The sequence below is a fragment of the Balaenoptera ricei genome, chromosome 1 (genome assembly GCF_028023285.1).
Source record: "Balaenoptera ricei isolate mBalRic1 chromosome 1, mBalRic1.hap2, whole genome shotgun sequence".
NCBI classification, from domain to species: domain Eukaryota; kingdom Metazoa; phylum Chordata; class Mammalia; order Artiodactyla; family Balaenopteridae; genus Balaenoptera; species Balaenoptera ricei.
Window position 1 is genome coordinate 17,549,848 of NC_082639.1, and position 60,948 is coordinate 17,610,795.

The following is a 60,948-nucleotide window of genomic DNA, read 5'->3' on the forward strand; positions in this document are numbered from 1 at the left end:
TGGGGCCAAGGCGGTGAGGGGAGGGGAGCCCAGGTGCAGTCCCCTCCCTCCCAATGCTGACATCATCTTTGGATGCTAGAAAGTAATTATTCCTCCCCCCTCCCCGGCCACGCACTAGTGTGAAAGAGGCCGTGAAGAGAAGGCTGTCTGTATGGCATCTAATGGGAACCTATGTGGGTGGCTTATTGTTATTAATACTAATGAGTCACTATTTACCACAATTTTATCATGTGCCAGACACAGTGACAAGTGCTTTCCATGCATGCTTTCAAGTCCTCACAGCAGCCTTATGAGAGTGTTACTATTACTACCCCATTTTTACCAGTAAGGAAACCAAGACTCTGGGAAATTATGTAACTTGCTCAGAGCTGGTGAGTGATGAACCAGGATTCAGACCAGGTCAACCTGGCTCCTTGGGGAGGAGCACTGGTGAGGTGTGCTGGAGGGAGTGGTTAAGGGTGTGGACCCTGTCCTAAGCTCAGGAATCACCCAGTCAGTCAGCAGATCACACCTAGGAAACCCTCCCAGGCTCACTGGACCAAGAGGATGAGTGATGGGGCAGAGCCGGGGTGGGGGAGGCCCACTGTTATGGATTTGTGTTTCGATGACTCTGAGAGATCATGCAAATATTTTTGTGCATGTGGTAGCATGTAACTGTGCAAAAGGGTATGTATGGCATTATCTCCAAGGGTATATACGACTGTTGGTGTAGGATTGTATGTGCATGTGTCTCTGCGAGTATGGCTCTGATGAGTAAGTATATGCCATGAAGGTAAAGGCGGCTGTGGTTAATGGATGTGTCTTTGTATGTAGAACCCAGCGACTAAAATACATAAAACACACAAATGTGTGTGATTGGTGTTGGTGTACTATTGTATATGCAGTTGTATGTGTGTGTGTGATATATATGCATTTCCATGACTGTGACATGAATCAGTGCATGACTGAGTATATGAGTGGTGTGTCACTATGTAGAGGGTAGTAGGAGCATGCGTGTGTGTGTGTGTGTGTGTGTGTGTGTGTGTGTATCTGTGTATGCAGGGATGCCAAGCTCAGATGGTCACCTCTGATTCCCTCCTTCCCCTAGTCTCTCCTCCAGTGACAGAACTGCATGTTTGTCAAGATGCTCAGAATAGGAATCACTCTACCTCAGCGTAAGGATCCTCACAGGAACAGCCTGGACATGGAATGTCCAATTTCAGATGCACCGCAGAGCCTCAGAATCCAATTTAACACATGCATTTGACTCCTCCTCTGAGATCCTCCCAGTATCACTCACAGGCCAGGCAGACACTCCTGGCACTATCCTCAAGAAAGGCCAAGTCTCAGAGGGATTATGTACCAGGCCCTTTATATATATCTCCATCCTTCTTCCCATCCTTTCACAGCTGGGGAAACTGAGGCTCAGACAAGTTAAGACTCTTGCCTCCAACTTCAGGTCCAAATTGCTTTCCCCCAACGTCCCCAATTTCTTAACTTATGCTCCATAATTTCTCCTAACTCTTGGCCTGCCTGAAACCAACACTTACTCAATCATTTATTCAACATTTATTCAGCACTTCCACCCTGTGACCAGATAACCTGGCCTGCCAGTCTTTAGCCAGTTGTCTGAGGACTGGAGCCATCACCTTCCCTGGACTGCACTGAGCCTCAAACCCAGCAGGACACTCTTGCAGCCGAACACTATGGAGCTGTCCTTGGTGCTGATTCTGCATCTGCAGGCGCCTGACTCCAGGGCCTGGGCTGGGGCCACCTCTGGACTTTGAGAGGAGCTGAGGCTGGATTATTGGAAGTACTGAGTCATAGTCAGGGGAAGTGATTTTCCTGCCGTGCTCCATGTTGGCTTGGCACGTCTAGAGCCTTGCCTCTCTTCTTGCCTAAATACTTCTTTTGGAGTTTCTCAGGCACTGGGTGAGGCTGATGCAGCGTAGGTCCTGGTTCAGTAATATTTGCTAGCCTGTGCTGAAGGAGGTAAACAGAACCTTGGGTGTGTCAAGGGGAGGGTACCATGCTGAAAGGGGGGTCTGGGAACCATGGCAGCAGGAGATTGTGTCAAGACCCTAGTAAGGACAGGGGAGCATCGCCTATCATTGTCTTCAGATCCTGGAGGGGCTGTCCTGGGAAAGGGATTTGGGGTATTTCCTCCCACAATCAGAAGCTTGAGGCTTCAGAAAGGCAGATTTCAACTCTACTTAAGAAACCCTTCTTACGGTCAGAGTGCCCCCATTGAAGGATAATTTTGCCTCAGGAAGAAATGAGCTTGCAGACAGTGAGAAAGACAAAACATCCCATTTTTCTAGGGTCCTCGTGAGAGCAGACCAGCCCTTAGGCACAATGGCTGCAATTTATTGAACACCTATTATGTGCCTGCCACGACCTATGGGCATGTATTCATTAGCCTCATGTTACAGAAGAGGAAACTGAGGCTCAGAGAGGGGAAGTGACTTGTTCAAGGTCACATGACTAGTAGGTAATTGAGCTGAAATCATGCCCACGTATGTGATTCCAAACTGTGCTATTAACCTCTGTGCTACAAAGTCTCCCTGAACCAATCCAGGAATTACTACCTTCTCCCCGACATCCCTCCACAGCCTTCTCTCAGCTCCCTCCCCACCTCCTCCTCATGGGTTAAGTTTTAAGGAAGAAATAAATTAAAAATGGATGAGACGCCCAACACAGGGTGTGGGGTCTGATCCGATTAACACTGATGTTTCTTTCATGAGGGATGGGACAGTGATTCTCACCTGCAGCCGCCCAGGGTGTCTGTAAGTCACCAAGGCCACCTGCCTCCCAGCTCTGCGGGTTCTCGGACTCGCCCTGCCCCACCATCTGCCACCCCTTCCCCTCCTCCCGTGCTCCCTGTGGTCCAGCCATGGCTCCCAGAAGCCCCACCAAGCTCTGGCTGCATCTCCAATCCTGCCTGGAGCAGCAGAATGAGCCCAGGCTTTGGATTAGACCAGAAGCTAGATCCTGACTCTGCCTCTTACTATGAGACTTTAGAGAAGCCACGTAAGTTTGGCTTTCTCTCCAGTAAAATGGGGAGGATGCCTGCCTCACAGACTCACTGTGAGGTGTGAGTTAACCTATCTAGAGCTTGGAACACAGTTTATCTTCTCTTAGTGAACACTCCATCGATGGCTGTTACTGCTACTACTGCTGCTGCTACTACTATCATTATATTGATGAATGGAAGCATTTCTTGTCCTGAGTGCTTGATGACCAAAAAGAGAAATGGATGAAAATCAGGGAAGTGGGACTTGAGGTTCCATTCATGGAGGAGCAGGGCACTCCTTAGGGAAGCCCCAAATTTCTCCCCACCAGCCATGTTTACAGAGCAGGGAACAAGCAACAGAGTCAGACTGACCAGGGCCCTGATTATTGGGAGTTTGCCCCACCTAACTTTGCAACCAACTGAGAGGCAGATGGGAGGCCCTCAGATGGAGCCCAAAAGCACCTTGATCACTGGAAAAGCTGATACTGGAGGAAGTGGCCTCTATCTGAGGGCTGGGAGGTTTCCTATGGCGACCCCAGGGGTTGACAGACACACTGCCCAGCCACAAGGACACTGGACCCAGCAGCAGCCTCAACTGCCAAGGAGCAGAACGCACGTGGGCTTCCTGTGGGCAGCCTGTCTCCCTCCACCTCAAGCTGAGTCCTTGGCCTGGGTGCTTCCCCTATCTGAGCCCCAGTTAGCTGCTCTGTTAAATGGGGTAACACCAGAACCTTCCACACAGAGCTATGGCCAGGGTTAGAGGGTATAAATGAGGCAGAGGGGCAGCGGACCAGAAGGCTCCCTCCAGGGCTTTAAAACGCCCCATGTCCCCAGGGCTAGGACCTTTCACTGGATCTGAGCCCCCTACAGACACCTGGGCCCAGGTGACACAGGGAGGGGTCCAGGCACTGTCCTCAGCCCCCAACCATGGAGCAGACCTCAGCGGTAGCTCCGAGCCTCCTGCCTTGCGTGACAGACGCTGCATGTGGCTGTGAGGAGGAGAAGGAGGGGAAGAGGTCAGGAAGCCTGGGGCCCAGGGGAGCACCCGGCACGCCAGTCTCCCTCACGCAAGGGCTTGACACGCGAGAGGAAGGCATCCACCAGGCCTCCTCCTCCCCTCCCCTCCCCCCAAGCACATCTAGGGAGGGTTAGCAACCCCAGCCTCTGCCCCAACTCCAGCCTCCACTCCCTGCGGCCCGTCAGTCCTTCTGTCCATCTGTCCTCTCAATGGGCAGACTGGCCACCTGCCTCTCCCTTGAACTGCTTCTTGGACTGTCACTGTGCCCGTCTGTCGGCCTGTGATTCTGTCAGTCTGCCTGTTGGTTGTCAGGCTTCTTGTAGGTCAGTCTGTCTATCCATTGGTCTTCCCCTGTGTTTTCCCACTAGGTCTATCTACCTGTCTTCCCAATGGTCAGACTGACCTCCCACGTCTCAGTCCACCTGTAGTCTGTCATCACAATCGTCTGTCAGTCTGTCTGTTCATTAACTCCCTTATCGGTCAGGCCGGCTGCCCATCTGTCTTTCAGTGTCTGTGTGCTTTCCTCTGTCTACCTGGGGGTCGATCAGTCCTGCCTTTCTATCTGTCTGCCCATCCTTCCACCTTGCTCTTCCCACTCCTCATTTTTCTCCATGTGTGGAGCTGGGTTCACTCATCACCAAAACCCACCCCTGTCTGCCACGGACCAGGGCTGGCTGCCCCCAGCGAAGCAGAGCAGACTGGCCAGCCCGCCCAGGAGCCCCTCCAGCCCTCCAGCCCTCCAGCTCCAGTTCCCCCCGCCCACCACCGCCTCCACTGCACAACCTCTCCCTTCTGTCGGCATCCACCCCCTCTCTCCAGCACTGGAGTGTTATAGAAAGACTTAGCAAAAGGTATTTAAGGGAGACTAGGTTCAAATTAATGGTGAAAATAAGGTTTTATGATTCCATTTCAGTTTTATTCCTCTACTGATTTTCTCTATTAGCACTGAGCATCAGTTGTGGATGGCTGTTCTCTGCAGTATTTATGGTAACGCAGGTTAATGTCTGAGTTGGAGGAGCTCAATTAGCAAATTCATGGACAAGGGGGTCTGCTCGCGCTTCTCTTGCGAAGCCCGACGATTCATTAGCCACAGGGAGACTCTGAGTTTCATGTCCGCATACAAAATGCAGGCCGCCGTTCTCCCACGCGTATGGTGTCTGACTCAGAGCCGGTGCTCAGAGAGCCTGTGGGTCTGTGTTTCCGGCACCGGTCATAGTGCTTTGCACAGAGCAGGACCTCAATATTTGTTTGACACTCTGCACAGGGAACATGGCAGGTGTCTCCAAACATTGAATAAATCAACTAATCACTTTGTCCCCAGTGCCAGGCACAGAGGCTAAAGAAATTGGCACACCCTTGATCTCCTGTACCTCACATGGGGTTGCCACGTGGTAAATGCTGGATGAGTGTTTGTTGGGTGACTGCTAACAAACGAATAAATGAATGAGTGAATATCACTGGTCTTCTCCAGCAACAGGGCTGCCTACATCCCCAGCCTCCCACCCTGAGGGGGACTAGAAGAAACGAGATCTCAAGGTCCTAGTCTGGAGGCTCTAGGGCCAGAGGAGACATACAGAGCCCCTGCCCCCACCTTAGGGCCAGACTTTAACAGGAGGGGCAGCCATTTCCAGGTCTGTAGCTTTGGGGTATGCTGGGCGGGGCATCCAGGTTGAGTAGAAGTGCGGCAGGCAGCACCAACCTGTCTTCTGCTAGTTTCTCAGCCCTCTTTTTCGGGGTAAGGAAGCTGATCAGGAAGAGGATTCTCCTAGTGCCTCACTGGAGACTCATCTCTTGGTGATGCAAAGCTGGGCAATTACTTCCGTTTTGCAAATGTGGAAACTGAAACCCAGAGAGGGGAGGCTCTTTGTCCAAAGTCACACAGCAAGTTGGTGGCTGAGCCAGGATTTGAACACAGGTCTTCTGTGTCCTTTCTTCTACTTCTTGCTGCTGCCCAGCCCCATCCTTTGTCCCCTCTGCACCACTCCCACTAGAATGTCAACTCCATGAGGTCAGGGACCTTTTCTATGTTCACTGATGTCTCCCCAGTACCTGGAACTGGGCTGGCAAACTATATTAAGTGCACAGTAAGGCCTTATTGAATAGTAAATGAATGAATGGCTGGATGAATCCCATGCCCAGCCGTGAGGGCAAGAGCTTGACAATATTCATAGCATCTTCCACCTATTCTGTTCCTAGTGCGTGTGCCGGGTGCTGGCACTAGAAGATTGTTGCAGTCTTCCCAACAGCCCTGTGGGGCGCGCATTAACCCTGTCCCCACTTTCAGTTGAAGAACCTGAGTTTAGAGACCTGCCCAAGGTCGCATAGCTAGTGAGTGGCTGAGTCAGGGTCAGGATTCCAACCCAGTTTATTCTGTCTCCCAGCCCTGAGCCCACACCCACTGGGCATCTGCCCTGTGCACCCCTTGCTTGAGGCTGAGCCCACCCAGCTGCCCACCCACCAGCTACATTTAAGTCCAGACCCCGGACTGACGGCCCCCCGGCCCCAGGCAACATTCAGGGCAACCTCCCAGGGGCTGGAGCCAGTGCTGTGACAGGGAGACCAAGAAAGTCTAGGTCCAGGGGGAGCAAGGCCGGGCCCCGGGCCACTACCTGCCCACTCTGCCTGCCGGAGGGGTCTCATCAGTGTCAGCAGAGACCTCTTAGCGAGATGAGGTTGACATTTCCTGCACAGCCTGCCGTGGGCTGCCTGTCTCTCCCAGGAAGGGGCTCTGGTGGGAGGGGTGTGGCGTGAAAGGCAGATGTGACAGCCAGGCCCTGGAGACTGGCCCCGGGTGCCCTCCTTTTCCAAGTGCTTGACGAAGAAACAGATGCAGCTCCAGCCCCAAGCTAAGGACTTGCAAGAGGAGCTGCCGGCGTTTAGGGAGGGCTCCTGTGTGCCAGGAACCACATCTTATCCTTTATTCTTACAGCTGTGCACAAAGGAGGCACACAGAATAGCCCCGTTTTACAGTTAGGGAAACTGAGTCTCGGAGACATGAAATTGATTGCCTAAGGTCACACAAGCGGAGCAGTGGATGCAGGGCCAAATTCTGTTCAACCCCAGAGTCCTCACCCTTAAACTCCCCTCTCAGGGCCCTCAGCTGAAAAAAAGGAAGTCACATAAACGTGGCCCCTGTTCTCTGGGAACTTCCTCCTACTATTTAATGAGGTAGGAGAAAAAGCCCCTGGCTGGGGAGCTAGAAGACGCAGATTCAATCCTGCTACTACAGATTCCCTCTCTGTGTGACCTTGGGCAAGTTACTTAACCCCTCTGATCCCCAGCTGTGACATCCTCAAAATGGAGATTTTTATGCACCCACGTCTGAGAGGGATCATCCTGCCTGTCTGATCCCTAAAATCCCCTCCACCCTCTCACTCTCTGATTTCTTGGGCTGAAGAAGACTTTCATATTGAGAAGGAGGAGGTGGCCTGTGGCAGTCAGTCTCGGAGAAAACAAACAGCACAGCCTGTAAGAAGACTCCCAAAATGTGGAGTGGGGCAGAATCGGTCCAACCCTCATCAGGGATCTGATGAGCAGAGAGCAGTGACTTGCCCAAGGTCCCACGGCACATGAGCACCCATGAAAGGATCCCCAGTCCAGCACCTTCCCCTGTGCAGCTGCCACAGCAGTTAAAATGTTCAAAGAAATTTAAAGCTTTACCTTTGGCCCTTTTTTTTTTTTTTTTTAAATCTTCATTCCTTTTTCTTTGAAGAGAACAGCACATTAGGGTTCTTGGAAACTTTTTTTTTTTTTTTTTTTTTGTCCTTTTAAACAAAAAATAAGCAAACTCAGTCTAGAAGACCCTGAGGACAGAAATGGCATCTCGGCTTCCTCTCGCTACCCCACTGGAGACCCAGTGGCTGTCTCCCCGAGTCCCTGGCGGCTGGCACCGTCATGGAAAGGCCCGCCGGAGTTGGGGGGGGATCTTGCTGGACCAGCTGCTGCATAAACAGCCAGCGACTTCAGACAGACTGGAAAATCAGGCATCACTTCAAAGGCTCAATGACAGTCGGCACCGGTGGTGGGAGCACGGAGGTGGCCTCCCCTGACGACCAGCCGTGAAGCGGAGGCTGGACTCACTGCTGTGCTCTCACCTAGAAACAGCCGACAGAAGGACGGGCACCACCTCGCCCCACCAGCGAGCAAGTTCTTACAATATTTGTCAAACCCTGAGCTCCAGGGAGGGTGGATGATCCTGCTAGAGGAAGGGGAAAGGGGTGGGAGCAGAACGGAGCACTGGCCCTGGGGTCCGGGCCTAACCCCTCCCAGAGCCAAGCATCATCTGCAGAGCTGGGGCCTCGAGCCGCTGGGGAAGGAGCAGGGGAGGGTGGCCGTGGGGCTGGGAGCCGGGCTGAGATGGAGGAAGAGGAAGGGCCCAGCTCCCTCACCCAGGCGCCTCGGGGTGCCGGGCAGTGTGCGGCCACCGCAAACCTCAGGCCACGCAGTTCCGTCCCCCTTTACAGAGGAGGGAGGGCTGGACTCACTGGCCGCAGAGAAGCAGCAGGAAGCCCCACTAGACAGGTTAGAGTGAAACAGAAGTAGTGGGGAGTGTGCATATGTGTGCATATGTGTGGGTGCACCCATATGTGTGTCCTCAGCACCACCTCTTTCACACTGACACCTGCTGGGTGTATTCCTGAGGGGCTCATCCCACCTCAGGCCCCCACTACCCTCTCACTTCTCTCTGTCCTCCCTCCCCCTCCTCCACATCTGCTGCTCAGAGAGACGTTGGAATGAGACAACACTGGTTCCAGACCCAGTTCAGCAACCCCAGGCTGTGTGACCTCAGACTAGGGGCCCCGCCTCTCTGAGCCTCAGCTTCCCTGTCTGTAAAATGAGACATATTGCTCTGCCTTCTTGGAGCGGTGGAGGTGTGTGAAGCACCAAGCTTGTGTCTGGTACACACAAGCCCCCAGTGTACACAGGTCCTTCCCCTCCAACCCCCATCCTCTTCTTCCCTCTCCTTAGCTCTTCCCAACCCCTCTCTGTGCCTCTGTTTCTCCGTCTGTAAAACAGGGTTAACGCTGCCTATCTCCAAGGCTGGTGGTGAAGATTAGGAAAGATATGTTTAAGCAGGGCCTGTGGTTCCATCAGTCTCTGGCCGTGTTCTCTTCATCCTGTCTCAATGCCTGGCACATAAATGTAAGTTGTTAGTAGTGAATGAGGGAGGGGCATTGGTCTCACGTGTTTAACAGTTTGCACTGATCTTAAGTGTACAGCAAAATGGCTTAGTACATAGGTATACACCCATGAAACCACCACCCAAATAAAACTGGAGACCATTCCCAGCAGCCCAGAATGTTCTCTCTTCCAGTCAGTACCTGCCCCCACCACCACCGGAGGTAACCAACCACTATTTAGGATACAGCCAAAGTTTTAACCTAGAAAAGCTGCGGGTTTAGACCGCAGGGAGGAGAATGGATTGGAGGACGAGGCAGGGGACCAGGGCACAGGTATCCGGGCAGAGATCTAGCGGTGATTGCATTTGGCGTGGGGTGCCAGGAAAATGCTGGCTGTCAGAGAAGGCCCTCGAGCCTGGGGTCTCAGGGGACCCCTTCTCCAGAAGCCTTGCTGCCCGAGGGAGAGGCAGGAAGTGTGCACGGTGTAGCTTGTGGTCACATGCATCTTGGGGCTCTGGGCTGGGCTGCGCCAACAGAGCCAGAAATGTGGGCAGCTGCCACCCCCGGGTCTCTGATGTGACAGAGATGGAGACACACACGTGCCCGACAATTAATTAATTGTGACTTTCACCATGCAGCGGCCGCTTCCTATTGATCTACGCCCGTCTGGAGTGAGAAAGACAATTAAGAGGGAGCGCAGCGGCGGCAGCTAATTACCCACAGAATGAAAACCGTGCCTTTCAATTTATTAAACTTTTATCACAAAACTAACCTGGCCACCCCCTCCTGCTGAGAAGCCAAGGTGGGGTGCTCTGGAGTGGCACCCCCAGTTAGCCCTTCACAGAGGCTGAAGGCCCTAGGAAGTCACGACACCTCATTGCCACAGAAGACCCTGCACACACCTGGGTTCTGGGAAACAGAGCTGGGAGGGGGGGCCAGAACCAGCCCCGGGGGCCTGAGGCCTGAGTTCTGAGTAAAATCAGGCAGCGGAGCAAATGAAATCAGGCAGAGGCCTTCCAGGAATCCAGAGGCTTAGCTGAAGGCAGGGAACATTCAAGCCAAGCTGCAAAGGCTCTTGGAAGTCACCCAGCCCCACCCCTCAGGTGACAGAGGCAGCCTGGCATGTGAGCAGGTCCAAGAGGTCACGCAGCCCTGGTTCAAACCTCAGCCAGGCCTCCTAGGACTTATACTGCCTGCCATTATTTAATGCCTGCACAGAAGAGACTGCCACTCCCATTTTACAGATGTGGAAACTGAGACTCAGAGAGGCAAAGGTGCTTGCTCAAGGCCACAGAGCTGTATATGGTAAAACCCAGTTTACACCTCTGCTTTCTTATTCTCTTAGTGCTTGGCCTGGGGCAAATGACATCACCTCTCAGAGCCCCCATTTTCTTATCTGTAAACTGGGAATGATATATCTCCCAGGCAGGGAAGTTGTGAACATTGAGATATTTTTTTTTTAAAAATCCCTGCCTGCCCTACAGTGTGGCTAACTGCCATCGCCTTTGGCAACAGGGAAGCTGAGGCCCCGAGATGGTGTCACGGACTCAAGGCCAGCACGCAGGCTGCAGAGGGAGCAGAGGCTACCCAGCCAGCCCTCTTTCTGTTCCATAAACGTCTCTAAGTTCAGACCCAGTTCGGCCTATTGTGGGATGTCTGTGGGGGACCCTGAGCAGGTCACCCGCGAGCAGAACTCTGATGCCCTTAGATCTGCCTGGCTTTGGGGATGTTCTTTCTTGAGTATCATCCCATGGAGTCTGCCCCCAGCCCCACGAGGCAGGCAGGATGGTGCTTGTTAGAGGTGAAGATACACCCCGAGAAAGAAGGGAGGGGCTGAGGTAGCATAGACAGAGCCTGGCCGAGCACCCAGTCTCCAGCCCCCAAGCCAGGGCCCCCTCTAGGTGCCTGGGCAGAACTAGTGCCCCAGCCTGGCTCTAACAGCAGCCTGGAACCCATACCCAGGCTGGCCCCAGAGGCCAACCCACGAGTTTTTGCTTCCTCTCTTCCCCGCCAGGTCAAGCCAGCCCCTGGAAAACCCCCCAGCAGCCTCGGTTCCTGTGGGAGATGGTGGGAACAAAGGGAAGGGTGCTGGTCCCACCAGCCCCCACCCCAGTGTGTGCCAACTCTCACCAGGGTCTCCCAGCAACTGTTGTCTGCTGGGAGCCAAGAGGCTGGAGAAATCGAGTGGGGCGGGGGGCGCCCAGAGTGGGCTGCTTTGAAGTCCATTTCCCAGGGGAGAAAATAGCTGAGCCAAGGCTGTTTGCACTGCTCTCCCTCCCAACCCCGTGCCTTCAACCCAAGCCCCCCACTAACACCCACAACAGCCTGGCAGTGTAGGCAGCAGGCACATTCTTTACTTCTTTACTTCGTGGAGACGAGGAGAAGCCAGAGGCTAAGCAGCTCTCCTTGCTTAAGTTGCCTTGAGGCAACCAGGCACCTGCTGACTTTGAACCCAAGTTCCTTCTTCATGCTCCTTCCCATTAACTTGGCCAAGTTTCCCTGAGCAAGCACTATGTATCTCTGGAATAAATAACATCTAGTATTTTGTAAGCACTTGCTATGTGCTTGGCACTATTCTGAAGACATTACTGTCTTGACCCCATTCAGCCTCAGCCCAGCCACATGAAGTGGCTTCTATTACTATCCCCATTTTACAGCTGGACACACTGAGGTGCAGAGAAGTGAGGAATAAAGTGACTTGCCTAATATCACACAGCCAGGGAGAGGCAGGCTCAGGATTTGAACCCAGCCTCTCTAGACTGCTTCTCTAGCAAGTGAGCGAGGGTTGGGGGTGAGGGGGGGTGGATGAGAGGGAGGAAATGGTGGGGGAGGTTCCGTTCATGGGCCAGGCACTGTGTCAAGCTAGGAACAGGTGACTCTCACCTGCCCCTGCCCCTGCCCCCCAGGACTCACACTCTGCTGGGGCTTCTATGTGGGTCAAACAATTCAAAGTCCATTGTGACCCTTCTTGACCCACCACAGGGTCCACACACAAGGACCCTCCACTCCAGGCATCTCAAAACGGACAAAAGCCCTCTTACCTGGAATTCAGTGCCTGCGCCAGGGAAAATGGGGGAGTCCATGGCCCTTGTCCCCCACCCCTGCTTTCCCCCATTTTCTCTCTTGGGTAGGACATGGTCCACAGTCTCTTGTGGGTGGAACTTGGTTGTGCCTGGGCTCCCATCTTCAATTTCGTGTTCTCATGGAGAAGCTTCTGCGCTGGGCCGGGTCTCAAATCCCCACCCAATAGAGCAAGAAGAGGCCACGGAGCTCAGCCCTCTTGCCATGATCCCTCCCCACCCACCTCCCTTCACTATAGCTTTCAAGCTGGGTCTGGTTCCCGGGAGGCCTCCTGTCTTTGCCCCCCGCCAGGGCTTGTTCGGTTCTAAGACCCACTCAGAAAAGGAGTATTGAGCTACTGACTCTGCTGCCTCTTCTAGCTTGAAAAGTCAGAGTGTGACAAGACTCAGGGAGTCACGTTACCTCTAATTCATCCCTCTAGTGCTTTAAACCAAAGAGTCTTTGGTCACCCAAGCTGGACACATTCTGGGGGGCAGGAGGAGGACTCTCATTTTTGCTTTTCTTCAAAGGGATATTATCTCAATATTCTGAAGGAAATTCCCTATTATGAAAGGGAGGGTGTCGGTGAGACCAGGCACAGATAATAGTAATCTAAGGTTTAAAGTAATCAGAGACTTAAGCAAGGGATAGATGGAGGGTTGGGCGCTATAGGGGCAGGAGAGAACACTGGAGGGTAGAGATGGCTTCCTGGAGTCGGGGTGCATTCAAGATGAGCCTTGGGGGACACGTGGATTTGGACTATGGAGATGGGGCAGCAGGGCGTGCCAGGTGTAGGGGAACTGTGTCGGCAAAGACATGGAGCTGAACAGGTAGCAGAATGGCCAGTGGGCCGTGAGCTGGGTGGGGGTCTGGTTCCTGGATCACTGAGAACTGGGGCTCCTGGCGAAGACCTTGGAGTGGCCCCCCAAGATGGTGGCAATAGTAGGGTCTCATGAAAGCAGGGACTCTAATAGATATCTGTACATCCATGTTCAAGGCAGCATTAATCACACTATAACCAGAGATGGAAGCAACCCAAGTTCCATCAATAGATGAATAGATATTAACAAATAAAATGTGGATGATACATACAATGAAATATTATTCAGCTTTAAAAAAGAAGGAAATTTTGGGCTTCCCTGGTGGCGCAGTGGTTGAGAATCTGCCTGCCAACGCAGGGAACACGGGTTCAAGCCCTGGTCTGGGAGGATCCCACATGCCACGGAGCAGCTGGGCCCGTGAGCCACAACTACTGAGCCGCGCGTCTGGAGCCTGTGCTCTGCAACAAGAGAGGCCGCGATAGTGGGAGGCCCGCGCACCGCGATGAAGAGGGGCCCCCGCTTGCCGCAACTAGAGAAAGCCCTCGCACAGAAACGAAGACCCAACACAGCCATAAAAAAATAAAATTAAATAAATAAATAAATAAATAAATTTAAAAAAAAAAAAGAAGGAAATTTTGACACATGCTACAACACAGAGGAACTTTGAGGACATTATGCTAAGTGAAATAAGCCAGTCGTGAAAGAATAAATACTGTCTGATGCCACTCATGTGAGGTACACAGAGCAGTCAGCTTCACAGAGACAGAAAAAAGAATATGATTGCCAAGGGCTGGAGGGAGGGGGAACGGAGAGTTGCTGTTTAATGTGTACAGAGTTTCAGTTTGGGAAGATGAAAAGAGTTCTGGAGATGGATGGTGGTGACGGCTGCACAACAATGTAAATGCATTTAATGCCACTGAACTGCACACTTTAAAATGGTTACAATGGTAAAAATTTTTGTTATGTATACTTTGCCCCAATTAAAAAAAAAAAGAGTGGAATCTCAAAGGTCAGGCATGGAAAGAGTGGGAGATGTGGTCAAGGCAGAGGAAGCAGTGAGGACACAAATCCTAACACCAAACAGGCTCTGGTGAAAGGCAGGCACAGCTTGCAGTCCACGCTCAGCCGCTTCTTAGCTGTGTGTTTTTAGGCAAGTCACTTGCCCTTTCTGAGCTTCCTTTTTCTCGTCTGCGAAACAGAGACAATACTAGCTATTTCTATTCTCTTGCAGGGTTGTTGCAAAGGTCAAATGTGGTCATAAAAACAGCTCTTCATTGAGCAATTACCACATGCCAGGCACTGAGTAAAGCGCTTTACACATATTAACTTGTTCAATTCTCAGAACAGGTCTATAAAGATGTATTTTTATAGTCCCCATTTTACAGATGAGACAACCAAGGCTTTAGGAGGGAAGATGCCTGCTCTGCATTACACAGTGGGAAGTAAAGGAACTGGGACTCAGACTTGAGTCATGATGAGAGCCTATGAGTACCCAGAGGGGAGTTGCTGTGGCCACCTTCTTCCTCCTCCTCCAAGAAGTCTCCCAAGATTCCCACACTGGGGTAACTCTTGTCTTACCCACTGGGAGCTCCCACCTCGGGTTTCTACACTGTCTGGCACCCGATAAGCCTTCCACTTTGGGAGTTATTTTTGTATCTGCCTCCCTGCCACAGAATTTAAGCTCTCCAGAGGTGAATCTGGGTATTTTTCATATTAGAATCCTGGGAGCCCAGCCTAGACAACACAGAACTGATGAAAGTCTGGGCAGTGCTGGAGAGCTCAGCCTGAGGACAGGACCCTGGAGCTCAATGGGGATCAGCTGGGGAGGGTGTAGCCTGAAGGGTTCTTTGAGGGTGTTGTCAATGACAACGACAGCCTGAAAATGAAGAGGAGGAGGAGGGTGGTTCAGACTATGAGGCCAGCAACAATATCAACGTCATTATCATTCTGTGTCAGGCCCATCCTATGTTGTATGGGTCAGGAGAAGGAAGTTATGCTGTAGAAACAACCCACACCTCAGTGGTTTGACACCATCAAGATTTACCCATCGCTCCTGCAAAGCCTGTTGTGGCCCAGATGACTCTGCAGGGCAGTGGTCCTCCATGCAGACACTCAGCGAGCCAGGCCACTTGGATTCTGTGGCTCTAACCATCGCAACATGAGGACTCCACAACCGCAGCAGCAGAACAAGAGCGTGTTAGAGGATTTGCACCAGCAATGTCACTTATGCTCACATGTCATTGCACAGAACTGGTCCCAGACCCTGCCTAACTGCTAGGATGAGGTGGGGAAGTGCAATTCCCCTGTGTCTCCAGATGTGCAGAAGCTCTTAATATCTCACAATATGTGACAAACATTTCACATATCACACCTCACTTAACCCCTCATGATGATTCCTGAGCACAGACAATCCTGGAACAGTCAGTAGAGTAGAGGCCAAGGCTTTGGACTCCGGAGTCAGGTCTGGCTTCAAATCCTAGTTCCACTGCCAAACAAGTGATGTCCTGGCTCCATTGGTAGTGAGCTCCCCGTCACAGGAGGTATACAAGCAGAGGCTGGATGACCACCTTGGTCATCATCATCATGGTACATTAATGTGTGATGTCTCCCAGAAGACACTTACATTTTATTTATTTTAAAATTATGTTTCATGGAAGTAAAATATATATACAGTGAAATACACATAAATGTACCATTTGGTAAGTTTTGACAAATGTGTACACCCGTGTACCTGATACCCCAGCGTAGATATAAAATATTTCCATCACCCAAAAAATTTCCTCGTGCCCCTCTCCCTGCTCCCCTCTCCCATCCCTGCACTTTAAAGGACAATGCTTAACTCTGAGAGATGATTTGACAGATGTGGGGTGTCAGCAGAGCCTGGACCAGCATGAGGTGAGCGAGGTGCCCAGGGCACACATTTTAAGGAGGGGTTCACTCTCGGAATCAGTTCGGCACTCACAGAGTCCTGAGCCATCGCCTCCTTACCCTAGTCCTGGCCCAGAATTTCAGGCCAGGCAGGAGAAATAACGTACCTGGGAATAGAAGGGCCATTCCTGAAGCCTTTCAAGTCACATGTCACAAGACTGACTGCAGCCCTGAAAGGCAGACTGGGAGAGGATGAGCCCCCCAAGGGGGCGGAGCCTTGACTCAGGAGTCTTTGGCCCACAGGGATGCTATGGGCATATTTTGATGCTTTCTGGTAAGAGTTCCCATTTACTGAACACTGAAATGCCAGGCCATGTTAGACACTTTGTGTGCTGTCCAACTCTCAGTACAAGCCTGAAAAGCGTGTCTTTGTATCCCCATCTTTCAATGAGAAAACTGAGGCTCAGGAAGGTGGGAGTGACTTGCCCAGGGTCACATAAGCAAGGACCAGTGGTGTGATTCAAAGCCAGTCCTCTCTGAGCCTTGAGCCTATTTCTCCCTCTGCCTTCCCGCAGAGCTCCAGACACAAGGACGGCAGGTGTGCTGGGGAGCCCCGAAGGTGAGCCCCCTACTCCTAGGCTGACCCCTCCAACCTCCCTAAACGTGACGGCCCAGGACCCCTGCAGCTGGGGTCACCGTTTCCCAGAGCCTCTCCCTTCTCAGCAGCCGGCGCCGCCAGCAGCTCTGACAGCCTTTCCTGCGAGCCCGAGAGGGTGGTTTGCATACTAGGGGTGTCATTTGCATATACTTAGGAAAAGCCTTCATTTTTCCCACCTGCAGCAAACTCCAGGCTGATTAGTTCTCCCCACGTTGGAGAGTTAATTACTCTCCCGTGTAGACTGGTGTTTATTTGTAATCAGCAGAGGGCTGGGAAGAGGGGGAGGAAACAGGCTGAAGCATCTGTCATTAGCCCAAATTCCGAAGCCGCCCCGTGGGTGGAAAAATGAGTAGGAGCTGATCACGGCAGACCTGCGCCCAAATCCCGGCTCTGCCCCTGGGCTTGCCCCCATTCAGGGAAAGGAGAAGGGAGATTGGACCTGAGGTAGCGAAGTGTAGGACAATTGCCCGCTGTGAGTGGCTGGCAGGACAGAGGCGGAGGCTCAGAACGTCACACTGAAGAAAGCAGCGCCTCGGGAGTAGGGCATTGTCTGTCCCAGACATCTTCCAGGACCGCCTTAGGGTGGGGCTGGTGGCGGAGTCCCGGCCCCAGAGACAGGAGACTGGACCAGCTCTGCTGTGTAACACGGGAAACTGATTGCCCTCTCTGAGCCTTAGTCTTCCCATCAGTTCACCGGGGCTGACAACAGTAGTCTCACCAGTCCCCTGGCGGGGAATCACGTGAGGCACGCAGGGGCTGTGGAAAACATAAATCTCTACTCAGATGTAAGAAATATTTCTGAATTCCCAGGATGGAAATGGTCTCAGCCCCAGGGAGATTTAGTGACCTTCCCTCCCTCCCACCCCCACCCAACCCAACAAACCTGGGCTTTCCCCTGCTTCTCCTACTTCATCAAGGCATTTCTAGACACTTCAGCACCTGCTCCCCCACTTGTCCGATGAAAAAGGCAGGCCCAGCCCACCTGTCAAGATTGGAGAGGCCCTCAGGTGCTGTCAGAGCTCCAGAAAGATGCTGGGCTGCCTGCCTCAGCTCACTCAGGGCACCTATGAAAACGGCAGAAGCCCCACCTCACAGATTCTAATGCAGTACACGTAAGGATGCAGCTCAGGCAATGGTATACTTAACCAGCTCCCCCAGGTGACTCTGACCCAGGGAACTACTGCTTTGGTTCAACTCCTCCCTCTTTTTTACAGATGGGGAGACTGAGGCCCGGAGGGGTGATCTGCCCATGGACACCCTGCAGAGCTGGGAGTGGAACCCAAGTCCCCTGCCTCCGCCCATAGTGGCCTCTCCTGATGAAAGTCTGGGGCAGGGAGAGAGTTGGCAATGATATGGGGAGGGGGGGTCACAGTGGGAGAACCTGGCTGGGGTTCTTGGCTCGCCCACAAGAGCAGTGATCTTGGCCCCCAGACGGAGATGAAGGCACCTATTCCCCTTTCCCCTGGGAGGCAGAGACAAGCATCCCCTTCAGCCCACATCTTCCTACCAAGATAGGCTTCCCAGTGAGCCAGGAAGAGTGGGGAGAATAGTCACCCACAGGCTGTGTGACCTCTGTAGGCTGCCAGATAAAATACAGGATGAATAATTTTTTTAGTATATCCTATGCATAGTGTTGTTTATCTAAAATTCAAATTGAACTGGGCATCCTGTATTTTTATTTGTTAAATCTGGCGGCTCTAGACCCATGAGCAAGTCACTTTACCTCTCTGAGCCTTAGTTTCTTCATCTTTAAAAATGAACCAAAATACTACCCTGTAAGGATACTGTGTAAATTAAGTGAGATGATATATGTAAAACGCTTGGCACAGGGGAGGTAAATTTGTGAAGCTGGCAAATCTTGCCTTCAGAGTCCCCATACCCAATACTTTTATCTCCTCCATTCCTCTCTCCCTTTCAGAGTTCCTATTTTAGACCCCCGATCTGCAGGATGCCAGTGAACATCTTCAGAAAGGTACCTGCTGTGGTGGAAATAACACTACCACTTACTGGCTGTGTGACCTGTGGGGATTGTTTACCCTCTCTGATCCTCATCTGTAAAAATGGCTTGTCATAGTACTACCTCCCTGGGGTTGTGATGATGAAATTTTTAGATAGTGTATTAAGCACTAGTACTAAGCCTAGCAGTAGGGCTCACTAAGTAGAGCCCATTAACGTCTTGCAAATGCACTAAGACACAACTTTAATTGTAAAACATCCCAGAGAAGGCAAAGTTTACCCCACGGAAAGAATGAGTAAAAGTGGAATTGCAGGCCAAGCGATGGGCAAATGAGGGAGGTCATTTCTGCGTGGCGAGTTGGGGGCGGTGGTGGAGGAGGATAGGGGGAAGAAGGGTGGCGGGGGATTTAAAGGTGGGGGTAGGGTGGGGCTTTCCCCTGGCTACTCCCCTTGCATCTATGTGAGCTCCTTTGAAGCTCGCATTATCCAGGCCTTCTGGGTGCCGCATTTCCTGGCTGTGGAGTCCAGGCAGCCCTCGGGACCCGGGGCCCATCCCCCACCAGGCAGAGGCCTGTCCTCCTTGCTGGCTCTCACAGCCTGCACTGTTTGTTTTCCAAACTCTCTCCTAATCCTCTTAATCTTTTTACATCTCATCTGCCTGCATGCCTGGTGGCTTCCATTAGCACCTTTCCAGCTCGACCTGCGATCTGTGATCTACTCGTGGAAATTTCTCCCAGAGCAGCTCCACCTGGCCCCTTGCAGTCTTGGCTGCTTCCTCCTGGGCAGCCAGGATGCTGGTCTCCAGCTGTGGCCAGCTGTTAGGGGAGCTTGTCTTCTTCGTATTTTTCTTACTCTCCCCGCAAAATCATTTGTGCTGTGTTTGGTCTTCTTTTTACATTTTTCCCCGCAAACTTCCCAACTGGTCTCCGTGCATGGCCCCCCGAGCAGCAGGTGGGAATTTTGCTAAGTGCCTCCTGCCACATGCCAGGTTCAAGCCACACTGATCAGAAACCTTGTCCCAGTCCGAGGGGTCACTGCCATTCCCCAGACACAGGAGTTCTCTCGTGCAAGAGCAAAAGGGAGGCAGATGCTGGATTTGAACCCACGCTGCCTCCGTCTCCACAATAAATCATTTCTTGTTCTACAATGCCCTCCGTTTTTCATAAAACAATCCCCCAAAGCTCTTTTATCTGCCGAGAGAGGCAAAGAATAAAGAACATGCACTGAAAACGTGTAGCAGTTTCTGACAGCTCCCTCCCCAATTCCCAAACATTCCCCCCCCCAAAAAAAACCCTGATCTTTTGGGTGGAGAGAAGGTGAATGGAAGTAGAGATTCAGAAGGCCCCAGAGGACGGGAAGGATTTCACAAGAAAGCCAAGATTAAGACAATCTCCATAATAAAGAGCCGGGAAAAGGAGAACAAGCGGATCGGGTAGAGGGTCCAGGAGGTTTGTGTTTTTGAGGGAGAGGGAGTGGAAGAGGGAGGTGGGGGGCAGTGGATAGGACAGGAAGGAATATCCACGTCAACTCCGTGTCCCCTTCTTGGTGTTCAAACAGTACAACAGGGATTTGAGCACATCCATTCACAGGGTGGCACAAGGAGGAGGGTTGTACGCGAATGTTCTCAGCAGCTCTCTTCATCATTACCGAAAATATCCACGAACAGGAGAAGGGCTACACGAAGTGCACTGCCTGCACGCGTTGGAGTACTACTCAGCAATAAAACCGAACCGACACGAGCAATAAGACAGCCGAATCTCACAAGCATGTGAAATGAAAGAAGCCAGACACAAAAGACACACACTGAACAATTCTATTTACGTGAAGTTCAAGAACAGGCAGAAATAACCCATGGTGAGAGAAGTCGAAACGCTGGTCACATTGCGGGGAGGGGGGAGTACAGTTGTCCCTCAGTATCTGCAGGAGATTGGTTCCAGGACACCCCTGTATCCCCTCGGAGACCCAAATCCAAGGATGTTCAAGTCCCTTCTATAAAATGGAGAAGTATTTGCATATAACCTACCCACATCCTCCCCTATACTATAAATCCTTTCTAGATTACTTATAATACCTAATACAATGTAAATGCTATGTAGATAGTTGTAAATACTATGTAAATAGTTGCCAGCGCAAGGCAAATTCAAGTTTTGCTTTTTGGGGACTCTGGAATTTTTTTCAAATATTTTTGATCTGCGGTTGGTGGAATCTGTGGATGCAGAACCCTCGGACGCTGAGGGCTGACTGTACTACAAGGGGCACGAGAAAACTTGCTGGGGTGATGGAAATGTTCTGTATTTTGATCTGGGTGGTGGTAAAGGATATCTTCATTTACATGAGAAGCCATTGAACAGGGCACTTAAGATTTGTGCATTTTACCGTATGTAAATTATACCTCAATGTTTTTTGATTAAAAGAAAGGAATACAAGAACTTCAGAGTTACATTATATGCACATTTGACTATCTGTATTTTGCCTAGTAAAATTCAGAGTGAGAAAGAGCTAATGATACCAATGAAAATAAGGTAAGGGACGCTGCCCATCACTCCAGACCCTCAAGGAGCCTATTCTGGAGCGTTTTCCTGCGGTCCCCACGTCTGCCTCAAATCCAGAGCCTCTCGTGGTCTAAATGCCTCACCACTGAGTACAACTCTAAACCTTAAATATTGAATTTCTTTCTTTCTTTTTTTTTTTTTTGAAATAGGAGGTATATATTAGCCAACTGATACGCAACTGAAGAACAAGAAATCTGTTCTGATGTCAAAGCTAAAAGTGACAGCATAGAAGTATCCCGAAATGGTAATACAGTCTCCAACATGGCGCTTTCCTAAGAATTTCTTCCAAGGGTAATACTGACCATTTACAATTATTGCCTTATAGGCTGATTTTGGACCCCAGCCCTTGAGTGAGATGTGACTCCACCATAAGGAATTTGAGTAATTTAGAAATTATTTTTCTGGTTATTCCTTAGACCCTTGGCTATACTGTGGGATGGGGCCCCTGGATCCTGACCTCACAAGCATGACAAGGGGTTTCCTCTCATCCCTATATCTCCTACCTCCCCTCCAAGAGCCTGAGCTCTGGAGAAAAGGAAGAGAAAGCCATCCCCTCTGATTGAAGGTGTCCCAGCTGTGACATTCACAGGGCTATTGCCAACCCATTACTTTTCACATTAATGATATGTTTATTACTATCGATGTCTTTTATTTCTTGGGAAGTGTTTATACTCTTGTAACAGCCTGATAAGTGAAATCATCCAACACTTGGAAATAAGGCAAATAGATAACTGGTGTCCTTTCAAAGTCAAATTCGAGTAGTGTCTAACAAGCCTTCCTAAGGATCATCTGACACTCCAGGGGAATGTCACTTTGCTTGACTTATTACTTACTATTGATTAGGGCCCAGGCTCTATAAAGATAGCTGTTAGCTGGTACAAAACTGATAAGTTGCCAATTATTTTTGTCTGGTAGAGATGCAAATGATTTCTTTCTAATACAGAAGATAGCCCCAACGTTAGGATTTTATTGCCCTATAGAACATTAACCAGTTTTGTATGTAACTTAGCAACCTTATGAATATTCCAGAATTCTTGGTTTTTCGGTTATTGTTGTTTTTGTTTTTACTGAATCTTTTTTACCATATATAGGTATATATAAATTTTTTTCTCATATCCTTCATTGCACTAGCTTTGTTCCTTCATTTATAAGCTACAAAGAAAATTCACATGAGCTCACTATGTATTTCTATATGAATTGTGTATTTAATATTTTGAAAACTACATTTTGAGAAGCCTTTCACAGTATTTGTTTTTCCCTCATGCCACCTCTGCCGTTCTCTGCTTCCCACCACTCTCTCATCTTGAGAAAGTGAGGCTCAGAGAGGTTAGGTAACTTGCCCAAGGTCACACAGATATTATTCATAATGATGACTTATTTTAATGTGGTGTTTGACAGTGTAAACTTCCTCATATATTCATATAATCCCTTGACAGCTCACCGAGGGGACTGTATCATCCCCATTTTACAGATAAAGAAACTGAGGTCTGGAAAAGTGATGTGGCTTGCCCAAGGTCATAGAGAAATTCTAGTTCCCCTAAGCCCCTGAATCCTGGGGAGCAGTAGAGGGTCTGGCAGGAGGAGCTCTGGGTCCCCACCCTTAAACCAGAGCATCCCCGTCTAGATTTGTTGTATATATATTGTATGTCACACAAGATTGCAAATGAAAAAGGAGTCCCAAAGGCTTGAAAACCCTGGCCCTAGACTGTCTTCACCTGCCCAGGTACAATAGCCCTCCCTCTTCCCCTCCTCCTCTTCCTCTCCTCCTCCCTCTGGAAAGCAAAACAAAACATCAACAACGACAAAAAACATGGTCATGGGAAGAAACAGAAAGACATGGTCAGCCCAGGCCTGAACACATTGGTCTCCAGTCTGGAGGAGACAGAATCACTCAATCTAAAGAAAAACATTCTCCGGGTCCAGGCTGTCAATGACAAAGTGAGCTGTGCTGACGGGTAGTGAGCACCCCGTCAGTGAGAGTGAGTAAGGCTAGATGATCCATCCAAATGTTAACAGCAATTCTCTAGATGGGCTTTTGTCGCTGATTTTTAAATGTTGATAAAAGCTAATTATTAAGTGGTCACCATGTGTCCACTGTTTTGTATATGTATTATGTCATTAAAACTTTATAATATTCGACAAGGTAGAATCTGTTGTTTCCAATTTACGAACAAACAAACTGAGACCCCAGGAGGTCAAGTATCTGTCCAAGGACATGCAGCTAGGAAGTGGCAGGTCTAGGAAGTTGATTACTGAGCTTCCCATTACTACTGCACTGTTCTTCTTTCTTCTGTATTTCTGTATTTCCAAGCTTTGGCAATGAATACATGCTGCTTTCATAATCATGAAAAAGTCTTACAAGTTACTGATTTTGTAAAGGTTCCTTCTGCCCTGATGTTCTAGGCCTCTATGGGTCTCACAGCCCTGCCCAGTATCCCCACCACGGCCCCCCCGGCAGACTCCCGGCTTGCTGTCCCTGTCCCCACACCATCTGTGGCTGGGGTAGGATGTCCCATGTCCCAGTCTTGCTGAGGTCTGCTCAAAATGTCCCTTGCAGGCCTGTGACCCTAGGGCAACACTGGGGGCAGTTCCAGGGAAGGAGAAAGGGAAGTGGGAAGGGATGTGAAAGTTGGCCACAGGCCAGCACCGCCCTGCTGGCTGTCCCACAGGGGTCCCTGGGTGAAGGGACGCGAGTATCCAGTGCGTTGACGACCAGACGCAGGTGAGGCCAGCGCTTGACAGGGAGGGAGCTGTAAAGTTCAGGGAACCAGGAGGGGTGGCCCAGGAGGCTGGACCGGGCAGGGAGGGAGGGAGAGCTCTGCTGGCTGGTTCTGTACCAGGACAGTGTTGCGGGGGTGGGGGGGTGGGGGGAAACGACCCTGATCTAGGACCCAGAATGAGTGAGTGGGGGGACCTTAACTCCAGGGGCTTGGGGGAGGGGGGAGGTAGTGACAGACCCATCAGCTGTAACCAAAGTTCCTGGGTCCTGCCCGCCCGCCCCCAAAACACAAGAAGCTGGGAAAAGGCTGTGGGTGTCACAGCCCAGCAGAGGGGTCCCACGAAGGGATAGTGGGTGGCAGTCAGCCCTCTGTCCTCCAGTGGGTGCTGAAAGGGGCCGAGTGTGTGGAGGAGGGAGCAGACGTGTGCGTCAGGTGTTTGTGAATTCAGGTATCTATGCGCAGCTCTGCCATCTGGGTGAGAGGGTGTAAATTAAACGGGGAGCAGGCACTCAATAAATATTTGTTCAGTCATCTGTAGGAGTGTATGACTGTGTGTGTCCAGGTGAGTGCGGGGGGGGGGGGGATGTCAGTTTGGGTGTCAGTTTGTGTGTCCAGGAGTGTGTGGTGGACTTTTGACTTTGCTTATTGTGTCGTGTAGGTGCGTGAGCAAAAAGCTGTGTTCGTGTGTCTGAGTGTGTAACTATATGGGTATGTTCAGTTGCATGTGTGTATCTGTGTGAGTTTGTGGTTCTGTGTGTGTGTTTGGGGTCCCTGGAGCTGGATGGAGGGTGGACATTGAAGGCCCTCGAGGAGGTGTGTGTGCAATGGTCGGGGAGATGATATATATAGATAGACAGAATTGGGCGGGGTTGGGGGGTTCAAGTGTGGGTGTTGGGTGTGCGTGAGTGTGTGATGTCCAGCCTGTCCAGGCCCTGCCCGTGTCTCCACAGTGACACCATGGAAGCCCCCTGGGGCTGGCTGGTGATCGGTGTGCTGGCCATATCCCTGGCCTCTTCGGTGACCCAGGACGTTTGCCGAGCACAGGATGGGAGGGACGGGGCCGCAGGAATACCCGGCCGACCCGGACGGCCAGGCCTCAAGGGGGAGCGAGGGGAGCAGGGTAAGCCCTCCCTCTGGACCCCAGCCCCTCATCCCTGGGCTTCGCCTGGCCACCAGGGTGGAGGCTTGGGACGGCACTGAGAAACAGGAGTCCACCTGGGCCCACACATGAAGCCTCTCCAGTCTGCACTTGGTCCCAGGGGCTGAGGGGGGCCTATCCTTCTTCCAAGGCCGTGTCCACAGGCCCCAGTGGCCTCTCTGTATCCCCTTTACTGCCCGGGTCCTCTTTCTTTGGCCTCACCTTCCTCCTCTGGACAGTGGGTCACTGCAAGCAATGAATATGAAAGGTCCCAAAGCTGTGTTCAGTCCTTGGCCTTTGTTCAGTTACCAGAAAGATTAATGCCCTTGGCTTTAGACTCAGGAGCCCTTGTCTTGCTGTGTGACCTTGAGCGACTTACTGATCTCTGAGACTCAGTTTCCTCATCTGTAAAATGGAGAAATAACCCCACCCAGCACATCGAGAGGGATCAATTCATGGCAACTATCTTTTTTGCTTCCAGCTTCCCCCTTCCCTGCCCCTTCAGGCTTCAGAAACTCTCATGTTCTAGAAAAAAAGGCTAAGGGTGAAGGGAAAGGGAGGAGGGCACGACCAGAGCAGGAAAGGAAAGTCTCATGTAATCGCCCTGAGCCTCCCAGTCCGTAGCAGACCAGAAAGATCTGCATAGGCATTTGCAAACCATCTGCACACAGGCGTCCTACATGTAGTCCCTGAACCTGAAGAAGTCAAGGTCAGTGCCCTGGGGGGAGTGTGGAGTGCAAGGCTGTGGGCAGGAGTACCGTGAAGCCAGTGGACTGCTTTTCCCAGAACCTGACACTCCCAAGTGCCTGCTCACATTTCTCTCCATTTTACAGATAAAGAAGCTGAGGCTCAGAGAGGTTGAGACACGTGCCCAAGGTCACCCACAGCCAGTCAGAATCAATGTCTTGAAGGCCCAGACACTCCCCCTATCCTCTATCCCACAGCCGTCCGGGGTCCCAGCCACCTCCCTGAGGTCTGGAGGACACTAGACCAATTGGGACTCTCACTCCCAATCTGGCCTTTCTCCCCACAGGGGCCCCTGGTATCCGGACAGGCGTCCGTGGCCTTAAAGGAGACCAGGGAGAGCCTGGGCCCCCTGGAAAACCTGGCAGAATGGGCTACCCAGGGCCCAGCGGCCCCCTGGGGCCCCCTGGCCTCCCAGGGTTGAAGGGCATCAAGGGCAACCCAGGAAACGTCCAGGACCAGCTGCAGCCGGCCTTCTCAGCCGTGAGACGGAACCCTCCGATGGGCGGCAACGTGGTCATCTTTGACACGGTCATCACCAACCAGGACAGCCCATACCAGAGCCACTCGGGCCGGTTCATCTGCACTGTGCCGGGTTACTACTACTTCACCTTCCAGGTGGTGTCCAAGTGGGACATCTGCCTGTCCATCGTGTCCTTTGGGAGGGGCCAAGTCCAGCATTCCTTGGGCTTCTGTGACACCAACAGCAAAGGAATCTTCCAGGTGGTGTCCGGTGGTACGGTGTTCCAGCTCCAGCAGGGAGACCAGGTCTGGATTGAAAAAGACCCCAATAAGGGCCGCATTTACCAGGGTTCAGAGGCCGACAGCATCTTTAGCGGCTTCCTCATCTTCCCATCCACCTGAGCCCCTCCCCACCATGGCCTCCGCTTCCTGCTGTGTGACCCTGGCCCACTCACTCCACCTTTCTGGTGTCTATGCACTACTCTGTAAAGTCGGGGTGCTGTTGCTTTAGCTGCCTGAAGGAAGATCATTTCTTGGAACTCTTCCTGGAATAAATACCTGAGTCCATGTCTGCTGACCTTGAAGTTCAGTTGCTACCCTGGTCATTGGGAGGGAGGCTTAAGAATGACTACAATTATTGAGTGCTTACAGGCCAGGCCTGCATTTAATATTTTACAATAAATATTTAGCAGGTCCTGGGAGCCTCATCGACCTGGGCTCAAATCCTGGGCCACCATTTACTTACTAGTTGTACAATTATGTGCATTTTATGTTACTTCAGTGAATCTCAGTTTCCTTATCTGTAAAGTGGGAATACTAATTGCACCTTCCTCAAAGGGTTGTTGGGAGGATTAAATGACTTAATATATGAAAATTACAGAGGAGTGCCTTGTGCATAGTAAGGGTTACATACGTTTTAGCCTTAATTATATTTTGTTTAATCTTTACAGTTGAGCTCTGAGGTGGGTATTATGACCCTATTTTACAGAAAATGAAACTGAGGCTAGGGGGCTGGGACAAACTTAAAGCCCAAGGTTAGTGTGTAAGGGGAGAAGCTGGGGTTTGACTCCAAGTCTTACTGACACCCAAGCCTGTGTGTCTACCTACTACCCTAGCCAGCCTCCACAGACACACGCCTGACAATTGACACGTGTCATTTCCAACGCTCAACCAGAAAGGCAGATCCAAGGGCATCCAGAAGTCTTCCTGAAGCCAGGTTTCCCGAGGCCAGCGCTGGACTTCTACCCCGGCAGGCACAGAGGCTGGGGCTGGGTATCCCACCTGGGCTGGGGACTGGGAGGGTCTGGAATGTTTGTGGTGCATTCCCAGGGTCCCACTTAGCCTGTCTGGGTGCTGCTCAGAAGCAAAAAGCCCCACTATGCCCTCCGTATGTGAGAAAAGTAAGGCGACCAGAAGTTCAGTCCTGAAAATGTCCAGCGTCCTGTGCTTTTTCCCAAAGAAAGCCGATTTTACCTTTGTGCTGCACACATTCACGTATGCACACACATGCACAAGAATACACATCACACTTGCACACACACCTCCTGAGATGCACGTGGACCCACATTCCTGGACCAAGACTCGTCTACTCCTCACCCACACACCCACTCCCTGAGACCCACCGGGTGCACCCCTGGATGCACTACTTACGCCTCCAGACCCACAGACGCACTCAAGGATACACATGCGTCATACCCGTGCACACCCACCTCGTACACCCATGTGCCCCCATCAACCATCAGTAGTGCTCTCACACACACGTGTTCCAGACACACCCCTGACACGAAGGTGCACACACCCTCCTCTCCCTCTGACATGCATGTGCCTTAGAAACGCCTGTGATCTCCAAGTCCTCACGTACCCACCACCTCCACGCCCGCCTTCCCCACACACTCAAGACCCACTTTGGGGGGAGGCCCAGGCCCATCAACAGCCTTCGGGGGTCAGGAAGAAGAGAGTAAAGCTCTGCAGCCCCAGAGCAGTTCTGGACTCCTCAGCCCCCTTTGGGCCTCCACTCCGCCCCGATTCTCCCCCTGCCCACCCAGAACACACACACCCACGGACTGGGAAGAGAAACAGATCTGTGAGCACCTACTGTGTGCTAGACATTTTATAACCATGGATGCATTTAATCCCAACAAAATCGATGAGGACCCTGAGGCTCACAGAAAGGAGACATCTACCCAAGGTCACACTGCCAGAAAGTGGCAGGGCCTGAATTTGAACCAGGTTTGCCTGACCCCAAAGTGAAGGGCTTCTTTCATTGCAACAGGGCTCAAAGACAATGTCAGGGGTAGGGGGCCCGTAAGAAGCTGGAGAGGCCAGGCTATAGAAGTGGCGGTGCAGGGAGTGCCCCGCTGCTTCTTACCCTAAATTCCACCCATACCCACCCCTCTTTGCAGAGGCAAATCACTTGCCCCTCTGGAAGGAGGGGACCCAGCCGCAACCCAGGCGGGCGGGGCAGGGGCGGGCTGAGCGCAGGCTGAGGCTGCCACCTGCTGGAGAAGCCAGACCCGGGCGCGAAGGAGGTGAGGACTGAAGATGGGAGAGAGGCCTGGGTGCCATCGGCCGGGTCCCCCGCCCCGCATAATGCTGTGTCCGTCATTTCTGCTCTCTCCAGCCTTCCACCCACCTGGGAATTCCAGGGCCAAGTACATTCACGTTCTTGCTCTTGTTGCACACTCTGCAGCCCTGTGCCAGAGGGTGGAGAGCCAGCTGGGGAGACTGAGGCCCTGAGGGTCACCCAGCAAAGCAGGGGCAGGGCTCGGAACTCTGCTCATGGCTGGCACAGGGCTAAGCACTGTGTATGCGTTAGCACTGCCCTGCATGGAAGCTACTGGAAACCCTCATTTACAGAGGAGAAATCAGTGATCGGGGAGGTCAAACCACTCACTCACATGGGTGGCAGGAGTGGAATCAGGGTTGGAACCCTCCACTGCCCATCACCTCCTTCCTCTCCGGAATCTCATGTGAGGAGAAGAAAGAGAGGAGGGGCCTCTCTCAGCTCTGCCAGCCTGGCCTCGACTGGCAACCCCTCACTAGCCATAATAGGCTCTGAGACGAGAGGCCAGGGATGGAGGTGAGGGAGGGGGTGCTGGCAGGGAAGGTGGGATCATCAGGGGCCCCAGCAAAGGAAGAGGCACCAATATGAAAAGCCTGGTCCTCCCCCACCACCCAGTATACAGATGGGATGACTGAGACCTAGGGGCCAGTGGTTTGCTGAAGGCCTCGGGGCCAGGGAGTGGCGGGGCTGGAAGGAGAACCCAAGGCCGCTGACTTTGTAGCCAGAGGAATCTGTCGGCCACAGCAGGCTGCCTGCTGTCAAAGTTTGCCCTGGATGTCCACCCCCAAGTAAGGCAAATGGGAGGGGACATATGGAAGTCTCTAGAATAAGACCTGTCACTTCACAAGTGCATATGAGGCTTGTTTCTGAGGGCAGCTAAGCAGAGGGGTCAGAACAAGGCTTTGGACCCAAGAAACCATTCACTAAGTGACTTTGGGCAAGGGTTTTCACTTTCCTCAGCCTCAGTTTCCTCATCTATACAGGGGGAATTATAACTTCCCCCTAGGGATCTTGTGAAACAACGGGGTCTCAGGCACAGTAAATGGCAACAAACAGGGATGGGCATTAGCTGGGCTGAACTTGACTCTAGGGGAAGTCTGCCCAGGCGGCTGATGTTTACACGCACACACACATATACGCACCCTTCAGCAGACCCGGGGCAGCGGACATTTCCTCATTTCAGACACTCATGACCTGGAGGTGGAAGGACACAGGGACATCACTGCGGTCAGCCTGGCTCAGCACCCAAGAGAAAGTATTGAGTCAGGAAAAATTATGGGAAAGGGGATGTGGTACTGGGGAGAGGAGGGGAGGGAACAGCGCAGTCTGCCCAGGCCCTTCTTGCTGTGTCCACGCTGACACAGTGTCCTCCTGCCTTGGAGAGGGGAAGCAGATCTGAGGACATCTCTGTGACCAGACCAGAAACCTCCCACCTGTCCAGGTGAGGGCAAATGGCAGCTTTTCCCCGCTGCCACTTCCTGAAACGTGGCCCCAGGGACAGCCTGATTTGTGAGAGGAAGGAGGGTCCCCATCTCCGCTAAGCCGGGGCCTGAGCTTGAAGAAGAGGCCCCATTCCCCATCCACTGTGCGGTCCCAAGGGGCGAGGGGCCGGGGAAGGGAGGTCAGCTCCTGCGGGCTGAGAAGGACGACTCCTGGGGAGAGAGAGGGTGAGGAGGGCAGGCCGGGGGCTGGGGGACAACTCAGCTCTCTCCCCATCCAGCTCCTTCCCCAAATGGACATGGGGTCCAGCTCCTGGCCCCAACTTGTACCAAACCTGCTGCTGCTCTTGCTGGCACTGCCGCGTGGGGGCCAAGCCGGCACAAACTGCTATGGGATCGCCGGGATGCCGGGCCTTCCCGGGGCCCCAGGGAAGGATGGGTATGACGGATTGCCAGGGCCCAAGGGTGAACCAGGTGAGTCTGCTGGCCTGCTGGGGAGGGGTCACCTAGGGCCTGGGGGCAGGAGTCGGAAGTGTCCATCTGGGGCTGACTCTGGGGAAGGTGGACAGCTGCTTGATGGAGAGGAGTGTGGTCCCTCTGGCCACGCCTGCTCCCAGGGCAGAGTCTTAGCTCTTGTGGCAGGTCTATCCCCTCTCCCCCTCAGAGCCCAGGCTCCTCAGTTTCCCCATCTGATAACGGGGAGAGAACAAGAGCACCTGCCCTAGAAGGTGGCAGGGAGGATCACGGAAGACGATCCAGGTGAAAGCCTTTGGCAAACCCTAAAACGCTCTGCTACTATTGTATTCCAACCCCTCCACGACTTGCCCTGCAACATGGACCCCAGTGACTGTATACAATGCCCAGGTGGCCAGGGTTCAAGTACCAGCCCCACCACTTCCCACTGTGTGAACTTGCACAAGCTACATAACCTCCCAGTGCCTCAGTTTCCTCATCTGTAAAATGGGGAGATGGTAGTACCTACTGCACAGGGGTGCTGTGATGATTAATAAAATTAAATATAAAACAGTACTAGCACGTGGTAGGTATCAGTAAGTGTGGGCTATGGTTGTTACTGCTGTTGTCATCTTTGTTTTTATCAGAGATGTGTGCTCCCATCACTCCCTAGGATTCTGGGTAGTTGGAGGGGTAGGGAGTAAGGAGTCAGGATCCCAGTCACAGAATCTTCTGTCGGAGATTCACGGGCAAGCCCTAGCACAAGTGAAAAGGGCTGAGGACGTGAACGGGCACTAGTGTTGGGTGAGAACTGGAGTCTGCTGGTGACTTGTCTGGGAGTAGGTGCACATCTGGGGGTGGAATGTGTCCAGAGTGCGCATGAGGGAGGCTGGGGTGTGGCTGGGCAGAGGTGACAGGGGTGGCAGAGGCACTGGGCGAGGGAGGCCAGTGGAGGGGAATGTCCTTAGGAATTTCCCACTGTCATCTTCCCTCCTGGCAATAGAGTGGAATTGTACCAACATTCCAGAAGGAATTCTCCAATTCAGGATGAATCAAATGAAGCCCCCAGGTCTGCCATTTTTCCAGGACCCTGTACTTCACAGCTGTCTCTGGCCATCTCACTGTGTGGGATGGCTGATGGACACCAATTTTTTTTTATATAAATTTATTTTTTTTAATTTATTTATTTTTGGCTGCTTTGGGTCTTCACTGCTGTGCGCGGGCTTTCTCTAGTTTCAGAGAGCAGGGGCTACTCTTTGTTGAGGTGCGCGGGCTTCTCATTGCAGTGGCTTCTCTTGTTGCGGAGCATGGGCTCTAGGCACGTGGGCTTCAGTAGTTGTGGCTCACAGGCTTAGTTGCTCCGCAGCATGTGGGATCTTCCCAGACCAGGGATCCAACCCGTGTCCCCTGCACTGGCAGGTGGATTCGCCACCACTGCGCCACCAGGGAAGCCCCGGACACGAATTTTTAGCTCCTAATTTGTGCCAGGCACAGTTCCAAGTGCTCTATGTATATTCATCTCATGAGGTAGATAAAATTAACTCTATTTTACAAATGAGAAAACTGAGGCCAAAATCCTTTGAAGGAACGATTTACTCCCATTTTACAAATGTCAAAGCTGAGGTTCAGAGAGATAGAGCAACTTGCCCGAAGTCACACACTGAAATCCTGTCCAACTTCCAAGGCCATGCCCTTAACCGCTACCCTGCACTGCCTCTCAGGCCCCCTCCCCACTGCCGTATCCCACCCCTCCCTAGCTGGTTGCTGGAAGTCAACCTGAAGCATGAGACCCAGCCCTGCTTAACATAGCTGACAGCCATCACCGAGACCTGACATTACTGAGCACTGCCTATGAGGTGCTCGGTACGTGCATTCTCCCACCCCACTCTGCCAGCAGCTCTGTGGGATCCGTTCTATTATGCCCTTATCTCAACTGGGCAAACAGAGGCTCTGGGAGGGGAGATCACCTGCCCGGGATCACGTGGCCTGACGCTTAGGTCTGCTGGGTTCTGATTCCCCACTCCTAACCCTGGGATCTAAAAGGCTCACAAGCTGCAGAAGATCCATCACAGTAGGTCTGCACAGACACCCACCCCAAAGGAAGTCGGAGGAGGAAGCAGCCACAGGGGCCAGCAGGGGTGGTCAGAGAGGGCTTCTTGGAAGAGGAGACTGGAGCCAGGCCCTAAAAGATGAGTATGGTTTGGACAAGGGGAGAAGCTCTTAGGGGCTCAGATAATTAAGGCGGTAACAAGAGTCAGACACTGACTGGGACTAGCCAGACTTGACTGTGAGTCCTGACTCCACCTCCTACCAGCTGCATGGCCTTGGGCAAGTTTCTGACCTCAGTTTCCTCATATGTAACATGAAGTAAGTTGAACCAGGCCAGTTGTCATAGGGGTTGAATTGGGCTGAGTGGGGCTGGGGGAGCTGGGGAAAGGCAGCTTCTGTGGTTCCATCCGGTGGATCCCATGTGCTAAGCTGGCCTGTGCCTGGGTGGTTCCAGCTCAGAAATGGAAACAGGTTTTGTGGGGCTCTGAATCTCATAATATGTTGAGGATCCTCTTTGAGAAAAGTAATACAGAATTTGATGCGGGGGAGGGGGGAGGTTTCACAAATCTACACATGCTACAAAATTGTTTTAGAACTATAAACACACAAATAATGCATGTAAAAGTGGAGCTCTGTGGATCCTACAAAGGTTAATTTCTTGGTTTTGATTTCGTACTTTCGTTATGTAAGATCGGGGACAACTAGGTAAAGGGTACATGAGACTTCCTTGTCCTTTTTTTTTTTTTGCAACATCCTGTGAATCTGTAATTATTTCAACATAAAAAGTTGAAAAAATTATAAATATAAAATTATGCAAAGGGTCTTGAAGGGGCCAGTGCAAGTAAATGGGGCCCAAAGCTTAAGTTTTATGACCTTTCCAGGAAATCTGCCTCTGACGAATCTTCTGATTTTTGTCAAGAAAAACTAAGAACCTAGACTTTTAGTTGAGGAGTTATCTGAGGCCGCATGCTCTCCGTGGGCTGACAGTCGTGGCCTCTGGCACGCTCTCTGAGATGCGGCCCAGCTCTGCCACCTCCTGAGCTGGCTGGTCCTACCCTCCTCTCCATCACAAACATGGAAACTGAGGCCGAGACGAGGCCGTGCTGTAGCCAAGGTCAGAGGGCAAGACCATGGGGAGGCAGGATTTGAACCAGGGTCTCTCTCCCCTCTTCTCCCTGCACACTGCTTGCAGGTGAATAGGCCACCCTCTGGGGGAAAGAGAGTCCAGAGACCAAACCCTGGTGACATGTCCCCTGGAGGATAGCCCTGTCCCTCTTCCCTGTCCCCTGCCCCATCACTTCCTTCCCACCTGCTCTCTCCCCAGGAATCCCAGCTATCCCTGGGACACGCGGACCCAAGGGTCAGAAGGGAGATCCTGGCACACCTGGCTATCCTGGGAAAAATGGTCCCATGGGAACCCCTGGAATTCCAGGGGCTCCCGGCAACATGGGACCCCCTGGGGACCCGGGCGATGAGGGCAGGTACAAGCAGAATCACCAGTCAGTATTCACTGTCACACGGCAGACAGTCCAGTTCCCGGCGCCCAACAGCCTGGTCAAGTTCAACTCGGTCATCACAAACCCGCAGGGGGATTACAACACAAACACTGGCAAGTTCACCTGCAAAGTTCCCGGCCTCTACTACTTTGTCTACTACACGTCACACACGGCCAACCTGTGTGTGCAGCTGTACCGCAGCGGTGTCAAGGTGACCACCTTCTGTGACCACATGTCCAACAGCAAGCAGGTCAGCTCAGGCGGTGTGCTGCTGCAGATGCAGGTGGGCGAGCAGGTGTGGCTGGCGGTCAACGACTACAACGGCATGGTGGGCACTGAGGGCTCCGACAGCGTCTTCTCCGGCTTCCTGCTCTTCCCTGACTAGGGCAGGCAGGCCTGCTCCGCTCCCCGGGGCCACCCCATCTCCCTCAGCTTCCCTGCAAGAACCCACTGGGCCACACATCCTTGCTCAGGTCATCTCGCCACCGGATGGACTCCTCCTCCAGGAAGCCCACCCTGCCCTCCTGCCCTGAGTTCTCTCCCTCCTCCAAGCTCCTTCAGGAGTCACTGCTTTGACACTTAACCAACACCTTCTGATACTGTCATTAGTGTTTTCCAAGTCTTGGAAGAGGCAGAGAGATACATGAATAAATAATTAAATCAAAGACTATGCACGGCTCCGAATCCTCACTGCCAATTCCCTAAGAAGTAGTTCCCTTCATCTTCCACTTTGCCCCTGCCACAGCCATCTGTGGGCTCCAGATTCAGGCATCTAGCTGGTGTTCAGTAAAGCTTGGTGCCAAGGTTGAGACGCTCAGCACCATTTGGCCATTTGGGAGAGAGATGGTCAAATGTGGCTGAAGGCTGCAAGGGGTCCCCAAGGGGCCATCTGCTGTCACTTGTTTGGGTGAGAGGCACTGCTGTCATTAAAGGTATTCGTGCTCACAGGTAAACGGGAGAGTGTTTGAATTCCCAGACCTATGTTGACCGACGTTGAGTTTTGGGAGCACCCATCACAAGAGGGGTTTGGGCTCAGGCAGGCCCAGGACAGATGAAGGCAAGATGTGCAATGAATTTGTGCTGAATTAATGAGTGAATTGGGGTGAATGAATGAATGAGTGAATAGTGGGTAAATGAATGACTAAAAGCAGAGGGAATGAATAAGTAAAAAAATCATAATAGTTAACATTTATTGAGCACTCACTATACACCAGGCATTATGCTAACGCATCTATTAAATGATTTAATATTCGTAATTGTGCTCTAGGTGGGCATGGATGGGTGAGGGAGAGAGTGAGAATCTGACTCCTGGATGTCTGATTTTCCCCGAATAACTGAGACTCTGGGGGCCCCCAGGAGACCATCCAAAACCACTACTGCCCACAAGCCATCAGGGTTTCTCTGTGAGACTCCTGAACAGTTGGGCCCAGCTGCCCCGATCCTTGTTGGAGGACCAGGAAGCCGGCCGTAAGCTGCTGCACTCTCGCTGCACTCACCATGAGAAGGGGTTGACAGTTCGGGTTCAAAAAGATAAAAAGTGTAACTTTCCTGTGCAGATTGAGGGTCCGGCCTCAGAGCCCAGTGAAACCCAAGGCTCACTCAGGCCAGGGAAAACCACCCCAGCCTGATTGGGCTCTCAGCTTGGTTCCAAAAGGCCCCACAAGGCCCCACAGAGCTCACAGAGGCATGAGATGGGCTGTAACAGCAGAGGCTGGAGCTCAGCTCTCCAACCACCGCCATCCACTTTGGCTCCTTTGTTCCTGAAGGAAGCTGTTTCACACCCCCATAGCTTTGCCCATGATGTTCCTTCATTCTGTAGAGCCCCCACCCGGCTCATACAAATCCTCTGTCCACTTAGATAATACACACTCAGCTGTCAGGAATCAACACAAAGATCACCTCCTCCATGAAGCCTTCTCTGATTCTCCCCTTCGTGTTCCCACAGGGTCCTCCACCGACTTGGACCACAGATTCATGACTTGTTAGAGCCCAGGTTCCCAAATCTGGGGATGCAACAAAATTACCTGCAGACTTATTTATAAAATTAAAAAAAACAGATTTCTGGACCCAAGCCTGTTACACAAAGGGGTTTGGGAAGGACTGCTATTTCCAGCAAGCTACAGGCTGTCTACATCTCAGGAGTGGGTCACAGGACAGCTCTTGGGACTAGGGGAACCTGCATTGACCTGTTTCACCAATCAGCCTATTCTGAAAAATTGAAAGTTGCTCAAGGTTGATTCAAGGGTGGCAGCGGCTCCAGAGGCAGCAGTGCCGGGTCCCCATGGAGGTGCTCCTAGAGCTGTTTTCCTGGAGCAGTGGAAGTTCTGACCGCAGGGTCAGGACCGATCAGGTTTGTGTTCTCACCATAGCGCAGGGGCCAGTTCGGTTCCTGTTCGTGCCCTGAGATCTCCCTCATCCCCCTGAGTTTCAGGAAAATGGCTGAAGCTAGTAAGCCCATGATGAAGAAAGCTCCAAAATCTGTTCCTTTGGAGAGGAATAAGAGAGAAAAGGAACAATTCCGTAAACTCTTTATTGGTGGCTTGAGCTCTGAAACCACAGAAGAAAGTCTGTGGAACTACTACCAGCAATGGGGATATCTTACAGACTGTGTGTTAATACGGGAACCTGTAAGCCAAAAATCAAGAAGATTTGGTTTTGTCACGTTTTCATCCATGGCTGAGGTTGATGCTGTCATGGCTGCCAGACCTCATTCCATTGATGGGAAAACGGTTACACCCAAACGTGCTGTCCCAAGAGAGGACTATGGAAAGCCGGGGGCTCTTGTCACTGTGAAGAAGCTGTTTGTTGGTGGAATTGCAGAAGATACTGAGGAACATCATCTTAGAGATTACTTTGAGAAATATGGAAAAATCAATGCCATTGAAATAATTACTGATGGGCAGTCAGGCAAGAAAAGAGGCTTTGGGTTTGTTGCTTTTGATGACCATGATCCCGTGGATAAGATTGTGTTGCAGAAAAATCATACCATCAATGGTCATCATGCAGAAGTAAGAAAGGCCTTGTCTAGACAAGAAATGCAAGAAGGCCAATGTTCTAGAAGTGGAAGAGGAAGAAACGCTGGTTTTGTATATTTTCATGGTGGTGGGGGAAAGTTTGGAGCAGGAAATTTTGGAGGAAGGAACTTTAGAGGAGGATCTGATGGATATGGAAGAGGACATACATTTGGGGATGGCTATCATGGGTCTGGAGGTGGCAATTTGGGGGTTAGCCCTGGTTATGGAGGAGGACGAGGAGGATATGATGGTGGATATGGCAACCAGGATGGGAGCTCCAGAGCTGGTTATGACAACTATGGAAGAAGAAATTATGGAAGTCAAAATTACAGTGATTTGGAGAATTATAAGCAGAAACCCTCTAAGTACGAATTACTGAAGAGTGGAAAACTTAGTGGCAGCAGGAACATGGGAGGATCATATAGTGGAGGAAACTATGGTCAAAGAGGCAGTGGAGGAAGAGGGGGTTATGGACAGACAAGATGATTGTGAGCTTCTTATTTGCCATGGGCTTGACTGTATAAATAGAGAATTACAGCCCAGAGGTAACAGAAGAGCTTTAGGTTATCGAAATAACAATGTTCAGGAAACCCTTATCTCAGTCATGCATAAATATGCAGTGATATGGCAGAAGACACCAGAGCAGGTACACAGAGCCATTTTGTGAGCGGACTCAGTTATGTAAGAACATTACCTTCCTGTGGAGGAAAGGCTATAAAAAATGCTTTTGAAACAGTTTCTTAGCTTTTGAATTGTTGTGTCTTTCCAGTGGTCTCTATAAAAGTGTGGAAGCATCCCTTCTTTGATAATGTCAAATTTCAAAGTTTTGGGTGACATGTGAAACCTTTTTCAAGATTTTTCTCAAAGTTTTGAAAGACTATTAGCCAGAACCATGGTGTAATAAGACATAACATCATTCTTCTAAAAAAAAATCTATTTCGTGTGTAGAGTTAAGAAGCTCTTGTACATTTAAGATTTAATAAAATAATTCTAAAGGTGAAACAGTAGTAGTTTGTCCTCTTTGATAATTTTGCACTTTTAGTTTTTACCTTTTAAATGTTTTTCTTGTTTTATGATATCAAATTTTGAAGTGTAATGATATGACTTACCTATATTATGAAATGGTTACCAAAAAAAACTTTTTCTTCTTGTGATGAATAGGATCTATTGCCTTAACAACTTTTATAGAATCCTACAGCTGTGCTCATTTTGGTCTTCTTGTACATTCCATCTTTTGTAATGGTGAGTAACTGGTCATGTATCTATTGGTCATTTGTATATCTTCTTTGGATAAACGTCGATTCAGTTCCTTAGTCCATATTATAGTTTGATTATTTGCTATTGTGGCGTATGAGTTTTTGTTGTACATTACCTGTTTTGTATTTATTTACCTTATAACTGGAAGTTTGTACCTTTGAACAACCTTTATCCTGTATTTCCTCCCACCGGTTTTCTGCTGCTGGGAGCCACAAGCATGATGCATGATTTTTTTTCTGTGAGTTTAATCATTTTTTTTGGGATTTCACAAATAAATATGATCATACAAAAAAAGAAGGGTTTGGGGAGGACAGAGACGTGGGTGGGTGGACGGTCCGCCAGGTGAAGTCAATGCACTAGGTCCACCACCTGGCTTTTCTGCACTTATTTCCTTACAGATCTGCCTCCCTCACCGGACTGTGAGCATTCTTGAGGGCGGGGCCCCTTTGCTACAGGCCAGGCGCATAGTAGGGGCATGGGAAACGTGTCCGATGAGAAGGAAGGAGAGATGAAGACACACACACACACACACACACACACACACACACACACACACACAGCAATAACAGAGGCCAGGGCCTAGGAACTCGGCCCGGTCCGCAGAGTCTGAGAGTCCCTGGCAGGGACAAGGCGGGGGTCAAGGGGGCCGCTCCACCTACAGCTCACCTCCAGCAGCCACTTAGCAGTCCGCCCGGCAATGCCGCAAGTGATACATCTTTCTTCTCATTTCTCTTTTGTTTAAAAAATCAGTGCACCGTTTATGTAGGCCACGGTGTCAGATCAGAAACCTGTACTTCGGAAACGACCATTTTTGTACCATTTTTATTTTCCATAATTGTTTCTTTGTTGTTCTCTCTTTGCCAGGAGAGACAGGCCTTTGAAAATGCCAGCTTGTCTGCTGGGCTGAGGGGAGCTGGGGGAGGGCTTTTAAGGGGGGTAGCAAGGGTGGGACAGGAGCTAGTACGAGGCACCCCAAGGAGCAGGGGGCCTCTTTCAGACCACGGGATGTGGAAGGGTCTTAGGCTTCCCTTCCACCCTCTGTAGGGATTGTCCCCTCTCTATCAGGGATGCAAGCCAGCGTTTTAAGGGTACAGAGGCCAGCTGGCTCTCACTCAGGGGCCGAGGGTCTCCCTAGCTCCTGACCCCTAATCCAGGCATGGCTCCTGTGCCTCCAGGCTCCAAGATTTCTGTCTTCTCTTCAGAGAAATCCCACTACTCCCAGGTTTGCCTTGGGTGCCTACTGAGGGCTGGGCACTCAGCTAGGCCCTGGATATGCGGGGTTACCTCACTGGCCCCACAATCACCCCAGGAGGGGGTGCCCATGCCCCTGACTCATATACGGGGAAACTGAGGTCAATAAACACGCCTGACGCCACATAGCTAGAAAGAGGTAGGCCTGGGATTCAAACTTAGGAGGGGCGGATTCCAAAGCCCGTGCCCTGACCCCCCCACCCTGCTGCTTCCTGTTCTTAGGCTCATTCTGTTTCTACCCCAAATTCAAGCCCATCTTTTCCCATTTTTACCAGCCACCAAATCATTGGAGGGTCTATAGTTGGCTGAACCCAGAGACCCTTGGGTTTTATCACACGAGTCTCTTCTTTCCCTATCACCCTCGGCAGTAAACACTTAATTTCCGCCAAGAAGCATCCACAAGCCCAACGATTTTCTCTCTCTAAGCACAGATGTCAAGAGAGTCCTCCTGACCTATGGCAGCTCCTGGGACTTGCTGAGCAACCATCCCTGAGAGGGGCATCACGTTGCTTTAGACGCAGCCTCGGTAAGAGGGCTGATATCCCGGTGCCAGGGATGCCTGGCTCCAAGTCCTGCATCTGCCACTAGCGAGAGCTGTGGGCTCCAGCAGCTACTTCTTGTGACATTCATCACAGGAGCAATGAACCATTGTGTCCCTTGATGTTTAATACCGGTCTCCCCCAGGAGAAGAGACACTCCATGGGGCAGGACCCAGGGCTGATTTGCTTGTGGCTCTATCGCCAGTGTACATAGAGGTTCATGATAAATATTTGCTGAACAATGCTCTCTCCCCTCTGGGCCTCGGTCTCCCCATATATAAAATAAGCGGCCCGGGCTGGGTGACCTGCAAGCCCCTCTCCTGCCCGAACTTGCTGTGATTCCAGGATCTACAAGCAACAAGCTCCTGCCTGTGCCTATTACAGGCATCAGCTACAGGTCTGCTGGAAGCAGAGGAAGGGGTATAAGTAAATAATGACCACATTTTAAATTCATTTTTCATTATTAGATTATTTTCTGAGAACAGGGAAAGAGCCGGGGTGTAGAAGGGAAAGAAAGCAGAAGAGATGAGCCCAGGAAGAGGAGGCCTGGGACATGGTATGATATTAACAATTAACATGTGCACTGCACTTTACAGTTTACCCTCCTCTTTCTCCTCCGCTATCCCATCTGAGCCCCCCAGTGCAATCTGTAGAGCAAGTGCAATTATGGTCCCACCATATGGCAGAGGAAATTGGGGCTCCCTTGGGTTCCCTTGGCTGAGAATGTTTAGTTGGTAAGTGGCAGAGCCAGCATATGAATCAAGGTTCCTGACTCCAAATCCAGCCCTCGGGCACCAGGCCAGCCATGTTTCCATCTCATTGAGGAACACCCCTGTTCCTGAAGAAATTCATGAGGTCAGGGGCCTTGGCAGGCAAGCCCCCAGGTGTGGACATTCTCCCGGAACAGCCCGTTTCCCCCGAAAGCTGCTGAGCTGGCAAAACCAAACTGGCCACCCACCCATCCTATTTACAGTAAACCCCTCCAGATTGCAGAAACGGGACCTGAAACTGCCTGAGGACAGCAGAACAGGGTGAGAATGGGGTGACAGGGAGGAGGGCCGGCCTGCTGGGCCCCTGGGAGGGGACTGTCAGGGGAAGGCCCTTGTTCTCGCTGGAGAATGGAACTTCCGCTTTGGACTGAGAACAGGAGGCTCCCGGCTCCCCGTCCCACTGCTGCCCAGCCCAGCGGCATCAGAGGACGCCAGGTTCCCAGGTGAGGATGGGGCTCGGCGCCTGGGGGGACTGGCGGGCAGGACCAATATGGCAGAGGGTGGTGATTCCCAAAGGCTCTGCATCCCCTGCCTCAGAACCACCTGGAGTGTCTGACAGTGAGGATTCCTGGACCCAATCTCAGACCTCGGGAGTCAAACTCTCTGGGGGTCAGCTTGGGAGTCTGCTGCCACCTGGGGCCCCAGGTAATGGGGAGGCACCAGGATAAAGGCTTTGGGGTCACCAAGACTGGAGCTGAGCCCTGCTTCTGCCTCTCAGGTGCTGGTGATCTGGGCCAAGTCACATGACCTCTCTCAGCCTGGACGCTCTCTGGGGATAACAGAACCTTTCAGGGCTGCTGTGAGCCCTAAAGGATATCAGCTCAGCCAGCGCTGTCCCCCATGGGGTTTGGATGGGTTTGAATGGGGAGCGGGTTTGAATCTCAGCCACACCAGGGCTGCGTGACCTTGATCGAGGTTCCCGCCCTCTCCACTGCCCAGTTTCTTCGTCTGTGAAATGAGAAAGCAGGGGTGCTTTCCCAGGGGGCTGCTGTAAGGACCAAATTAAATGAGAGAATGTGGCCTGTGAAGTGTTTGGCACAGAGCCTGGCACCTGCTAAGTGCCCAACGCATTGATTATTAAGGGTGTCAAATTGTCGTTGTGTAAAACCTCCAGCCAGATAAGCAGGATAATCCCCAGAGCCACCCTCTCTTGGGAGCGTGACAGAGCCTAAGCCGGTCACTCGTGGCCCTGGTCACACCCACATTTGCAGTCCCCCTTTCCTTGGTACCCAGTACAGCCCCTGGTCTAGTTCAGCTCCTGGTCTGAGCCATGAACTGATTAGGAGCAGACCGAGGGGGCTGAGGCTGACTTTCTGAGCACATGAGCCCCACATCAGCAGGTTTTTCTGGGCTGGCACAGGCCTCATGAGGCAGAGGGGGCAGGGGTCTGGCCACAGCCCCACCATTAGCCAGCTCACTGGGTGATTTGGGGAGGGTTGTTTTCTAATGTTTGCATCTCAGTTTCCTCATCGGCAAGGTGGGAAAATAATCACAACCCACTTCCCTGTGAGGATCAGAAAACCCCAGCTACGGGTCTGAACTAGAGCCCAAAACCCTATGATTCTTCCCCAGCCATGGCCTCACCTGGATCCCCACGGTTATCTTGGGAGATGAGCAGGGACCCCTCTGCTCTCCTATTTTAAGAGCAGGAAACTGCTCAGCCTTTGTGGGCTGAGGGATAATGAGGGAAAGGCTTCCTGGAGGAAAAATGCTTTGACCTGGGCCTGGAAAGATGGAGAGAATTTGGATCTGGGCAAAGGTGGAATGGGCTGCCTCAGAAGGTAATGAGCTTCCCATCACTGAGATGGTACAAGTCATGGACGGAAGGGGCCTTGGCAGAGATGTTATTGAGGAGACTTAACAGTAGGCTGAGGGTCCCTCAAGAAGTTAAACACCGAATTACCATAAGACCCAGTAATTCCACTCCTGAGTATATATTCAAGAATTGAAAACAAGTTTCAAACAAATCCTTGTACATGAATGTTCACATTAGCACTAGTCACAGTAGGCAAAAGGTGGAAACTTCCCAAATGCCCATCAATAATGAATGGATAAACAAATTGTAATCTGTCCATACAATGGAATATTATTAAGCCATAAGAAGGAATGAAGTACTGATCCATGCTACAATGTAGATGAACCTCAGAAACATTATGCTAAATGAAGTAAGCCAGACACAAAAGTTCACAGTGTATATAATTCCAATTATATGAAATATCCAGAATAGGTAAATCCATAGAGTCAAAAAGCAGATTGGCGGTTGTCAGGGACTGAGGGGAGAAGTGGGATTTGAGGGTAACTACTTAGTGAGTACAGAATATTATTTGGGTGTTATTGAAGTGATGGAAATATTTTGGAACTAGATAGAAGAGGCGGTTGTACAACATTGTGAATGTGCTAAATGCCACTGAAATGTTCACTTTAAAATGGTTACTTTTATGTTATGTGAATGTCACCTCGATTTAAAAAAGAAAAAAAGAAGAAGCTAGGCGTTGGATTAGATGAATTTTAAGGTCCCTTCTGTCCTGAGAATCGATGCCGTGGGCACTGGCCATGCTGACCAGCTCAAGACAGCCCAGGGCTTCTTCCTCGTTCCCCGGATCAGAAAGGGGCAAGCACCGTCCTCTCACCGGGGCCCACAGCCTTTGGAGGGACCTGAGAATATTCTGCCAGAAGAGGTGGCCTGGTGCACCGGCAGGGACACCGGCTTCCACGCCATACAGGCCTGGCTTTGAGTCCCGGCTGCGGTCCTTCCTGTGTTACCCTGAGCGAGTGACTTGGCCTCCCTGAACCTCAGTCTCCTCTTCGGTGTAGAAAAATTGGTTCTTCCATGCAGGGCTGCTCTGAGGATGTGACGTGGCCCGCTGTGGAAGCAGCATAGGCAGCCCGAACTCAGAAGTTCTAATGACTGAGAACACTTGGAATAAAATCCCAAACCACAGCTATCAAGACCCTGACCTCCGGTCCTCCGACCCCTGACTCCCCTCTGGCTACACTGGCCTCCCTGCTGATCCTCCACATTCCCGACTCTGTGCTGCCTCTGGCCCTTTGCCCTCCCTGTCCTTTCCTCCTGGAACATTCTTGCCCCAGCTCTGTCTGAACCTTCAGGTCTCGGCCTAAACATCACTTCTCAGAGATGCCTCCCTTGTATAAAAAAACTTTCCTGGTGGGAAAGTCTATAGTCTACAGACTATAGACTTTCCTGGTGGTAAGTCTGTAGACTTTCCTGGTGGGAGGACTTCCCTCACAAAACCAGCCCTCCAGGCACCCTTTCATTTCGGCCAGGGCACTCACCACGGTCTATAACTAGTTCTATTGACTTGTATGTTGACCTGTTTATCGTCTCCCAGACCGTCAGCTCCATGAGGGCAGGGACCACATCTGCCTTGTTCATCAGCGAATCTCCAGCGCCCAGAACAGGGTCCGGGGGATAAGGCACTCAGTGAACACAGGAACAAGTGAAGGAGTGAATGAACAAACCATGGCCGTCACCTACCGCATCTTCCTGTCCTCCCCCCCGACAGGAAGCAGCTGAGACAGGGCCGTGATGAAGACCCCGCGGGGCGGCGCCCCAGTGCTGCTGCCGCTGATGCTCCTGAGTCTGCTCCACGCCTCCCGGGCCCAGAGTGGCTGCACTGGGCCCCCGGCCATCCCTGGCATCCCGGGCATCCCCGGGAAACCGGGCTCCGACGGCAAACCAGGGACTCCAGGGATAAAGGGAGAGAAAGGTACTGTGGACTTTGGGAACAGACTAGTGTCACTGACCAAGGTCCCATCTCTTACCTCCCAAGTCCCAGTTGCCCACCTTAGGGATTGCAAAACACTTGCAAATCCATCAGCTTGCTGAGCCCTCCACAATAACTTTGCAAGGAAGGAATTCTGATTCCCATTTTACAGATGGGAAAACTGATGTCCAAAAGGCTACTGACTTGCCCAAGGGAACCCAGTAAATGTTGAGGCTGAGGCCAAACCATGGCTCTCTTACCACTAAATCCACTGCAGTCACACAGTCCTGGGTTGTTACCTCCAGGGTAGGTGGCTTCGCCTCTCTGAATTGCTATTTCCTCACCTGTAAAATGTGGATAATGATTCTTTTTCAGAGTTGTCACAGGGTTCAAATGAGACTTCCTGCCATAAAACCCTCCTGTAAGATGTAGTCCATGCGTTCATTTAACCGTAGCCTTCCGCTGTCCTCACATAATCTCACAATCCCACAATCCCACAAAATATCATCATGCTCACGATCCCACAAAATATCATCATCCCCATTTTACAGATGAGGAAGCTGAGCCTTGGAGAATGTGACTCAGTCAAGGTGACCCAACTAATAATGGCAGATGTGACATGAGAAACACATCTGCCTGTCCTCTGAGCCCATGTTCACAGCCACTATACTCTGCCACTCTACTGGAAAAGGTTTTATCTTGTGTTCTGCCAAACCAAGGAGGAGTAGCTGTTTGGAGTGGTGGAGTGAGAAGGATTCTAATACTCGCTTCCGGGTTCAGCAAGAAAGAATGCGTGATTGATGAGGGATGTGTGCCGTCAGGGAGGGGGTGGAGAGGGATAGCACGTGTGCCCAGAATTCCTGATCCCTGCTCCAGGCTTAAGCCTGTATGAGCTGGTGAGGAGGGCAGGTCCAGCACCTTCCTGAGGGAGACACCGCTCCCCACCCCACGGGCATCGGTCCCCATCACCGTCAAGCACATCTCAGACTCGGAAAGCTGGGCTGGAAGGAGACTCGGAGGCCCTCCCCGACATCCCGTCCTCTTGTTCACAGATGGGGAGCTGAGGCCCAGAGAAAAGCAGGGGCCTGTCTGAGGTTACGCAGCCAGGCTCCCTGCCCCCCAGCCCAGCTCTTTCCGGGTTCTCAGCGACCTCTGGCCCCCTCATATCTCTTGTCTCTGCCTTCCAGGGCTGCCCGGGCTAGCTGGAGACCACGGTGAGCTTGGAGAGAAGGGGGACCCAGGGTTTCCTGGGATTCCGGGAAAAGTCGGCCCCAAGGGCCCCGTTGGCCCCAAAGGTGCCCCAGGGCCTCCCGGAGTCCATGGCCCCAAGGGTGAATCAGGAGACTACAAGGCCACGCAGAAAATCGCCTTCTCGGCCACACGCACCATCAACAGCCCCCTGAGGCGGGACCAGGTCATCCGCTTCGACCACATGATCACCAACACCAACAACAACTACGAGTATCGAAGCGGCAAGTTCACGTGCAGGGTGCCCGGCCTCTACTACTTCACCTACCACGCCAGCTCTCGAGGGAACCTGTGCGTAAACCTCATGCGGGGCCGGGAGCAGACACAGAAGGTGCTCACCTTCTGCGACTATGTCTACAACACCTTCCAGGTGACCACGGGCAGCGTCGTGCTCAAGCTGGAGCTGGGGGAGACCGTCTTCCTGCAGGCCACCGACAAGAATGCCCTGGTAGGCATCGATGGGGCCAACAGCATTTTCACCGGGTTCCTGCTCTTCCCAGATGCAGAGGTGTGACCTGTGGGTCCAATTCACCCCCTCCCCTGCCAGCCACGCTCTCTTTACCCCCAACACCAGCCCCCACCTGGCCAAAACACACAGTAGGGCTCCATGGATGTTGCTGAATGAATGAGTAAATAAACTTTTCAAGGCCAAGGGGCAGTGGTCTAATTCAAATCTGTGTCCCAGCGACTGGCACATGGTAGGTGCTCAGAAATGTTGCTTGAATGCTGCTTGAATGACTGAACAATGAATGAATGAATGAGCTCTGAAAGCAGAAGCTCTATCTAGTTGCTGGTGACTGGAGGGCCAGACTTTGTGTCCAGTTCTGTGCCAGACACACAATGGGAGATGGGGAGGGAACACCATCTGTTGAGCACCTATAAGCTCCAAACACTGGGCTAGACCCTTTCCCCCTTCTCTCATTAATCCTCGCACTCATCCTTGGAGATAGGTTAAATCGTGCCCAATTCACAGAGGAGAAAACTGAGGATCAGAGGGATGAAGGGGTTGCCCTCGATCCCACAGAAGAGCTGGGAGGGCAGGTCTGCCCACTGATAACTGAGACCTCTTTCAAGACAAGGCATCTAGGCCCCTAAAGGGGTATTCTCTGTGTAACGTCACAAACCTCCATCCAAGGGATCAAGGAGCCCTTCTTCAGTCTTAAGTGACCTTGGAATCAAGACCCTTCCCCTTCTGATTCTCACCACATGCTCTCCCTCCCAATGTCTTCCCAGACTGGCTCAAGCTCAGCCATCCAGTCAGAACACACGTCACTCCCCTGCTCAATAACCTTCAGTGGCTCCCCACTGCCAAATGGACATAGTCCCTGCCCACGAGCCTGGCATTCAAGGCTCTCTATGGATTGACCTTCCTTCCGTCCTTCAATCCTTCCTCTCCTGGACAAAGAATATCTCCACTCCAGACCAGATGGGCCCTTTCTGTCTTCTAGGCAAGACACATGCTTTCCTGCCTCGATGCCCTTACTCTCACTGTTCCCCTTCCACTCTGCCTATCTAGCCATCCTTTAAAACCTCATTCAAGCCACACCCTCTCCCTAAAAGCAGACCATGCCAGTCCTCATAGCTCTTACCCCTCCAACCTCCTCTAACCCCATTTCTCAACTGTTCAAGTCTGAGCACACACTGCCTGCATCTAGCATTTCACTCATGCTCACCCCGTCTCCCCAGCTAAGCTGTGAGCCCCTTACCCTGCTCATCTCTGAACCCTTCCCAGCCCTGCACCTGCTCTCTGCAGCCCCTCCTACTAGTCCCACCCACCAAGACTCTCAACCAATCCTGACCAGAGGTAGAAGGGATTTAAAGCACTTCAGCCTATCACATAGGGTTATGGCACCAGTCCAGCCTCCTGCTTGGCTAGGCTGTTTCTCAGGATTCCGTTCATTGGGTGCAGCTTCTGCCCTATCTCCTGGGCTTCAGGCCTGCCCCCAACCTCAGACTCTTCAGAGGGGACCTGGATTGAGCCTTTTCACCAGGGGCTGGGCCTTCTTTCTCCTACTCAACCCTTTCAGTACAAATTCCTACTCAACCCTTTCAGTACAAACTGTCTGCCTGGTCTTTGTGTCTAGTAAGAATTGTTATAATAATAACAACCACACCACGACTGAGTTACTGTGTACTTAGTGTTTTGTGTGCATTAGCTCATTCAATCCCCACCACAAACCCTGGGAGGCACATACTATTATCCTCATTTAACAAATAAGAATCTGAGGCTCAGAGAAGGCAAGGGATTTGCCCAGGGTCACACAGATGCAAGTATACAGCCAGGATTGGAGCCTGCTTCTGTTTGTCTCAAAGCTCTTGCTAAATCTATAGACATACCACTCCTTGCCACCCTCTCCTGCTGGAATTCCCTCTGCAGTCCCCCAGCCTCTCACCTGAACCCATTCGGCCTCAGGAGTCCACGTTCCCGAGCCTCTACCGTTGGGTCTGTCTGTACAGGGTTACACTTCACCCCAAGGGCAGATCTGTTTGCTGGTGGTGAGCACGTGCAGGGCACCCCAAGTCGCTGCAAGGACCCAGGCAAAGCCGGCCACGGCCAAGACATCAGAGCTTGTCTCTAGTGCTGCCTCAAGCCGGCTGGCTTTCCTGCAGGACTTGCCCTCCTCTGACTCCTGACCCGTAGACCCTGACCCTGCCGCCTTTCCTCCGTCAGATGCCTACCCTGACAGCACTCTGAACAGTGCCCCTTTTGTGCCTCCCCTCCCAGCTTCCAGATCTGCCAGAAATCCAGGGCTCTCACTGCGTGTTCAGCCATGCCCACTGCAATCAAACATACCTTGCTTTACACAAACATTAACATATCTAAACACTTTACCTTTGTTATTTCTCTTTCCCACCCTGTGAGGAGGGTTGTCAGCTCTGTGGAGAGACGGTTGAGGTTTCATCACAGGAACCAGGACCAAGAATGATGGGGGGAGCCTAGAGGTGACCATAGGTGGGTCTCGGGATTTTGCCTATTCCATCACTGTCCGGACCTGCCTTTTCCCCTTTGCCCCTTCTCAGCGGGGATGGGGTTGAAACTCAGATCTCCTGGCTGGGCTAGCAGTTGGGCAGGGGAAGGAAGGGAAGTGGTCTTCTCAGGCCTGTGACCCTTGACCTTCATGCACCCACCTTGACTCTGACTCATAACCCTCAACATGCCAGAGTCCTTTTAGTTTCCAGACTTTTAAGAAACCTCCTAGAAATAATTTACCAGAAAAGGAGGGACTTATCAGGAGAGGCCAGAGGACCTACAGGACCCAGGAGCAGGTGGGACAGCCCAGTCTCAGTGGACACGGGTGCCAGACCGGGGCTGTTGTGTTTCCCACCGGGACCTCTCAGCTCTAAGCCTCTCTCTGCAGATTGGCCCTCTTAACTGTTAAGGGCAAGTGGAGAAAAATGGATGCCCCCAACAACAGCCTTGACCACCAAGTCATTCCCCTACCCCTCAAGGAAGTAACATAGAGACTAACGTCTCCAATTCCCAGTTCCCAGGAGAGGGGATCTGATTGGCCCCACTTGGAGCAAGAATACTCCTGGCCCAATCAGCTGAGGCCAAGAAGGAGCAGGCCTATAATAATAGCAGCTCATGATTATTGACCTAAACGCCCAGTGAGTATTCTCCCCTGTACTAGCCACAACAAGCCTAAGGGGCAAATCTTTTAATCCTGTGGTTGTCAAACTTCAGCAGGCATCACAATCACCACGAGGGCTTGTTAGAATTTGCATTTCCTGGGAATTCCCTGGTGGTCCAGTGGTTAGGACTCTGTGCTTTCACTGCCGAGGGCGCAGGTTTGATTCCTGGTCGGGGAACTAAGATCCCACAAGCCACAAGGTGTGGCCAAAAAAAAAAAAATTTGCATTTCCTAAGAGTCCCCACATGCTGCTGGTGCTGCTGCCTGAGGGACCACACTTTAGGAACCACTGCTCTAATTTTATTGCTCCCATTCTATAGATAAGAATGTTGAGGCTCAAGGAGGGGATGTTACTTGCCCATGTCACACAGATGATTCAGAATTTGGATCCAGGGACTTCCTTAGTGGTCCAGTGGTAAAGAACCCGCCTTCCAATGCAGGGGACATGGGTTCAATCCCTGGTCAGGGAACTAAGATCCCACATGCCGCGGGAAAAATAAGCCCGCACGCCACACTACTGAGCTCGCGCACCTCAACTAGAGAGACTGCGTGCGGCAAAACTACAGGGCCCACGCGCTCTGGAGCCCACATGCCACAACTACAGAGCCCGCCCACACGCCCTGGAGCCAGTGCGCCACAACTAGAGAGAGAAAACCCGCACGCCACAACTAGAGAGAAGCCCGTGCGCTGCAACGATGAGCCCACGCACTGCAAGGAAAGATCCCGCCTGCCTCAACGAAGATCCCGCGTGCTGCAACTAAGACCCGATGCAGCCAAAAATAAATAAATAAATAATAAATAAATAAATCTTTTTTAAAAAAATAGAATTTAGATCCAGGCCTATGTAACCCAGGGATCCATGTGTTAAACTCTGTGCCCTTCTGCCCAGACTGCAGGGTTGGCTGGGAAGTTCCCAGAGCAGCAGCGTGGGCGGCTCCACGGTGTCTGCCACCTCCTGGCTACAGTGCCCTATCCTTGATTCTCCACCTCCACCCTAGTCCATCCAGATGGGTGTGCCCCTCCCAGTGACCCACAAGCTTTGAGCCAATTAAGAAGAGAAAAGGAGGGACTTTCCTGGCGGTCCAGTTGTTAAGACTCCACGCTTCCAAGGTTGGGGGTACCGGTTCAATCCCTGGTCAGGGAACTAAGATCCCACATGCCATGCAGCCAAAAAACAAACAAACAAACAAAAAACCAAAAAACAGAAGAAGAGGAAAGGAGGGTGAAAGCAAAGAAGGAAGGTGGGGGCTTGATAAGTAATAATAATAACAGCTCACAGAGTACCCGATGCTTGGTGACCTTTACAATCATGTCCCCCTTTCACAGAGGGAAACACCGAGGCACAGAGCAGTTAAGTGGCTTGCCTGATGTTACACAACTAGTAAGTAATACAATGAGCATTCAACGCAAGGCAGTTTGGCTTCGGAGTCACTGCTCCCCACGGCAGACAGGAGGCCCCTGAGGGGAAGTGTGGTGTGGCAGGTGAGGGCACTGCCTCTTGAGTCAGACAGACTTAAGATCAAATCCTGCTTGAACTTTTTACCAGCTGTGCGACCACATCAAGTGACTGCCCTGGTCTTCTATGTTACCTGCTTACAAACAAACGATGCAGTGTGCACGCTGGTGTGTATCGGTGATTCGTCTCTTGGATTAAATTCCTCGAAGCAGATTCCCTAGGGGAAAGGATGTGTAAACCTTGAAGCCTTTGAAATGTGAAAGGATTGGCTGTCAAGGCTGAACACACCAGGCCAGCTCCAGGCTTGCTGCCACCAGGGGGGAGCAGACACCAGGAGAAGGACAGCCTGGAAGAGGAGCTGGTAGACGGGCAGCTGAGATGCGACCTGGAGCTCCTGCCTCCTCCCTCCCTTCTCCCCAAGCCCATCCCACTCCCTGGGTGGGCTACAAGCTTCTGGGGTCGGGCTGAGCATCAGCTTTGAAGATCCAAGTTCCTCTAAACCAGGGTCTTCAAAGTGTGGCTCCAGCATCAGGATCACCTGGGAGCGTGTTAGAAATACAGGTTCTCTGTCCCCACCCCAGATTGGGCGAATCAGAAAATCTGGTGATGGGCCCCCACATTCTGTGTTTTAAAACAAGCCCTCCAGGTGATTCTGATGCAGCTAAAGTTTGAGAATCACTGCTATACACCAGGGGCTGCCAAACTTTTTCTGTAAAGAGCCCGATAGGAATTATTTTAGGTTTGGTGGCCATACAGGCTGGAAAGAGCATGAAAACAGCCACAGACAATATATAAATAAATGAGCATGGCTCTGTTCCAATCAATCTTTAAGCACACTGGAATTCGAATTTTACATAATTTTCAAGTCACAAAATATTTTTCTTTTGATTTTTTTCCAACCATTTAGAAATGTAAAAACCATTCTTAGCTAGCAAGCTGCACACAGTCTGTGGGCTGGATTTGACATTCTGCTCTAGACCCAGGTATGGCTCCAGGCTTGGAAAGGGAAGAGCAGGAACTTGAACCCAGAACTGCCTGATTCCCAAGCCAGTTCACCTTCCATTAGGCTAGTCTGCCAGGCTCCAACCTTGGGACATTGACAGGAAAACTCTCTGGGCCTCATTGTCTTTGACTGTAAATTAGGCATTGCAATTCCTACCCTGAGTGACCAGAGGCACTGGGTCTCCAATTCTGGTGGGCAACGAAATCCCCTGGAAACTTGCTGGTGTCTAGGCCCCGTCCCAGAGGTTCTGATTCCGTAGGACCTGGAAGCCCCAGGAATCTGCACTTTTCTCAAACACCCCTGGTGATTCTAGTACAGGTGGACCTTTGCTCCCAGTGAGAAGGCTAAGCTGCTAGACATGAAAGCGGTGACCAGTAGTAGCCCAGCCTCTGCTCACAGGAGTCAGTGGGCTACACGGGGTTGAGGAAAGAAGGGAAAACAAATTTCTTGTCTGTTGGGACCTACACAAAATGAGAAACGCAGTGAGGGAGGAAAGCCTGGGGGCTCAGGAACCGGAAGGACAGAGAGGCTGTATTCAATTCCCACCTCTGCCACTTAAAGGCTGTGTGTTCTCAGGCTAATTACTTAACCTCTCTGAGTTACAGTTCCCTCATCTGTAATATGAGGGTGATAATCATATACATGCCAGAAATCTGATGAGGGTTAAATGGGATTCTATGGGCAGAGCCCCTGGCATGCAGAAAGATCTCCACAAGTATTAGTTATAGTTATCAATGGTGGGCTGTCATTGGAACTGGGGTGCTGTGATGGTGCAGGGCTCCTCAAACTCTAATGTGCACAAAACCCACCCAGGGTCTTGGTAAAATGCATTTTCTAATGCAGCAGGCCTGGGGTGGGGGCTGAGAATTTGCTTTTCTAACAAGCTCCCCGGGGAAGTTGATGCTGCGGGACCAGGGACCACACTTTAAGTGGCAGGGTTAGGGGCCCTGGTTCAGTCTGTTGATCTGCCGTGAACTGGATTTCTCTCAACCACAGGCAGCGGTTATCACGGGAGCTGGGTATCTGGCAAGCACTCAGTGATGGACCTCTTACTGTTATTGTTGCCATTGTGGTCATGTGATTATGTTCTGATGAGGATGGTGAGCAAGTACGCAGGCAGACACAGGAAAGGATGAAGAGCGGAGGGTCCATCTCCCCGATGCTGAGCACCCCTTGCTCCGAGCACTGCGGGTCTGGCTCCTGTTTCTCCTCCACGTCCTTGCCTTTCTGGTCTCCTGCTGACAACGGGCACCAGGTGCCCTGCCTTTCCCCCCACTACCCAACACACACACAAACACACACCCTCCTTTCAGAGCAGGCTGCGAGCTGCGTTTATTTTTGCACGTAGCCAGGAGGCATTCTCATAGACAACCCTGTTGGCCAGATGTAAGAGAAAAGGGTGTTTGTTCGAGAAACCCAGCAGGGCCCACCCAGGGAGGGACACCCACAGTGAGGGGACCTGGCAGAGCAGGAAGTGCCCTGGATGGGAAGCCAAGAGCTCCCAGTTCCAGGCTGGCCTCGGAATCTGACTTAGTGTGTGACCTCAGACAAGTTGCTACCCCTCTCTGAGCGTCAGACTTCCCCACAGAAGGAGGGGCTAACTAGATCAGCTGCATTAGACCCACCTGTGACAGAGATTCTCAGGCCCGCCCCAAGCCTACGGATTAGGAACCTTAGGAGGGCTTGTGACACCCATAGGAAAAGGGAGAAGAGTTATTACCGGGTCACTGACCAGGGAGGACACAGTGGCCAAGTCCCCCAACATACCTCAATTTTCCAGCATCCTCACCTATACAGACCATAGCCAGGACCCAGAAGCAAACAAAAGAGGCCAGAAACAGACATGTCACAGCTCAGAGAGCCCAGAAGATTCATGTTTATCAAATGAATGAGTGAAAGCACATGTGTGTTAGTTAACTAATTGATTGATGAATATTTCTTACTCCAGAGAGTACAGGGTCTGGAGACAGATATACATAATATAGGCTCAATAAATAGTTGTTGAATGGAAGGAAGAAAGGCAAGATGGAAGGAATGCCAAAATCGTGTCCTGCCCAGAATGAGAGGGAATGCAATAATGTGTTGTAGGCCCTTGGGACAATTTCCTTGGGAAGACTTGACGTTTCCAGGGGAAACAAAGACAGGCAAGCAGAAGAAACTCAACTGAGATCATGAATGTCATACAGACATTAACCCATTTAATCCTCATGACAATCCCCCCTGCCCCCTCCCTGATGTGGGCATTGTCACCCCCATTCGCAGGCAAGGAGACGGGGGCTTATTCCCCAATAATGCAAAGAGAACTGAGCCCCTAGCGTCTCCAAAGCGACGCACCAGCAGCGAGTGGGCACATCTGATGGAACATATTTTCTTGGAAGCCTCCTTCCTCACTTCTGTTCCAGATCTTCCTGCCTCCCCTACCTCATTTTCACGTTGTCTTTTGCAGATTCTTCTCATCTGTGCCTCTTGTCAAGTATTTGTCCCTATAAACTCTTACAGCATCCAGGGGAGCAGGGAGAATGTAAACAAGCCGTCGGCAGAAAGAGGGCAGAAGAAACAAAGTACAGTCCACGGAGCCCCTACTGTGCATCAGGCACCTTGCCCGATGCTTTGTGCACATTCCCTCATTGGCTTCTCACAAGAGCCCCACCTGGTTCAAATCCAGCTTTGCCACATTCTAGCTGGGTGACCTTGGGAAAGGAAGTCAGCTCAACCCTGAGCTTTTGTTTCCTTGGCTGTAAGATGGAGCTGTATTGGCTAATATTGGCATGAACGCTAAGTGAGCTAGTGCGTGTAAAGCACCTGACTGGTCTGTAGTAGGCACACAATCAAGAATGGTTTTTATAAAGAACCACATTCCACACCTGACACACAGTAGATCCTCAACAAACGTTGGCATCTGAGAAATGAGACTATTGCTTGTTGTAGGGTTCGGAGAAGCTGCAAGAGGCGAACAAGCTTTGCACGCAGAAAAGTCCGGTGCCCACCTTGGGACAAACTTCCCTTTCTCCCCCCAGCCTGGGTTTGCAGCAGGCATGTGGGCGGCACCGCAGTGTGGGCTGTCTGCAGACTCCGGCTCCTGAGTTCGCACCCCTCGGGGCAGCTCTCCCCACAGGCACAGGTTTCCTTGGGAGAGACAGCTGGGCCCTTGTTAAAAAGTCATCTGCAGACCTTGTTTAGAACATGTCAGCTAATGTGATTAAAGACAGGACATAAATGTCAGCCTTGCGGGGACCCGCCCCAGCTGGTTTCCAGGGAAGGAGACCTGAAAAACATGTCTTCATTCCTCCTGTTTCTCAGTGCTGGAAACCTGTACGGGGCCTGCGAGGGGTGGCGAGCGGGACAGTCTGCCCCCAACCAGGCCCAACCACAATTGTTGTGACCTGGAGTCACCTATGCCCTTTGAGACTTCTTCCTCATCTATAAAATAAGAAAAATAATCTATGTGCCACGGACTGTTAAGAAGAAAAGGATAACATTTTTAAGGTACCCAGGATAGTGCCTTGCACAGAGCAGGTGTTCATGGCAACCAGGAAAGTAGAGACGTGGACACTGGGGAATTGAGCTGCACACTTTGTCTGCAGAGATGCTCAGAGAATGTCCCTTTAGCTGGATCCAAGCTGGTAGGGACCTTGAGATCCTTAGCGAAAGACATTAAAAATAGATAATGGGAGCAGAGTAAGATGCAGGTGCACTGGTTCCAGAGTCATTGACTCACTGTGACCTCAGGTAAGTGACTCTACTCTCTGGGACTATAAAATGGGGGGCTGATCCCTGGTCTGTCCAGGCTCTTCCTTCTGGAGCACCGTGATGAGGCTGAAGCCTGGCCTGCCCATGTCCTTGCTGGCCCTGGTGGACAGGGCATAGAGCTACTGAGATTCTGATGCTCCCTAGGCCTGGATTTCAATCCTGGCCCCCTACCTCACCCAGGCCATGGGCTGTGGGACTTCAGGCCAGTCCCCTCATATCTCTGGGCCTCCATGTGCCCATCAGTAGCATTGGGCACAAGTTATGGCCAGCCTCTCAGAGACAACCTGATGCAGAGAAAGGGCACTGGACTGGGAGCCAGAGACCTGGGTTCAAGTTCCGGCCTGAACATCCACTTGGTGTGTGGCTTTCCCTCTTGAGCCTCAGTTTCCCATCTGTAACATGAGGAGGCTGGACCAGGTGATCTCTGGGCCACCTCAACTCAGGGACATTGAATTTCTTTCAGGAAAGGAAACAATGGTTGGGACTGGGCTGAGGGGAAAGGGCAGTTTAATGATTAACCAAAGGGCAGAGCTGCATGCGGGGAGAAACCCCTGGACTCTCTCAGAGTCCCGCAGCCAGGCTGAAAGATAAACCCAGAGCAGGGAGTGAGCTCACCAGGCTGCAGCCCCAAGCCCCAGATAAAGGTGGCACTGGGAGACCTGCGTCCCAGACCTAGGAATGGTGGAATGAGGACAGAGGAGGGGAGTTGAGCTTCCTTCTCACCAACTGCTTCTTAACGTCAGAAGAAGAGAATACTAGCAGCTGGCATTGACTGTGCTCCTCATTTGTTCCAAGCTCTGTTCTAAACGCTTCCTATATCTTAACTCTTTTAATTCCCATGAGGCAGGTATTATTATTACGCCCATTTTGCAGATATGGAAACTGAGGTACAGGGAGGTTACATAACTTGGCTAAGGCAGAGCTGGGACATGGACTAAGAGAGTGTGTCCCCTGAGCTGCACTCCTGAAGTAATGATGATGATAAATCACTTAATGTGCACCTACTGTGTACCAGGCTCTCTGCTAGCTTCTGTACAGCATGATCTTCATTAATTGTGACAGCCTCTTTATGAGGAAGGTGTTTCATTAATCATATTTTGCAGATGAGGAAATGAAGGCCTAGAGAGATGAAGTGCTCCCCAGAATGTGGCTGAACTGGGAATCTGACCCAGATCTGTGTCCAGGGCCTGTCACCAAGCTGGACAGGACTCCTCCCCAGAAACCCTGAGGGGGTTCTAAAGCAGGTGTCAGGAGGAGACACAGCCATGGCTGTGTGTAATGTGACAAAAGCCCTTCAGGCCCCACTCCGGGGCCAGAGAGGAGGGGGCCAGGGTGTGGCTAGGTGGCAGGGACAACCCCACGAAGGAAGTTTGGGAGCTTCAGAGAGCTGTTGTGAGCGTCATCAGAGTTGTGGACGCAGGTCTCTCTATCGAGCACCTGCTGTGTCCCAGGCACCACACTGAATTCTTTGTATTTATTGTCACTAGACAATAAGTTCTTACCTGTGATGTAGGTACCATTGGTCATCATTCCCATTTTATGGATAAGGAAACTAAGGCACAGACGAGTGGAGTCACTAGTCCAGTGTCACATACTTAGCAGGAGCCAAGCTCAGGTCTGTGGGTCTCAAAGCCAGTGCCTCTTCCACAGGGCACACTTTCCCATCCAAGTTCAAGTGTTCAAACCCCTGGCAAGTGCACGGCAGCACGGTATCTGGTGCATAGCAGGCACACTCAGAGTGGAAGCCCGCCCTGTGCCCTCGTAGCTCCCTCCCAGGGCCCTTAATGGGTTAACTTCCCGGAGGCCCCTGGTCGTCCCTGTCAGTCTCCCATCTTCTCCCCTGCATTATGAGGACCAGACCCACTCCTTGCTCCGGGCAGCTGACGGGTTCCCTGTTCAGTGGTTCGCACTCCAGATATTAAATTACTCATAAAATATTTGGCCTGTCCCCAAAGCGACTGCCGCCTCCTCCCTGCGCCCGCCGCTCACCTCCCACTACAAGGTCAAGTTCTTCAGTGGAGGGGTGAAGCACTCAGAATATGAACCGAACTTCATGTGGAATTAGCCTACGATGGGGTGTCAGAGAGCCCAGGAAGGAGGCTCTGGTAGGGTTGGGATTTTCCAGGAGAAGGGATCCTGTCTGTGACCCCCATTCTGGGTTCCCAAGCCTGGCCTGAGCTAAGAACTGCTCCCCCAAATCCCAATACTGCAGGGTATGAAGAACCCAGAACTTCTGACCACCCCAATGCTCTCAGGACAAGGCCAAGTGTGACCTGGAATAGGTTCCCATTGTCTGAGGGGCAAGTGGTCTCTCCTCTCCTCCTCCCTCCCCCATTCATTTGTCATGGCAACTCCGGGGGTGGGGGGAGACTGGACCGCTCAGCTCCTGGCCAGGCTACCCAGTATGCTCTGCTTTCACCCAGTTTTCTCCCTCGTTGCCCTTCGGCCGGCAGGGGGGTGGGGCCAGCTCTGCCCTGTCACCAGCCTGCAGAGGGTTCACATCCAAGGGTCACCACCTCCAGTCCCCAGTCTTCAGGCAGAAGGTTTTCCTGCACAGGCCTCAGGACCAGGATTTGTATGAATGTGGTTTGACAGAGAATGATTTGGGGGGTCTCTCTGGAGCCCCGTGGAGTTAATGAGGTCAGTTAAGCCCTGGGATTAGAAGGTCGGGGTCATGGGTACAGCCCGTGTTTGCAGGGTATCACCCCACCCCACCCCTAGCTCCCACCAGCTGTTTCAGAAATGCCTAATGCTGGTCGTCTAGGGAACTGGTGAAGGAGTGTGGCTGAGGTCTGGCAACCCCATCCCAAGTACCCACAGTCACAATCCTCAGGGACACACCCTGCAGCCTGGGCTTTGTGGACCTCGCCTCTTTCTTCCTGTCTAACAGAGGACACATTTTCATAATAGTAATGCCTGTTTTAGCAGGCTCTCATCACCTAGGCCTGGGGTTTCATAAATTCAACACCCAAAGGAACTGGGTGTGGCCTTTGTCATAGCTCCTCCATTTGGGGTACACTGCCACCAGGTGGCGGCAGTCACTGCCAAGGTTTAGGGTTTCGCTGAGATTCCAGAAGGTGATTTTCCAGTTTACGTCCTCTACCACAACCTATAAAATGTAATCCCATTGCTTGTTTTTTTTTACTTTTATATTAAGGTTACAGGGCTTTACCAATAGCTGAAGTTAAGCAGGCTTTAAACAAACTCTACATTTTGGCAGTATAATAGCAGCACAGTCTCTGGAAGAACCAGACTGCCTGAGTTAAAATCCTGGCTCAGCCGTTTGCTTGCTGTCTAACCTTAGGCAAGTTACTTACTCTCTCTGTACCTCAGTTCTTTCTCAGCAAAATGAAGATGATAAGAATTATCTCCCTCATAGGGCTATTGCAAGGACTTAACGAGTTAATGCACATGAAGTGCTTAGAACAGTGCCTGGCACAGCATTAAGCTCTAAAAAAATGTTGGTTATTCATATTTAAAGATGATGCATGAGAGCAAAGTTTCAAAAATAATTTGCATCCTGAGATTCACAGGCATATCTTTCTCTGCTTGGTCTTTTATCTGCTGATTCGTCTCAGGGCTGCACTGCTTAGACAACCATAATCTGCCCTGATGCCGCCTCCAGCTCCCTCAGCCCCACATTCAAGCCCGCATCCTAATGCTTTACCTCCTAAGTGTCTGTGGCGTCTGTCCCTTCCACTCCAGACTCCTGCCACCTTGATCTCACTCCTGAACCTCTACAACTGTCCCCTGCCTCTCGTTCTGCTCCCCGAACAGCCGATCTCACTGCAACCATGTGATTTTTCTAAAATAAATCAGCCCTGCTCAAATGCCCTCCGTGGCTCCCCGGCACCTCCAGGATAAAGTCCAGCTCTTTAACTGAGAGTCCTTCTCCCCGACCTTTCTCTCCAGGCTCATCTCCCTCCCCCTGTTGTCAGAATGCTGTGCTCCTACCCTAGCAGCCTCCTTGCCCTTCCCCCAAAGCCTCAGGCTCTCTCAGGCGCTATGGCCCGTGCAGGAGCTGTTCCCTCTTCCCCCATCTCCGCCCTCCCCCCACCCCCTCCACCTCCCCACCCCCGCCTGCCTAGCTCCAGCCTGCTCAGCCTCAAGATTTGGCTGCTGTCTCTGCTCTGGGAAGCCCTTCCTGATGCCTCTGCAGCCTCCAGACAAGATGGAGACCCTTCTTGGGATGCCCGACGGGCCCTGTTGTAGACTATCTGTATCCCCAGAAGATGCCCTGCGTGCAGCAGGTCCTCTGTGAACCTCTGCGGAACAAATGCAGGATGACCACTCTGTCCTATTCAGTCTGGAATGTCCTCTTTCCCACCTTCTCTGTTCCAGTACCTTCTATTCATCCTTCCAGGCCTGGCTAAATGTCACCTCCTCCAAGAGCCTTGGGTAACCCTGGCCCCCATTTCATCCCTGCATGAAATATTTTACTCCGTCCTCCGGCAGGCAATCCCAGTGGGAATGAACTCGACACCTATAACTCTATGGCTGTATTCCCAAGGCCCTAGAACAGCGCCTGGCACACACCCAGAGCTCAAGAAACATGTGTTGAATGAAGGAACAGACAAATGACCAGGATTACAGTCTAGATCAATGGTTCTCAACCGTAGTGATTTCACCCCTAGAGGACTTTTGCAATGTCTGGAGACATTTTTGGTTGTCACAGCAGTGGGGAGGGGTGCTACTGAGATCTAGTGGGGAGAAGCCAAGAAAATGGTTAGACATCCTACCACTCTCAGGATAGCCCCCACATGAAGGAATTATATGTCCCCAAATGTCAGTAGTGCCGAAGCTAAGAAACCCTGGTCTAGAGCTTATTACATACAAATCTGTCCCCCTAGCACACTGAGGACCCTCAGAGTGGAACCTCAGCTTATTTCTCTGTTTGCTCAGCACCCACCAGAGAGCAGGCACTCAATCAACAATTATTTTTAAAAATAAGTTCATAGGTGAGATCATTCCTGTTCTTTTCTCTGCCCAGCTACCACCTCTCACTTGGAGCTTGGCCTCAAACGGGGCTCTTCCTGGGTCTCCAGGCTTCAGTTTGCCAAGTCCCTCCAGTTTCTCCTGGCCTCAACCTTCCTTTTCTCAGGTCCTCCTGGTCCACACAGCTATGTGGAATAAGCAAGCAGGAAAGGGAGACCACATTTTCAAGAAGGCAGGGAGCTTTGTTGGGCATTGTGGG

At 51.5% G+C, this 60,948-nt stretch overlaps 4 protein-coding genes across 4 annotated transcripts; all 4 read left to right on the forward strand.

Moving 5' to 3' along the window:
• The first annotated feature begins 23,728 nt into the window (after positions 1 to 23,728).
• C1QA (complement C1q A chain) lies at positions 23,729 to 26,683 on the forward strand. The gene is made up of 3 exons (XM_059895522.1): positions 23,729 to 23,767; positions 24,716 to 24,885; positions 25,937 to 26,683. Exons 2-3 carry the CDS (start codon positions 24,723 to 24,725, stop codon positions 26,509 to 26,511), a joined length of 738 nt encoding a protein of 245 aa, XP_059751505.1. The 5' UTR covers positions 23,729 to 23,767; positions 24,716 to 24,722; the 3' UTR covers positions 26,512 to 26,683.
• A 3,324-nt stretch (positions 26,684 to 30,007) lies between these two features.
• Positions 30,008 to 34,774, forward strand: C1QC (complement C1q C chain). The gene is made up of 3 exons (XM_059895533.1): positions 30,008 to 30,113; positions 30,393 to 30,585; positions 33,938 to 34,774. The coding sequence occupies exons 2-3, from the start codon at positions 30,405 to 30,407 to the stop codon at positions 34,492 to 34,494; spliced, it is 738 nt and encodes a 245-aa protein (XP_059751516.1). The 5' UTR covers positions 30,008 to 30,113; positions 30,393 to 30,404; the 3' UTR covers positions 34,495 to 34,774.
• Positions 34,775 to 36,544: 1,770 nt separating this feature from the next.
• Positions 36,545 to 37,609, forward strand: LOC132348201 (heterogeneous nuclear ribonucleoproteins A2/B1-like). The gene has a single exon (XM_059895545.1). The coding sequence runs from the start codon at positions 36,545 to 36,547 to the stop codon at positions 37,607 to 37,609; it is 1,065 nt and encodes a 354-aa protein (XP_059751528.1).
• A 3,697-nt stretch (positions 37,610 to 41,306) lies between these two features.
• C1QB (complement C1q B chain) lies at positions 41,307 to 46,565 on the forward strand. The gene is made up of 3 exons (XM_059895560.1): positions 41,307 to 41,383; positions 44,465 to 44,668; positions 45,853 to 46,565. The coding sequence occupies exons 2-3, from the start codon at positions 44,488 to 44,490 to the stop codon at positions 46,425 to 46,427; spliced, it is 756 nt and encodes a 251-aa protein (XP_059751543.1). The 5' UTR covers positions 41,307 to 41,383; positions 44,465 to 44,487; the 3' UTR covers positions 46,428 to 46,565.
• The last annotated feature ends 14,383 nt before the right edge of the window (positions 46,566 to 60,948 follow it).

Excerpts from the sequence above, each read along its gene's own strand:
- C1QA (XM_059895522.1), top strand. The coding sequence starts at position 24,723 with ATGGAAGCCCCCTGGGGCTGGCTGGTGATCGGTGTGCTGGCCATATCC. Across the intron at positions 24,886-25,936 it reads GGGGGAGCGAGGGGAGCAGG|GGGCCCCTGGTATCCGGACA; the intron begins GTAAGCCCTCCC and ends TTCTCCCCACAG.
- C1QC (XM_059895533.1), top strand. The coding sequence starts at position 30,405 with ATGGACATGGGGTCCAGCTCCTGGCCCCAACTTGTACCAAACCTGCTG. Across the intron at positions 30,586-33,937 it reads AGGGCCCAAGGGTGAACCAG|GAATCCCAGCTATCCCTGGG; the intron begins GTGAGTCTGCTG and ends CTCTCTCCCCAG.
- LOC132348201 (XM_059895545.1), top strand. The coding sequence starts at position 36,545 with ATGGCTGAAGCTAGTAAGCCCATGATGAAGAAAGCTCCAAAATCTGTT.
- C1QB (XM_059895560.1), top strand. The coding sequence starts at position 44,488 with ATGAAGACCCCGCGGGGCGGCGCCCCAGTGCTGCTGCCGCTGATGCTC. Across the intron at positions 44,669-45,852 it reads AGGGATAAAGGGAGAGAAAG|GGCTGCCCGGGCTAGCTGGA; the intron begins GTACTGTGGACT and ends TCTGCCTTCCAG.